Below are 72,089 nucleotides of genomic sequence, written 5' to 3'. Positions count from 1 at the left end.
AACCGAGGCAAGCCCGTCAGCGCAGCTCTATCAGACAACCTAACCAATTTTCTCGCTCAGTGGATTGCCACTAGCTGCCGGCCCATTAGCATGGTTGAGGATGAAGGGCTCGAGCTTGTTCTTCAGGCGGCCATGGGTGACCCATCTTACAAGCTACCTGCAAGGCGAACTACTGTTAGGAGAATACATGACCAGTACGCCGCAGAGAAAGCCGCAAAGGATGAGAAGATGGTAGAGGCAAGGTGTGTAGCACTGACCGGGGACCATTGGACATCTGTCAACAACGATAACTACCTCGGCGTTACTGTGCACCTCATCGATGCTAGCTGGGAACTTCACTCCTTCGCTTTAGGTACGCTACTTTGTCATTTTTAATTACATAATTAAAAATGACTTAGCCTATAATTGCCATGACATCACGAATTATGAACATGTTATGTTTGCTTCTTGATGATTGCTATTTGTTTACTACTAGTAATTAACTTATTCTGATCTACTTTGGCCATTAGGTGTGATGAAAACAGAGGAACGTCACTTTGCAGAAGCGTGTGCTAGGCAGTTTCTCGAGGTCGCTAATCAGTGGAGAATAGCTGAAAAAATCTGCACTATTGGAACAGACAGCGCTCCTAATATGATGGCCGCGGGGAGGATACTGCCATTCAAGCATCTGTCGTGTGTTGCCCATGTTGTACAGAGAGCGGTTCTAATGTCACTTCGAGAAGTGGGTTTTGATGGTGCACTTGCCAAGTGTCGTAAAATGGTGGGACATTTCAAACACAGTCCGGCCAACGCAGACGAGCTGAAAGTCCACCAAGCCTCCCTTGGGCAAGTTCAGGCGTCACTCGTGCGAGATGTTCCAACATGGTGGAATTCCACCCTCGAGATGATCAGGCGTGTGAGGTGCAACAGAGACACACTGCACACAACGTTATCTCAACAGTAGCATCATCTGGCCCTCCCAACAAGTGCTGAATATGAGAAGTTGGTGAAGCTAGAGAAACTGCTGGAGCCATGCAGGTATGGTCTACAAAGATAGCATGTTCATGAATTGGCATAAAAGTTTTTTTTTTTTAATGTCACTTTGTATTTAAGAAACACATGCCCTTCAATCAATCAATCAATCAATCAATTTTTTTATATAGCGCCAAATCACAACAAACAGTTGCCCCAAGGCGCTTTATATTGTAAGGCAAGGCCATACAATAATTATGTAAAACCCCAACGGTCAAAACGACCCCCTGTGAGCAAGCACTTGGCTACAGTGGGAAGGAAAAACTCCCTTTTAACAGGAAGAAACCTCCAGCAGAACCAGGCCCAGGGAGGGGCAGTCTTCTGCTGGGACTGGTTGGGGCTGAGGGAGAGAACCAGGAAAAAGACATGCTGTGGAGGGGAGCAGAGATCGATCACTAATGATTAAATGCAGAGTGGTGCATACAGAGCAAAAACAGAAAGAAACAGTGCATCATGGGAACCCCCCAGGAGTCTACGTCTATAGCAGCATAACTAAGGGATGGTTCAGGGTCACCTGAACCAGCCCTAACTATAAGCTTTAGCAAAAAGGAAAGTTTTAAGCCTAATCTTAAAAGTAGAGAGGGTGTCTGTCTCCCTGATCTGAATTGGGAGCTGGTTCCACAGGAGAGGAGCCTGAAAGCTGAAGGCTCTGCCTCCCATTCTACTCTTACAAACCCTAGGAACTACAAGTAAGCCTGCAGTCTGAGAGCGAAGCGCTCTATTGGGGTGATATGGTACTACGAGGTCCCTAAGATAAGATGGGACCCTTAAATATCATCTGATTAAAAGAACTTTAAAATGGTCTAATTTGTGTTAAATGAAGCAGTCATTAATTACACTCAACAAAAATATAAACGCAACACTTTTGGTTTTGCTCCCATTTTGTATGAGATGAACTCAAAGATCTAAAACTTTTTCCACATACACAATATCACCATTTCCCTCAAATATTGGTCACAAACCAGTCTAAATCTGTGATAGTGAGCACTTCTCCTTTGCTGAGATAATCCATCCCACCTCACAGGTGTGCCATATCAAGATGCTGATTAGACACCATGATTAGTGCACAGGTGTGCCTTAGACTGCCCACAATAAAAGGCCACTCTGAAAGGTGCAGTTTTGTTTTATTGGGGGGGGATACCAGTCAGTATCTGGTGTAACCACCATCTCCCTCATGCAGTGCAACACATCTCCTTCGCATAGAGTTGATCAAGTTGTCAATTGTGGCCTGTGGAATGTTGGTCCACTCCTCTTCAATGGCTGTGCGAAGTTGCGACGACGAACTGGAGTCAGGTCGAGACCCCGATGAGGACGATGAGCATGCAGATGAGCTTCCCTGAGACGGTTTCTGACAGTTTGTGCAGAAATTCTTTGGTTATGCAAACCGATTGTTTCAGCAGCTGTCCGAGTGGCTGGTCTCAGACGATCTTGGAGGTGAACATGCTGGATGTGGAGGTCCTGACCTGGTGTGGTTACACGTGGTCTGCGGTTGTGAGGCTGGTTGGATGTACTGCCAAATTCTCTGAAACGCCTTTGGAGCGGCTTATGGTAGAGAAATGAACATTCAATACACAAGCAACAGCTCTGGTTGACATTCCTGCTGTCAGCATGTCAATTGCACGCTCCCTCAAATCTTGCGACATCTGTGGCATTGTGCTGTGTGATAAAACTGCACCTTTCAGAGTGGCCTTTTATTGTGGGCCGTCTAAGGCACACCTGTGCACTAATCATGGTGTCTAATCAACATCTTGGTATGGCACACCTGTGAGGTGGGATGGATTATCTCAGCAAAGGAGAAGTGCTCACTATCACAGATTTAGACTGGTTTGTGAACAATATTTCAGGAAAATGGTGATATTGTGTATGTGGAGAAAGTTTTAGGTCTTTGAGTTCATCTCATACAAAATGGGAGCAAAACCAAAAGTGTTGCGTTTATATTTTTGTTGAGTATATTTATTGCTCTCTCTCTATCTCTCTGTCTGTCTGTGTGCGTCTGTCTGTCTGTAGGTACATCACTGAGCTCCTTGGTGGGGATAAGTATGGATCCTGCTCTGTGTTTCTACCCGCCCTGTGCCACCTCCAGCACGAGATGAAGATCTCAGATGATGATCCGGCCTATATTGTGCGATTCAAGGCTGCCTTCACCAAGGACCTCAGTCAGCGGAGGGAGAATTTAAACCTGGAGTGGCTTAAGGTATGGCAGACTGACCAGAAGATAACTGCATTCTTTGACCATTAGACTGTTAAGCCAGTAGATCAATCAATGAATAGATGAATAACTCATGAAGAAATATGGAGGTTGGATTTGGAAAGTGAAATTTTCATCAATCATCCATCCATCCATTTTCTTCCGCTTTATCCGGAGTCGGGTCGCGGGGGCAGCAGGTCAAGCAAAGCCGCCCAGACCTCCGATCCACACACACCTCCCCCAGCTCCTCCGGGGGAACCCCAAGGTGTTCCCAAGCCAGCCGAGAGATGTAGTCCCTCCAGCGTGTCCTGGGTCTTCCCCGGGGCCTCTTCCCAATGGGACGTACCTGGAACACCTCTCCAGTGAGGCGTCCAGGGGGCATCCGGAAAAGATGCCCGAGCCACCTCAACTGACTCCTTTCGACGTGGAGGAGCAGCGGCTCGACTCCGAGCTCCTCACCCTATCTCTAAGGAAGTGCCCAGCCACCCTGCGGAGGAAACTCAGGGAGAACCCAAATCTCATGACGATAGGTGAGGATCGGAACGTAGATCGTTCGGTAAATCGAGAGCTTTGTCCCCTACTCAGCTCTCTCTTCACCACGACGGTCCGATACAGCGACCGCATCACTGCAGATGCTGCACCGATCCGTCTATCGATCTCACGCTCCATCCGTCCCTCACTCGTGAACAAGACCCCGAGATACTTAAACTCCTCCACTTGAGGCAAGGACACTCCACCGACCTGAAGAGGGCAAAGCACCTTTTTCCGGTCGAGAACCATGGCCTCAGATTTGGAGGTGCTGATTTTCATCCTGGACACTTTACACTCGGCTTATTGATTGATTTTCATCAATCAATAATTTTTATTTTTTATTTTTATTTTTTATTCATCAAAGGTGGCGACTGCTCTAGATCCACGGTTTAAGGACCACAAGTGCTTGGCCAAAGCAGACAGGGAGGCAGTGTGGGCAAAGCTACGCGAGTTGGTGACGGGAGAAGAATCTGCTGTGCAGCCACTCAGGGAGGAGAACCCTGCCCCACCCAAAAAGAAACCAGCCCTGCTAGTGATGGAATCAGACTCTGAATCGGATGAAGAAACACCAGCAGACAATACTATGGAGAGGTACAAGGTAGAGCCCAGTGCCAGTCTAGATCAGTGTCCACTGAAGTGGTGGTCGGAGCACACCGCTGTCTATGGTAAGATGGCCCACATTGCCTGTAAATACTTGGGGACTCCTGCCACAACTGTCCCATGCGAGAGACTTTTTTCTTTAGCAGACCATATTGTGCAGAAGAGGAGATCTAGTTTGTCACCAGAAAATGTGAACAAGCTGGTCTGCCTAAGTGACTGGTGGAAGAAGGAAAAGTAGCGCTTGGACTGATTAACACAAAGCTACTGATGTAAACAGTTCATCAAGCCCTCTTACTAAATGTAGGCTTACAGTTCAAATGTAATGTTTAGCTAAATAAACAGGTTATCAACCCCTCTTAATGTATGTAAGCTTACAATTATAAATTCATGTTAAACTGAATATGCAGGGTATCACGCCCACTTACTGTATGTCGGCTTACAGTTCAAATTTTCATGTTTAACTGAATAAACCATTTAACACAAGTACATTTCATTTAACATGTTTTTTTTCTTTACCAGGTATCAAAGTGGAACAGCTTTCTCAAGCAGTCAGTGATGATGAGCCTCTGGTCTAATGCACCCTCTGTATTAAGAAACCTGATCTCAAAGACTTACTTTTACTCATTACTTAGGTAGCATGCATATTCTGAATGAGCCATTTTAATCTAGATTAATTTCAAGATTTCAGTGAGATTAAACTAGATTTAAAAAATTAATCTATGCCCACCACTAGATGGTAATAAAGCTTTTTCAGCTTTTAAAAAAAGTGATTTTTAATTCCTTGTTGGCGGCGGGACAAAGCAGCAGCAGGATGAGAATAGCACCCGCTAGCACCGTATTACACCGAAGGACATCTACTAAGGTGACCTCTACTGGTGGTTGGCTCTCACTGCGGTATTGTATCACTTCCTGTTCTGCAGCACAGCAGTGTTTTGCTGTATCTGTTAGCTGTTTAATCTGCATAGTTAGATTGATCTAGATAACGATTTATTTCACAGTGTAATCTTCACGTGCCTTAACTAAAGCACTCCCTCTGCTGAATCACCTCTAAATTATTTTCACATTCTTTGTGTATTTTTAGTCATCCGCTAGCTTAGCGCAGCTATTAGCTCTTAGCCGGTTTAGCATGGCGGCTTCTCCTGTCTCTCCCGCACTTTTCTGCTCTGGGTGTGAAATGTTTAGTTATTCCTCGGCCTCCTTTAGCAGTAATGGTACTTGTAATAAGTGTAGTTTATTCGTAGCTTTGGAGGCCAGGCTGGGCGAATTGGAGATTCGGCTCCGCACCTTGGAAAATCCTACAGCTAGCCAGGCCCCTGTAGTCGGTGCGGACCAAGGTAGCTTAGCCGCCATTAGCTGTCCCCCAGCAGATCCCGACCAGCCGGGAAAGCAGGCTGGCTGGGTGACTGTGAGGAGGAAGCGTAGTCCTAAACAGAAGCCCCCTGTACACCACCAACCCGTTCACATCTCTAACCGTTTTTCCCCACTCGGCGACACACCCGCCGAGGAACAAACTCTGGTCATTGGTGACTCTGTTTTGAGAAATGTGAAGTTAGCGACACCATCAAACATAGTCAAATGTCTTCCGGGGCCAGAGCAGGCGACATTGAAGGAAATTTGAAACTGCTGGCTAAGGCTAAGCGTAAATTTGGTAAGATTGTAATTCACGTCGGCAGTAATGACACCCGGTTACGCCAATCGGAGGTCACTAAAATTAATATTGAATCGATGTGTAACTTTACAAAAACAATGTCGGACTCTGTAGTTTTCCCTGGGCCCCTCCCCAATCAGACCGGGAGTGACATGTTTAGCTGCATGGTCTCCCTGAATTGCTGGTTGTCTGAGTGGTGTCCAAAAAATAAGGTGGGCTTCATAGATAATTGACAAAGCTTCTGGGGAAAACCAGGTCTTGTTAGGAGAGACGGCATCCATCCCACTTTGGATGGAGCAGCTCTCATCTCTAGAAATCTGGCCAATTTTATTAAACCCTCCAAACCGTGACTATCCAGGGTTGGGACGAGGAAGCAGAGTTGTAGTCTTACACACCTCTCTGCAGCTTCTCTCCCCCTGCCATCCCCTCATTACCCCGTAGAGACGGTGCCTGCTCCCAGACCACCAATAACCAGCAAAAATCTATTTAAGCATAAAAATTCAAAAAGAAAAAATAATATAGCACCTTCAACTGCACCACAGACTAAAACAGTTAAATGTGGTCTATTAAACATTAGGTCTCTCTCTTCTAAGTTCCTGTTAGTAAATGATATAATAATTGATCAACATATTGATTTATTCTGCCTTACAGAAACCTGGTTACAGCAGGATGAATATGTTAGTTTAAATGAGTTCACACCCCCGAGTCACACTAACTGCCAGAATGCTCGTAGCACGGGCCGAGGCGGAGGATTAGCAGCAATCTTCCATTCCAGCTTATTAATTAATCAAAAACCCAGACAGAGCTTTAATTCATTTGAAAGCTTGACTCTTAGTCTTGTCCATCCAAATTGGAAGTCCCAAAATCCAGTTTTATTTGTTGTTATCTATCGTCCACCTGGTCGTTACTGTGAATTTCTTTGTGATTTTTCAGAGCTTTTGTCTGACTTAGTGCTTAGCTCAGATAAGATAATTATAGTGGGCGATTTTAACATCCACACAGATGCTGAGAATGACAGCCTCAACACTGCATTTAATCTATTATTAGACTCAGTTGGCTTCGCTCAAAATGTAAATGAGCCCACCCACCATTTTAACCGCACTTTAGATCTTGTTCTGACATATGGCATTGAAACTGAAGACTTAACAGTATTCCCTGAAAACCCCCTGTTGTCTGATCATTTCTTAATAACATTTACATTTACTTTAACGGACTACCCAGCAGTGGGGAATAAGTTTCATTACAGTAGAAGTCTTTCTCAAAGCGCTGTAACTAGGTTTAAGGATATGATTCTGTCAAGCCGGGCGACAGCCTGGCACCAGGAGCGGTTGGACCCACAATACAGACTCCCAGACTTGACTTGGGTGTAAGAGAAAGTGTGGTCTTTATTTCAGCATCAGGTTCGGTACACATGTAATCAGTCAGCGAGGCAGAGGTACAAGAAGGGTCAGGCTGAGACGCAGTCATAAACGAGCAGGATTCAGAGGCACAAGCAAACACCGACAACTGGGATGAGGTAAGAGACATGGTCGAAGACAACAGAGCAGGGTTCGTAACATGGCAAGACAAAATCAGGACAATGAAGGGCACTGGAAAGTGTACTAGACAACAATCTGGCAGTGTGCTGTGAGACTGTAAGGGCTTAAGTAACAGGTGCTGTGAACAATGTGCATGTGCAGACTAATTAGGTAACAAGGTGCAGGTGTGGAGGGAGGATTCCAGAAAGGGGGCATGGCTCATGAACAAAGACACAATGTTGTGCAAGACAGTGAGGGAAGAGAGCACAAGGTGGAGAGAAGAAAAGACAAAGATGTGTGAACAGGAGTCAAGAGTGTGACTAAAGGGAGTGAGCACAGTGGCGTGATGTAATAGACAAAGACAATGGAACAGGTGCAAGAGCGTGAGTAAATGGAAACACAAAGCAGACATAAACAAGGTGGGAGACAAAGACATGGGGCAGGTGTAGTGAAGTAACATAAATAACTGGGCATGAGACGAGGAGCAAAGAATTGATGGGAGGTGCAGAGTGGAAACAAAAGGCAAAAGCAGAACAGAGCTAAAATGGGAATCAGGGGCAGAATATAACACAATAGCAAACCAGACATGAACATGAGAACTGAAAGAAGACACAAAGATAAAACTAAACAGGACTGACTAAGAAAACAGAGTGGTAAAACAAACCAAAAATAAAACAGACTGTAATGAAAACTGACACCAAAGCACAACAGATAATATAACAAATGAGAAGGACAAAATAAACAAATGGTAAACAATGAAAACACAAACTGGCTAAACAAAACTGGACAATGGCTAAAGTATAAAAGTAGCAAAGAAACAAAGTGACAAAGCAAAATAGAACATAGCAGAAACACATGATGAAAATAAACCACTAATAAATCAAAGCGGGAACAGAAGATGCCGCAAAGAAAGGGGCAAAAAAGGGATCAAAGCCTGGAACAGGGCCGGTCATGACAGAACTCCCCCCCCAAGGCAGCCAACCCCCCCACAACGCCGCACACCCCAGCCAATGGCCGGGACGGCGGGGTACCCATGACGGGGGGAACCCAGAGACAGGGGGCACTCCACCAGGCCCAAAAGGCTGGAGACCCCGAGGAAGACCGAGAACACGACCAAAAACAGGCCAGGGAACCAGTGGGCGGAAAACAGGGCAAAAAACTGCAGCAGGTGGTCGGCCAAACGATGGGACCCGGGGCATGAAAGTGTCAGGGGACCGACCTAAGACAGGGTCCGGGGGACGACCATGAGGCTTATCAACAGAACTGACTGAATTAGGGAGCCGACCAGTGGAGTTACTGATCCCCAAGGCGGAGGCAGAGAGGCATGCAGGAGAAGGCTTAAGGCCGAAACACCTGGAACCTCATAGGAGAAAACTGAACGAATACAGGTGGTGCCCACGAAACAGAGAAGCCATTGAGACAGGTACAGTAATAGAACCCCAGAACTGACATAAACCCAACGAGCAAGAAAATCATCATTACCCTCCAAAATACCATTCCAGACATCAATCGATCCAACTGAGTATGGGACCGGAGACTTACTGTACTCGGTGGAAGCTTAACTAGTTTCATCTGAGCGTAATAGAGGCCACCCAGAGAGAGTTGAAATGAGTCAATCAGGTGCTTAACCCAAAAGCACAGTGCTTTTAATACCCAAATCATCCCAAAAATCCAATTAACAGAAAATATGCAACTTGGCTGCACATTCCAAACCCAGACAACAAGCCATTCAACAGAGTCTGAGAACCGGTAATGCAATATGCACTGATGAGAACTTAACCAGTCAGTCAAAATGCCACAGAGTGCATCTAGAAAAAGCTTCCAGGAGACAGTAAATTGCCCAATTCACAAAAAACAAAGAGTCAATTACATAATTGTATGACTGAGAACAAAGCAAAGAGAAAGAAATCTTCCCAACTGAGTGTATCTGGAAAAACTTTTCTCTCACAAAATGATGACCTTTCCCCTGAGAGAGCCCCCAGAACAAAAAACTGGGGCTCATTACTACACATGTGAAAAGCATTAATTGCATCAGCAGCTTACATGAAGCACTTCTCAGACTCAGACGTAGCAAATCAAACAAGAACTCCACAATTTCGCGTGGAAACCGTTTCAGAGTCAGACGCGGTATCTTTAACAGATTTCTGATAGAGTCACAGGCAAGTAAACACAGCATCATAAACCAGACGGAAAAAGAAAAGTCACTAACCATCCCGTGGTCGCAGTTCTCTGTGGTAGTGGTCAGGTCCGGTGCTGGAGCAGGCACATCAATAGCAGGAACGGCAGCCCCGTTTGGCTGCGTGTGCACGAGATTCGCCCTCATAGGTGCCGCTGTCGACCGTGAAGCTAGGCGCGTGGAGCCACCAGTGACCACCAGCGATGATTCAATGGAGATCTCGGGAGCTGCAAGTCGGAGCGGCATCTCCTGCAACCTTGCAGCGGTGCACGCGGAGGCTGAGTCGCCTTCTGATGACGTCGGGGCGGTGCAGGCAGATGACGTAGGTAAAGATGAGATGATCGTGGTGAACGCAGCGACGACATTAGCTGACGCCGCAGGGGTGTCCTCCACTGTGCGCGAGGAGGCAGTTGGACCGGACTGGCCGGTCTGCGGCATGTGAGATATGCCTGCGGGCGCCGACACTGGAAGAGAAAAGGCTCTTTCAACAGTTGCTGTGGGTGGATCTGTCGCGGAGCTGGTCACGAATGCCGGCGGCAAACCGGAAGGAGCTTCACGTGCCGTCATCAGCGAGGTGGCCGCGTTGCATGTGGAAGCAGTGTCTGCGCAGGCTGCTGGCCCATGTGCGCCGAATACTGCCACCACTGGCGAGGAGTGCACTGTGGCAATTACTGCTTCAGGAAGCGGGGCACGCGCCGCATCCACAACTGGACTCACAGGAGACGTGGGCGGCTTGACTTGGTCAAGGAACATGGTCGCCTCCGGGTTCCTGGGAGACGTGATCTCGGTAGCTGGAGCTCGGGGTTCTGGCTGTGGAGTTCGGATCCTCCGAGGCGCGGGGACCGGCGCTACATGGAGCGGCCACGCTGTGGAACCAACGTCTGGAATGCACAGCTCAACAGGAACTTGCCGCGAGGCCTCGTGCACTGCTTGGACTTTCCGTGGTGCTGGCTTTGGGGGAATCTGGAGTGTGGCTGGATCTTCTGACTGCATTTCTGGAAAAAAGGGCAGCAGGTAAGCAGCTTCCTTTGGTGTAATGTCGTACCAGGCTGGAACGAGAGCAGCGTCTGACAGCGTAATGACGCGCGGCTCCTTGTAACAGGTGGCGGTGAGCTCAGACTCAAACAAAATGTCCATGGGGTCCTCAATGCAGGAAGGGGCCTCACCCTGCTCAAACATCTCTTTTATGTCTCTCAGCTCTGGGAATCTGGTTAGCAGCTCTGGATCGGCTAAAAAGACCTTATCGAGAGCCGAAAAATGTGCTTTTTGTCCTGCTTACTGTAGCAGTCCTGATAATCAAAAAATAAATCCTGTATGTTGAATAAGGAAGTTGCCATGTTCTGTAGGACTTCCTGCTCAGACTCACAATCTTCTTCTTCGTCCACATCCGTCCAGTCAGATTCGTCGTCCTCTGATGGCAGATAGGCCTCAGGATGCTTCATCTAATCTGGACGCTTCTGTTCACAAAATACATCATCCAGGCTCAGAAGCTCTGGAAAATAGTCAAACAGTCAGGGATTTGAATTCACAAGATCCCAGGCCTGGTCAAGGTAATCAAATTTCTCTCCTGGAGTGGAACAGTCACGAAAACAGACGAAGAAAAATGAGAAGTCTGAAAAAATACTCTATCACCTCAATTTCAGGGAGTTCAGCAGCAGTGTCCATGGCAGGAATGGAGTCTGCAGAGTCCATATTCTGGCCAGATTGTTTGTCAAGCCGGGCGGCAGCCTGGCACCAGGAGCGGTTGGACCCGCAATAGAGACTCCCAGACTTGACTTGGGTGTAAGAGCAAGCGTGGTCTTTATTTCAGCATCAGGTTCGGTACACATGTAATCAGTCAGCGAGGCAGAGGTACAAGAAGGGTCAGGCTGAGACGCAGTCATAAACGAGCAGGATTCAGAGGCACGAGCAAACATCAACAACCGGGATGAGGCAAGAGACATGGTCGAAGACAACAGAGCAGGGTTCGTAACACGGCAAGACAAAACCCTTCTTTGTTATGTTCTTCAATGCCATATACCAACACAGTGCAGAGTAGCTACCTAAACTCTGTAAGTGAGATAGATTATCTCGTCAATAGTTTTATATCCTCATTGAGCACAACTTTGGATGCTGTAGCTCCTCTGAAAAAGAGAGCTTTAAATCAGAAGTGCCTGACTCCATGGTATAACTCACAAACTTGCAGTTTAAAGCAGATAACCCGTAAGCTGGAGAGGAAATGGCGTCTCACTCATTTAGAAGATCTTCATTTAGCCTGGAAAAAGAGTCTGTTGCTCTATAAAAAAAGCCCTCTGCAAAGCGAGGACATCTTACTATTCACTAATCACTAATTGAAAATATGGGAGATGCTTTACTTTGCAGAAACCTTTTCAACCCATGACAAAAACAATGTAGGCCAAATCAGTGGCACAAAAGTATAGTATGAAGACAACCAACTAAGTAACTAAGACAACCATGCAACTACTGGGAGTATGCCACTTACCAATTCCAGTCATTTTAAAACTACACTATCCAACAGCCAACGGGACTCAAGCTCAAGAGACATCTGAGGTTACCAGCAAAACTCTATTATTTTTTAAAAAGCTGTTTCATTTTATATTTTAACAATAAATGAACGGATCATTAAAAATGTCCACGAATCAAAGTCAAAAGACATTTGCACAGGTAGAAGCTCTCAACTTATTGTGCTCAAATTCATATTTTAGAAATGACTCTGTCCTGATAACAACAATAAAGGCAATTACATAGTTTGTCAAAATTACAAGTTGAAATGACCATTAAAAAAAATTCATCAAGAGGTTTATGTCACAGAAATCCTACTTTACAATCACTGCAGTCATTGTTAAATTATTTCCTGTTGCATTTACAACCCCTGGCAAAAATTATGGAATCACCGGCCTCAGATGATGTTCATTCAGTTGTTTAATTTTGTAGAAAAAAAGCAGATCACAGACATGACACAAAACTAAAGTCATTTCAAATGGCAACTTTCTGACTTTAAGAAACACTATAAGAAATCAAGAAAAAAAGATTGTGGCAGTCAGTAACGGTTACTTTTTTAGACCAAGCAGAGGAAAAAAATATGGAATCACTCAATTCTGAGGAAAAAATTATGGAATCACCCTGTAAATTTTCACTTCACTTCATTGCGCCTGTCAAATAGATGACACTGAACGGCGCGGGTGCCCCTTCCAAGATGGCGGCCCTACGGCTCGCCAGCACCAGTAGGAAGCAGCTGTCAATGCGGGGTCGACTCTTATATATGCCTATGGTTTCTGCCACTAGTCTTCCGTGTTTTGGCCCGACGCATTGTTCCTATTGGACAACGCAAAGGTACGTCACGGCTCAGAAAGTTGGATTGGCTTGAACTTTGTCTACGTCAGCCTGCCGACAAGCGGCAATGCGCGCTCCCGTCAGCATCTAAAAAGCAACGCGTCTCATTGAAAATAATGCTTTTTAGACCGTTTTTTGACGTGTCTGACGTATTCAGTGTGAAAGGCCCATTAGCTTAGTGAACAAATAAAAAACTTTCTGTCGTAGGCTAGCCCACTTACCAGAAATGCAGACAGCGCCAGGTTTATCTCCTCCACTCAGGGTGCAAACTTCATCAATCGGCCCTGAAGCAGCAGGTGGACGTTTTGTAAAAAAAAACAAAAATCTAAAACCAAGGCCTGTTTTCTTTTCATTTTTTCGGGTAATAATCACCATTGATACTTCCAGCATTCTTCTTGTTTGTGTGCGGCTTTCGTGCTGATTAGCTGATAGCCCCGCCCCATCTCTCTATGAGCCAATTAAAACTCTTATCTAGCAGAGCGAGCGGGGGTGGGACATACGGTGCACTCTGCAGTGATGGACGCCTGATGGCTGTCTTTTAAAGGGAGAAAATTACAGTCAATAAGCGCTTATTTTATTTACACCGTCACGTTCCCCGGGGCAATTTGAAGTGGGTAGACGGAAATTCCCGGTCATTTTAGGTGAGTAGACGGCGTCTACCTGCGTTCCACGTAGACTACACCACTGGACCCCATTCCTACCATTTAAGGTGGCAGTAATTAAAACATTACTTAAAAAGCCATCACTTGACCCAGCTATCTTAGCTAATTATAGGCCAATCTCCAACCTTCCTTTTCTCTCAAAAATTCTTGAAAGGGTAGTTGTAAAACAGCTAACTGATCATCTGCAGAGGAATGGTCTATTTGAAGAGTTTCAGTCAGGTTTTAGAATTCATCATAGTACAGAAACAGCATTAGTGAAGGTTACAAATGATCTTATGGCCTCAGACAGTGGACTCATCTCTGTGCTTGTCCTGTTAGACCTCAGTGGCATTACCCTGACCTCTAGTAATACTGTGAGAAATCTTGGAGTCATTTTTGATCAGGATATGTCCTTCAATGCGCATATTAAACAAATATGTAGGACTGCTTTTTTTGCATTTGCGCAATATCTCTAAATTTAGAAAGGTCTTGTCTCAGAGTGATGCTGAAAAACTAATTCATGCATTTATTTCCTCTAGGCTGGACTATTGTAATTCATTATTATCAGGTTGTCCTAAAAGTTCCCTGAAAAGCCTTCAGTTAATTCAAAATGCTGCAGCTAGAGTACTAACGGGGACTAGAAGGAGAGAGCATATCTCACCCATATTGGCCTCTCTTCATTGGCTTCCTGTTAATTCTAGAATAGAATTTAAAATTCTTCTTCTTACTTATAAGGTTTTGAATAATCAGGTCCCATCTTATCTTAGGGACCTCTTAGTACCATATCACCCCAATAGAGCGCTTCGCTCTCAGACTGCAGGCTTACTTGTAGTTCCTAGGGTTTGTAAGAGTAGAATGGGAGGCAGAGCCTTCAGCTTTCAGGCTCCTCTCCTCTGGAACCAGCTCCCAATTCAGATCAGGGAGACAGACACCCTCTCTACTTTTAAGATTAGGCTTAAAACTTTCCTTTTTGCTAAAGCTTATAGTTAGGGCTGGATCAGGTGACCCTGAACCATCCCTTAGTTATGCTGCTATAGACTTAGACTGCTGGGGGGTTCCCATGATGCACTGAGTGTTTCTTTCTCTTTTTGCTCTGTATGCACCACTCTGCATTTAATCATTAGTGATTGATCTCTGCTCTCTTCCACAGCATGTCTTTTTCCTGGTTCTCTCCCTCAGCCCCAACCAGTCCCAGCAGAAGACTGCCCCTCCCTGAGCCTGGTTCTGCTGGAGGTTTCTTCCTGTTAAAAGGGAGTTTTTCCTTCCCACTGTCACCAAGTGCTTGCTCACAGGGGGTCGTTTTGACCGTTGGGATTTTTCCGTAATTATTGTATGGCTTTTGCATTACAATATAAATTGCCTTGGGGCAACTGTTTGTTGTGATTTGGCGCTATATAAATAAAATTGATTTGATTTGACATCTGAAAAACGCTGCATGTATTCACAAAATTTCCATAATAAGGAATTTAAGTATTTCCAAAAAAGGATGTCGTTTTTGGACACCAGTGTGTCTGTGATGATGCATCTGGATGAAAGTAATCAATAACAGGTCAAATTAAAAGACTTTAATTAGTCTGTATGCTGCTGACAGGTCTGCATCACAGAGCAAGCATCCGTTTTTATATATATATATATATATATATATATATATATATATAATTTATTGTATTAACAAAACAATGCAACACAGGGCATTCCAGCACAGCATAGTCAGTGTGAAACTAACTAACAAAATGAATACAGGGTCTGCATGTGAGCCAAGATGTCTAGAAAATACACAGCCAGGAGCTGGGCGATTTGTCATGGAATTAAGAATTGGTTAAAAAGTCAGTCAGAGTGAGTGAGTAAAATTTTGGTTATTGTTATTTTTATTCTCCAATCGCCCAGCTCTAACAGAGCAATTATTGATTGTGTTTAAAGACAAAATTTGAGCCACCTTTGCAGAGTGTATCAGTTAGGTCCTGAGGAAGATGATCCAAGAGCGGTTGCCATATTTTATAGAAGGTGTCTGAGCTGCCTTTCAAAAGTGCACTTAAGTGTTCCATTGGAAAAACTCTAAATGTTTCTCTGTGCCACTGTGTAACGGATGGGGGTTGTGCCTGTATCCATTGAAGCAGGAAGCATCTTCTTGCTATATGTAGAAGTTTGCGCAACAGCTTTATCTGTCCAGGCAGCACCGGCAATCTCTCAAATAGTCCAAAGAGAAATAAAACAGGATTCATCATGATCACACAGTGAAAAATGGAGCAAAGCTCTGTAGCAATATTTCTCCAAAACCTCATTATTAACGGGCATTCCCAGATACAGTGGTAGCAAGTACCCACAGTGTTCTTACATTTTAAACAAAATGGTGAAATTTGAGGGTTAATTTTATGCAGAAACTGAGGGGTACGTTGGAGTCTGTGCAAAATTCTATATTGGTTTTCCCTGAGCCGATTGCAAGTAAACAAATTTCCAGCAAGCTTGAGGGCGCTTGACCAACTTTCAGTACCAATCTCAATCCCAATGTCTGATTCCCAATGTGTTCTAGAGTTCCCGATGCTGGGAGGATTAATTTCCAGTAATTGTGCATAGCACAGAGAAAGAAATTTCTTTTTAGATATGGCCTCCTTATTAAATTTAAGAAGGAATGTTTCATGTGAATTAAGAATTGGTTGATCCTTTGGAAAAGAGAGGGAAGATTGTACAAAATGTCTCACCTGGAGAAAACCAAAAAAGTCATTGTGAGCGATACCATAAATGTTTTGAAGTTGTCTGAAAGACATAAGATCCCCCCTTCAAACAGGTCGCAAATGAACCTCGGGCCCTTGGAATACCAGTTGTCAAATATACCAACACTTCTGCCAGGGCTAAATAATATATTTTTAATAATAAGCTGCAGTGCACTTGAGAAATCTTTCTGTACAAAATAAACCCTTATATTATGCCATACTTTAAGTGTTACAAAAAGGATATTGTTATTCCTCATCCCCACTGGTAGTTTGTTTAAACCCAAGGATAAAAAAAACTCAACAGTGATAGGGGTTCACAGCACCAACTATCAACATGAGGTTCAGTTTGATGAAAAAATGAATGTACCCATCCTGATATTATCCTGACGTGACAAGCCCAATAATAATAATGTTTAAAGTTGGGTAGCGCAAGACCGCCCTCGTCAACTGGATTCTGCAAGATCTTCAGTTTAAGCCTAGGTTTCTTTCCGTGCCATACAAATCTTGATAAAAGTCTCTCAATCTCAGAGAATGTTGCTTTGTTAATCTTAAGAGGTTAACATCTGCATAGGGTAGAGTATCCTGGGAAGGATATTCATTTTGATGAGACTTACCCTGCCTAACAGCGACAGAGGGAGGCCAAACCACCTATTTAGGTCACTTTTTACTGTATTCACAACCGTTTTAAAATTTAGTTTGTATAATTCAGAGGTATTTGCTGACACCCTTATGCCTAGATATTTAAATCCTTCAGTTGACCATCTGAAGAGAAAATCTGGGGGTGGGTCCCCTCCCTCCCCCAGAGGTAAGGCTTCAGATTTCTCAAAATTAATTTTGTATCCTGAAATTTGTCCAAATGTGTTAATAATTGAAAGAAGAATTGGAATGGATGACTCTAGTTTGGTAACAAATAGAGCACATCGTCTGTGTAAAGTGAAATTTTGTATTCAGTAATTCCCAGTGTGATTCCAATAACTTCAGGATGAGTTCTTATAGCCTCTGCAAGCGGCTCTAAAGCCAAAGCGAATAACAGGGGAGAGAGGGGACAACCCTGACGAGTACCCCTACCCAGAGGGAAAGCGTCAGAGGTACACCCATTCACCAAAACACTGGCAGGGGGAGCCTTGTATAGCAACCTCACCCAGCTGACAAAGTTAGAGCCCAATCCAAACCTCTCCAGCACATTAAATAGGTACTCCCACTCCACCCGATCAAAAGCCTTCTCAGCATCCAATGAAATGGCGAGGGCCTTGTAGCTTCTATTTTGTGAGTATTGTAAGATGTTTAAAAATCACAGCATGTTGGAGTGGGAGTACCTATTCCTAATAAATCCGGTCTGATCGGGCCTCACGAGAGTTGGCAAAATCTCTTCCAGTCTCCCAGCCAGAATCTTGGATAATATTTTACAATCTACTCCTAGCAGGCTGATCGGTCTGTAAGATGTACACAAGTCAGGGTGTTTATCCTTTTTAAGGATTAAAGATATGTGAGCCAAATTCAAAGTAGGAGGGAGTGTTCCACGTTCAAATGATTCCTTATACATTTTTAATAAGGGATTTACAATCTTAGGGACCATTTTTTTAATAGAAGTCCGGTCCAAACCCGTCTGGGTCCGCCGCTTTCCGGCTCTGTAATGATTTTATAGGTTTTAAAACTTCCTGAGTACTTATAGGTCTTTCCAAATCAACCCGTTTTTGTTGAGATAATACAGAAAGATCAAGTCCATTAAAAAAACTGTCACTTATTTTTGTTGTGCCCTCACATTCAGAAGAGTAGAGTTCTTGATAAAAATCCCTCATTATTTTACAAATATTCTTTGATTCAAAATGCAAATCATTCTTTTTATCTCTAAGAGAAGATATTGCAAAAGATCCACCTTTTCCCTGGGCGAGGCGGGCAAGGTTTATTTCCTGACTCAAACAATTTGTGTTTTGCATAAAATATTGCTGTTTCTGCTTTTTGGGTAAGTAATTTGTCTAGAGCGGATCTAGCTGCATCTAATTTCTTGAGTACAGATTCAGACGAGGACTGTTTAAAGTCCCTCTGCAAAGTTGTGACCTGCTGTTCCAATTCCAATTGTCTAGAGAGTGTATTCTTCTTTTTTGCAGCTGTAAATGAAATAACAGAACCCCTCAGAAATGCTTGGCCCGCCTCCCACAAGATGGAGGCGCTCATTCCAGGAGTATCATTTGTAGATATGAATAATTCCCATTGGTTCTCGATATATTTTATAAATACGGAATCACTCAGGAGAATAGGATTCAGGTGCCAATGTCTCGCCAGTGGATCACAGTAGGGTGGCAATAAATCCAGAAAAACTGACGAGTGGTCAGAACAGACACATGGGTTAATTGAACATAACTGGGTCCTATCAAGAATAGATCTAGAGACAAACAAGAAATCAATTCTAGAGAAAGACTGATGAGGACGAGAAAAAAAAAGGTAAAATCCCTAACATTTGGATTGCAAATTCTCCAAGCATCGAAGAGGCCGAGATCAGCACACAGGTCTGATGTAGCTTTTACCATTTTAGAAAGTGGTTGACTTTTAGGTGGGTGGTAGTCGGAGCAGTAAGAAAGACCACAATTAAAATCACCACCAATTAAAACATGAAGAGGACATATAGATGAAAGTTTTGACAGAATTGTAGAATAGAACGTTCCATCATATGTATTTGGGGCATAAACACTGCCAAGTAAAATTTGTTCCCCATATAAAACCCCTGTAATTACCACAAAACGTTCTTCCTCATCTTTAATAATTTTATCCACTGTAAAAGGTAAGTTTTTATGAATAAGAATTGCCACTCCTCGACTCTTTGAGTTAAAAGAAGAATAGAAAATCTGTCCCACCCAGTCCCGCTTTAGTTTTAAATGTTTTTTTGCCAGCTTGCACTCGGCCAAGACGGACGCCTTTTTCTCTTCTCCCTCCCTCCTTATCTTTCCTGCTTCTGTGGCGTGTTGTCTGTGAGGCTGCAGCTTTGCTCTTCTGGAAAACGACAAAAATGGATCTGTTAAAGTGGTCTCTGAACGTAATTGACACTATTTTTTCCACAAGACATTCGGGGGCGGAGGACCCGACCTGTCCTGCCGGGACGCATGTGATGGGTTACGTGATGGACTTGTGGAGGAGATGGCAGGTCATGTGCCTTTACACGCTTTCTGTGGAGGACGTCGAAGATGTGTATATATTTGGCTTGGTGGTGACCGGCTTTCTGCTGTGTGGAGCGGGCATGGCGCTGGTTTACCGGAAAATTAAGAAAGTGGTGGCAGCATTAATTAGGCCGTCCAGGCTGCCCTACATGATTGATTCGATTGGGAAGGCAGTGGCTGCGCAGTCGGCGGGTGTTAACCGCACGCTGGAAAACATCTCGGGTAGGATAGCAGCCCTGGAAACCCGCTCTGACCGTCTGTGAAGACCACATTCTACATTCAGATGCATTGAGAGCCACTCTGTTCTCAGAACTGTGGAATCTTTCAGGTGTCTGCTAATCTGGATATTCATTTGGCTTCCCCAAACACAGCTGCACTTCAAGGCCGCTGTGATAAAAAACCTCCTCAAGAAGATCAACACTTAAGCCTCGCTCCCTGGTCATCCCCCCTCCCCTCAGCTTCTCCAGCTCTGACGATGACTGTGGACAGTGGACTCTCAGGGCTGAGCCCCTCCCCCTTCCAGGATTGTCGGACAAGGCCGTTGACGGCGCCTAATAGGCTGCCTCCGGAGTGTTCTGATAAACTGGACCTTCAAATCTCGGTTGTCGTCCTGCGTCTTTGTTTGTCTGTGTGATTATTGTTTTCTGTGCTGATGGGGTTTTTTTTCCTCATTGCTGCTGTGTAACGCAGCGGCTATGAGGGTTTTTTTCCTCTTTCTTCCCTCGTGTGTGCTTTTTTATATGTGTTTATGTACCGGGCCGGCCTATGTGTGTTGTGTGTTATGTGTGTGTCGTTTGTTATGGGTTGGTCTTGGTTTGCTCAGCCCTGCTGTTGACCAAGGCAGGGATGTACATCTGGAGCTGGTCCCTGGGCGCCTAACGGCGACTTCTGCTCCTAATTGGCAATTAGGATGGGTTAAATGCAGTAGACACATTTCATTGTGCAGGGAACATGTTCTTTTGTGCATATGACAATAAAATTTTTTTGAATCCTTGAATCCTTGAATCAAAGTCAGTTAGGTGGGTTTCCTGTAATAATGCAATCATTACCTGATCTTTTTTAAGCATGGAAAGTATTTTGCGCCTTTTGATTAATTCCCTTGACATTTAGCATCAGAATTTTGGTGTTACTCATTAGCCACACTCAAAGATTTTGCTAAAAAAAAAAAAAAATAGTGTACCATAATGAGACTAAGTAACACAATACAATAGTTATTGAACCTTTAACTAGACTAGCTGTGCTGGCATGAACAAAACCATCAAACATAGATGGCAAAAGAACCATTACACACAAACCAACAAAATGTGCAAAAGATGAAAGGTACATTCTTGAGAATGATTCAAACAAAAAGAATCACTCAAAAAATGGGAAAAAATCCTGAGTGCTGCCAAAAGAAGTCTCCACTCTACAGGAAACAAAAATCCTACTCTGTTCCCACCAATATAATAATTCTGACTACCAAATTATTTGTGAACAATAAGTACTTAAATTGTCATTTTTCTTCATTACTCAGGCTTTGTCCTCGATATGTGACCATGAATACAGTACACTTACGTGAAACAGTTTTCTTGACGGTGAACTTTTCATTCTAAAGCGTTGATGAAATCCTGTGCATCCATTGGCGAGGAGAACTCGTGCGTAGTACCGTTGTGTTTGAAGGCGAGTGTGGTGGATAACACGTGATGAAGCGTATGCCCTTTCCAATAAGACCACGGCATGCGTCGTTGAAGGCTCGTCTCTTCTCGCGTACTGCTGCGGACAAATCCTGATGAATGAAGATGCGTTGCCCGTCATGTTTAAGCTCTGGTGCTGCTGTCACTGCTGCCATAATGCGCTGCTTGTCTCAGGAGTTGTGAAGCTTGATGATAACCGGGCGTGGACGCGTGCCTCGTCTGCCAGAGCCTCGGTGTGCGCGGTCCATCCTAATGCGGGGCGCAGCTCTATTTCCCATGCCCTTATCCAGACCAAGAAACGAGGGGAGCCAGGCTTCAAAAAACTCCAGTGGGTTACCTCCTTCTGTGCCCTCTTTCAGATTGATAAGGTGAATGTTGTCCCGTCTACTTCTGTTAACCAGGTTGTCCAACCCGCTGGCCATTAGTTCAATTCTCCTTTCCGCTTCAGCCAGTCTTAGCGCCAGGTCCCCAGTACTGTCTTCAACATCCGAGACTCGCTGCTCCACATCTATAAAACGCGATTCATACTTATCGAGTCTGGATGAGATTTTATCCAGTGTCTCAGAAAACTTAGTCTGCCTTCCATCGCTGCACTGAAACTTTCAGACACTGAGAATCAGTGCCTCGGTCTCATCTGGTCCCTGGGCTGGTGCTGGAGTCTGTGCATGAGATGGCTCCTCTGTTAGTGGTGCGTCTTTTTGGCTAGCGCTAGCGTTAGCAGCGATCTTTTTGGTCTGGATTTTCAGTTGTTTCGACATAGTCCTCCGTTCAAGAGTGAGAAGGTGCGTATATATAGTGCCAGAAACACGTAGCTTGCTTAACTATTAATGATATTGGTAGTCATGCGTATTACACTTTAATACCTGTCGGTGGAAGAGAGAGCACAGCGAAGGCACGTCTTCTAGCCAGACATAATCACCCGGAAGTCCCAAGCATCCGTTTTTGTTAAACAAACAAACAGAACCTAACACTTTTGTTCCTCTTTGCAGGGATTTGTTTCAGATGGAAACTACAGGTTTTTACAGAAACATTCAAATACCTTTTGGGTTCGGCTCGGGTTGTGAGCAAGTGATACCTGCTGCTCCACCCTGCCGTGTTTCCGGCAAAGACTGAAATCGTTTAGTTCTGGTTCAGACCACATATCTGAGCGCTGATGTGAAACTGAACCTGATGAAACAGTTTAGAATTCAGAGAGACGTCTTGAACCATTTGAAGCAGAAATTAAATGCTGACCTGAGAGTCTCCAGGTGACAGTGTGGACTCTCCAGTCCAGCAGACAGCAGCTTCACTCCTGAATCCTGCAGCTGGTTCTGACTCAGGTCCAGTTCTGTCAGACTGGAGGACTGAGAGCTGAGAACTGAACACAGAACTTTACAGCTTCTCTCTGACAGATTACAGCCAGATAACCTGCAGAGACGATTCAAAACAAGAAAGATTTTCACTTTAAAATCAGAAAAATTAAATATCAGAGTGTCTCTGTTCTTATGTGGTAAAGCAGATGTGTCGTTTTTAATCATTCAGATGAGCAGGAATAATGGATCAAACTCCTGAGACCACCCTGTGAATTTCAACCAGAGAGTTCTCCAGTCACATTTAACTCCTGAATCAAGGCACACAGGTTTGTTGCAAAAGAGTCAGAGTAGATGGTTCACAACACAAATGTATTCGTACTAATTCATATAAAACCTTCACTACTTAAAATGAAGGCATCACCCACAATATCAACTGTGATTACTATACTGAGAAGCAGTTTATGAATAAGATAATGATGAAGGGCAACCTATCCATTATTCACTTTAATAGCAGAAGTTCAAATTGTAATTTATCTAAAATAGAAGATTGCTTAAAACAGTTTAAAGACAAGTTTACTATAATTGCTGTGTCTGAAACCTGGATAAAGAATGATGAGTTGGATGAATTCCAGATCGAAGGATATGATTTATATAATGTAAATAGAAAAACTAAAGGAGGTGGGGGGGTAGCTTTGTATATCAACTCATCCTTGAGGTGCAAAGTCATTAGCAATATGACATCAGTGGTTGATAATATAATGGAAATTCTAACTGTGGAAATAGTAAATGAGAAATCAAAAAATGTACTTGTGAGCTGTGTCTATAGAGCACCAGGAACTAATGCAGTCATTCACTGACATAACAGAACTGTTTGACCAAAACCAAGCCAAAGAAGTGTTTTTGTGTGGTGATTTCAACATCAATATGGATAATCCCAGTGGACGTCACGCTTCTGATGTTTTTACTGATACAATGTTTAGTTTGGGTCTATTTCCAATTATATCAAAACCAACAAGAATCACATCTCAAGAGTGAGACTATAATTGACAATATATTTACCTCTGCCAAGGAGGTTATGTTTTCAGTCGAGTTTGCTTGTCTGTCTGTTTGTCAGCAGGATAACAAAACGTTTTGAACGGATTTTGATGAAATTTTGTGGAGTGGTTGGAAATGACAAGAGAAACAAGTGATTAAATTTTAGTGGTGATCCGGATCCAGGAATTTTTTAAAGGATTCTTCACCATTGCGGGATAGGGGGAATTTTGACATTCTAGTTTCTAACTCCACAAAAACAAGGCAGAAAGGCTTGAAAAAAATTAGGGTGTAACATAGTCAAATGTTCTATCAAACAACAAAGTTTGGTGATGATCAGATCCGGATTCCGGATCTGGTGATCCAGAATATGCAAAAATATAGGGAAAATAGAAAATGTGTCAGTGTGAGGTGACAAATGAAGCTAGAGATGCACAACTAACACCAAATTGTAGCTGAATCTGTACTGATTCAGTAAGGTGTCATCACATTTGATGTAGCTTCAAATGTTATGGCGCTAGATCCAGAAGAAAACCGCCATTACCGAAAAATCGTTTTTATACAATAACTTTTGAACTAATAAAAACATAAAAGTGATTCCAAGTTCTAGTGGTATGTGTTCATGGTCAAGGATGTCAAATATAAAGGAAAGAAAAGTGTATGTATCATAGTTTTGGTTGTAACACTGAATTGTTGAATAGATCACTGTGCCAAGGAAGGAATCTCTTTAGGGTCAGTGACCCTATGGCCTTGTTTAGAGAAGTGTTTCATAAATGTTAAAAAAAATTATATATTTGCAGTTTAGCTGAATAATAAATTGAATTTTGTCTGTTTTTGTCTATAGCACATGCAATATCAATATCAGTGCTCAGATGACAGTAGCTTCTGGGAAAGGTGCAAGTTGCAATAAACTGTGATGCCAAGCGCTAAGGATACATGCTATCCAGTCACAGCAGATGAAACTTTTTTTTACTACTGAGCAAACATCATTGTTAGACTTTTTTAGGTTCAATGATTCCACGGCGTGTAGAGCAAGAATTTTAGCTGAGGAAGCTTCTGCGATTTGAAGCGAAACGTCCTCGCGTCAAGCAACCCATTCCAGTCGAAGATTCAAGCTTCTCTACTATTGATAAAAACAGGAAAAACATTAGTTACATAGAGAGCAATTAATAATGCAATAAAAAAAAAATCACAAAAAGAAACCAATGATTCCAAATTATTTTGTGAAAGAAAATGTATGCATACAAGATAAGACAAAAATAGTGAATAGTTTTAATGATTTTCTTGTAAGGGTGGGCCCAAATTGAGCGACTAATATTCCAAAAACAAAGGGTGATAATGCAGTTGGAAGTCTAATCATGGACAATGTGAACAGCATCTTTCTTGGCAAGGTTGAAAAGGAAGAAATACTGAACATTGTTGGAGGTTGTGTAACCAAGAGATCAACAGACTGTCATGATCTAGACATTAAGAACATTACTGAATCAGTTATTGTACCATTTACTTATATTTGTAATCTGTCATTTTCAACAGGAACCTTTCCTGATAGCATGAAAACAGCTAAGGTAATTCCACTATATAAAAGTGGGGATAAACATGTTTAGTCTAATTAGAGATCAGTTTCCTTGCTTCCACAATTTTCCAAGATATTAGAGAAATTATTTGTAAATCAACTGGATAAGTTCCTTGATAAATATAACATTCTAAGTAACAGTCAGTATGGTTTTCGAAGTAGTCACTCTACAGCCATGGCAATTATGGAACTAAGTGAAGAAATATGCACTGCAATAGACAATAAGGATTTTTTTGTGAGCATTTTTGTGGACTTCAAAAAAGCTTTTGATACCACTGACCATACTATACTTCGTCAAAAATTAAACAAATATGGAGTCAGAGGGGTTGCTCACAAACAGGTAACAGAAAACAGTTTGTACAGGTAAACAATGTAAGATCTGGATTATTAAGTGTTACCTGTGGGGTACCTCAGGGGTCGGTGCTTGGACCAAAACCTTTTACACTGTATGTCAATGACATTGTTAATGTATTTAAGATGTTACATTGTATTCTGTTTGCTGACGATACCACATTTTTCTATTCTGGTAAAAATTTACATGTTGAGAGCAGTCAAAAAAGAATTCATGGGAATAAAAAGTTTGCTTGACATTAATAAATTATCGTTTAACTTTGACAAAACTAACTTCATGAAATCTAGTAATAGAGAAAAAAGTATGAATACCCCAATTATTATAGATGGTGTAGAAATTAAAAGAGTGATGGAAACAAAATTTCTGGTTGTCATGATAGATGAGAACCTGAGTTGGAAATCACATATTAACTATACAAAGAATAAATTATTCAAAATGATTGCTCTACTACACAAAGTAAAAGAGATGTTAGATGAGAAAGGACTATATATATTATACTGTTCTATGATTGTTCCACATCTGTCCTACTGTATTGAAATATGGGGAAATGCCTGCAAAACATTCACACATTCACTTTTCATTTTACAGAAAAGAGCAATAAGGATAATTAGTCGGAGGCATTATAGAGAACACGAGTCCAATATTCCTGCAGTTACATTTGTTGAAATTTCATGACCTGGTTGATTACACTATTCTCCACACAATGTTTAAGGCTCACAAAAAAATACTACCAACTAACATCCAGAACAAATTTGAACAAGGACAAAGCCAGTACAACTTAAAAGGAACAGAGATATTTAACAAACCAAGATTCAGAACTAAATTGAAGGAACGTTGCATTTCTATCAAGGGAGTCAGTTTATGGAATAATCTGAACAAGGAAATTAAAGAAGCTAAATCAAGCAATATATTTAAAAAGGCAGTTAAAATTAATATGATTCAGAAATACGACCTGATGTTGTAACAATGAAACCACGTATATATTTTTACTGTATATTTTTCTTTTCCTTTTTTAGATATTCTGACTGTAATGTTAATAATGTGATTATTATTTAATTTGTAAATTAATCTTCTGTAAAAAGGGGTAGGTAATATAAGTTTGCTTCTTTCTACCCCCTTTCATTCAGGAGTATTGTTACGTTTGTTATGTTTTCTTTTGGAATGATTTTTGGTTGTGTGGTTGGAACAGAATGAAATAAATAAATAAATATCCAAATCTGTAAACAATAAAGATGACCACATGAGGGCACCCTTGCACCACACAGTCCAATGTCAGACGCAGATGTCAGCCCATCACAGAGCTGATGAGGCGCTCACAGCATCAACCACAAGCATCAGGGCAAAGCAGCAGGCGACACCTCCAGACAGAACGCCAGGGTAAAGCAGCGGGCGACACCTCCAGACAGAACGCCAGGGCAAAGCAGCGGGCGACACCTCCAGACAGAACGCCAGGGCAAAGCAGCGGGCGACACCTCCAGACAGAACGCCAGGGCAAAGCAGCGGGCGACACCTCAAGACAGAACGCCAGGGCAAAGCAGCAGGCGACACTTCCAGACAGAACGCCAGAGCAAACAGCAGGCGACACCTCCAGACAGAACGCCAGAGCAAAGCAGCAGGCGACACCTCCAGACAGAACGCCAGAGCAAACAGCAGGCGACACCTCCAGACAGAACGCCAGGGCAAACAGCAGGCGACACCTCCAGACAGAACGCCAGGGCAAACAGCAGGCGACACCTCCAGACAGAACGCCAGGGCAAAGCAGCAGGCGACACCTCCAGACAGAACGCCAGGACAATCAATCAATCAATCATTTTTTTTTTATATAGCGCCAAATCACAACAAACAGTTGCCCCAAGGCGCCTTATATTGTAAGGCAAGGCCATACAATAATTATGTAAAACCCCAACGGTCAAAACGACCCCCTGCTAGCAAGCACTTGGCTACAGTGGGAAGGAAAAACTCCCTTTTAACAGGAAGAAACCTCCAGCAGAACCAGGCTCAGGGAGGGGCAGTCTTCTGCTGGGACTGGTTGGGGCTGAGGGAGAGAACCAGGAAAAAGACATGCTGTGGAGGGGAGCAGAGATCAATCACTAATGATTAAATGCAGAGTGGTGCATACAGAGCAAAAAGAGAAAGAAACAGTGCATCATGGGAACCCCCCAGCAGTCTACGTCTATAGCAGCATAACTAAGGGATGGTTCAGGGTCACCTGATCCAGCCCTAACTATAAGCTTTAGCAAAAAGGAAAGTTTTAAGCCTAATCTTAAAAGTAGAGAGGGTGTCTGTCTCCCTGATCTGAATTGGGAGCTGGTTCCACAGCAGAGGAGCCTGAAAGCTGAAGGCTCTGCCTCCCATTCTACTCTTACAAACCCTAGGAACTACAAGTAAGCCTGCAGTCTGAGAGCGAAGCGCTCCATTGGGGTGATATGGTACTACGAGGTCCCTAAGATAAGATGGGACCTGATTATTCAGAACCTTATAAGTAAGAAGAAGAATTTTAAATTCTATTCTAGAATTAACAGGAAGCCAATGAAGAGAGGCCAATATGGGTGAGATATGCTCTCTCCTTCTAGTCCCCGTTAGTACTCTAGCTGCAGCATTTTGAATTAACTGAAGGCTTTTTAGGGAACTTTTAGGACAACCTGATAATAATGAATTACAATAGTCCAGCCTAGAGGAAATAAATGCATGAATTAGTTTTTCAGCATCACTCTGAGACAAGACCTTTCTAATTTTAGAGATATTGCGTAAATGCAAAAAAGCAGTCCTACATATTTGTTTAATATGCGCTTTGAATGACATATCCTGATCAAAAATGACTCCAAGATTTCTCACAGTATTACTAGAGGTCAGGGTAATGCCATCCAGAGTAAGGATCTGGTTAGACAACATGTTTCTAAGATTTGTGGGGCCAAGTACAATAACTTCAGTTTTATCTGAGTTTAAAAGCAGGAAATTAGAGGTCATCCATAAAGCAGCAGGCGACACCTCCAGAGAGAACGCCAGGGCAAAGCAGCAGGCGACACCTCCAGACAGAACGCCAGGGCAAAGCAGCAGGCGACACCTCCAGACAGAAGGCCAGGGCAAAGCAGCAGGCGACACCTCCAGACAGAACGCCAGGGCAAAGCAGCAGGCGACACCTCCAGATAGAACGCCATGGCAAAGCAGCAGGCGACACCTCCAGACAGAACGCCAGGGCAAAGCAGCAGGTGACACCTCCAGACAGAACGCCAGGGCAAACAACAGGCGACACCTCCAGACAGAACGCCAGGGCAAACAGCAGGTGACACATCCAGACAGAATGCCAGGGCAAAGCAGCAGGCGACACCTCCAGACAGAACGCCAGGGCAAACAACAGGCGACACCTCCAGACAGAACGCCAGAGTAAACAGCAGGCGACACCTCCAGACAGAACGCCAGGGTAAACAACAGGCGACACCTCCAGACAGAACGCCAGGGCAAACAACAGGCGACACCTCCAGACAGAACGCCAGGGCAAACAACAGGCAACACCTCCAGACAGAACGCCAGAGTAAACAGCAGGCGACACCTCCAGATAGAACGCCAGGGCAAAGCAGCAGGCGACACCTCCAGACAGAACGCCAGGGCAAAGCAGCAGGCGACACCTCCAGACAGAACGCCAGAGCAAACAGCAGGCGACACCTCAAGACAGAACGCCAGGGCAAACAACAGGCGACACCTCCAGACAGAACACCAGGGCAAACAGCAGGCGACACCTCCAGACAGAACGCCAGGGCAAAGCAGCAGGCGAACCTCCAGACAGAACGCCAGGGCAAACAACAGGCGACACCTCCAGACAGAACGCCAGAGTAAACAGCAGGCGACACCTCCAGACAGAACGCCAGGGCAAACAACAGGCGACACCTCCAGACAGAACGCCAGGGCAAACAGCAGGTGACACCTCCAGACAGAACGCCAGGGCAAACAACAGGCGACATCTCCAGACAGAACGCCAGGGCAAACAGCAGGCGACACCTCCAGACAGAACGCCAGGGCAAAGCAGCAGGCGACACCTCCACACAGAACGCCAGAGCAAACAGCAGGGCTTCCTTCCGCGGCTCAATCCACAATCCAGACCGCCAGTCCCAAACAACTGGAGCGTCCAACAGTCACACAGCACCCAGCATCGCACAGCCAGTGACAACTCCACAGAGGTCTCTTTTCTTACAGGAACGTGGAAGAGAAACTGCCCAACAAACACCTGCAACATATCTCCAGCAAGCAAGAGACAGACAAGCGGTCTCCACCTGCTTTTATGAGAGCATCCTCCTGCACTGATTGGCTGGAATCAAACAGCAGCTGAAAATCTTTAAGACACATTCATCCTGCTACTTACAAAGCGTTTTCAGATTCTCTGATCACTGGCAACAGCATCAGAAGAGCTTCATGTGAAGCAGAGAAGTTCTTCAAGTCAAACACGTCCAGGTGTCGATCTGATGACAGTAAGATGAAGATCAGAGCTGATGCAAGAGAAGGAGCCATATGTTCTACAGAGAGACGTCCTGAGCTCAGGGACTGCTGGATCTGATCCAGTAGAGAACGATCCTTCAGTTCATTCAGACAGTGGATCAGACTGATGCTTCTCTCTGCAGATAGATTCTCATCGAGCTTCTTCTTGATGTACTTCACTGTTTCCTGATTGGTCTCTGAGATTCTCTCTGTCTGTGTCATCAGGCCTCGTAGAAGAGTCTGATTGGTCTGCAAGGAAAGACCCAGAAGGAAGCACAGGAACAAGTTCAGGTGTCCATTTGGACTCTGTAAGGCCTCGTCCACAGCACTCTGATGGAGACGTGTTAGTTCAGGTTCATCTTCATCTGCCAAAATATCACTGTGGAAAAAAAGTAGTTCTTCAAATTCTTCATCTTCAAATGTTTCAGACCTTCTGGATGTTGTTTGTTTGTTGGACAGCAGATTGACTCCAGACTGGATGAAGGTCAGATGGACATAAAGAGCAGCCAGAAACTCCTGAAGACTCAGATGGACGAAGCAGAAGACCTTGTCCTGGTAGAGTCCTCTCTCCTCTTTAAAGATCTGTGTGAAGACTCCTGAGTATACTGAGGCTGCTCTGATATTGATGCCACACTCTGTCAGGTCCTCTTCATAGAAGATCAGGTTCCCTTTCTGCAGCTGCTCAAAAGCCAGTTTTCCCAGACACACAATCATCTCCCTGTTCTCTGGATTCAACAGTGGATCTGACTCAGCTCCTCCATCATATTTGACCTTCTTCACTTTGGACTGAACCACCAGGAAGTAGAGGTACATCTCAGTCAGGGTCTCTGGAAGCTTTCGTCTCTGTCTGGTGTCCAACAAGTCCTCCAGAACTGTAGCAGTGATCCAGGAGAAGACTGGGATGTGACACATGATGTGGAGGCTTCGTGATGTCTTCACGTGGGAGATGATTCTTCTGGACTGCCTCTGATCTCTGAATCTCTTCCTGAAGTACTCCTCCTTCTGAGGGTCAGTGAAGCCTCTGACCTCTGTCACCATGTCCACACACTCAGGAGGGATCTGATTGGCTGCTGCAGGTCGTGTGGTGATCCAGAGGCGAGCAGAGGGAAACAGGTTCCTCCTGATGAGGTTTGTCAGCAGCACATCCACTGAGCTTGACTCTGTGACATCACTCAGGATGTCATTGCTGTGGAAGTCCAGAGGGAGGCGGCACTCATCCAGACCGTCCAAGATGATCAAGACCTGGAAGTTTTGGAAGCTGCAGATTCCTGCTTCTTTGGTTTCAGGAAAGAAGTGATGAACAAGTTCCACCAAGCTGAACTTCTTCTCTTTCAGCACATTCAGTTCTCTGAAAGTGAATGGAAATATGAAGTGGAAGTCCTGGTTGGTTCGCCCTTCAGCCCAGTCCAGAGTCCACTTGTGTGTTAAGACTGTTTTCCCGATGCCGGCCACGCCCTTTGTTAGCACTGTTCTGATTGGTGGCTGAGTGTCAGCTGAGGCTTTAAAGATGTCTTCACATGTGATGGTTCTTTGTGGTGAGTCTGTTTTCCTGGATGCTGCTTCAGTCTGTCTGACCTCATGTTCCTGGTTGACCTCTGAAGCCCCGCCCTCTGTGATGTAGAGCTCTGTGTAGATCTCCTTCAGAAGAGTCATCTTTCCTGCTTTAGAGAGCCCCTCAAACACACGCTCAAACTTCTGCTTCACCTTAGATTTGAATTTAAGACGACAAACTTCAGCACGAGTTCCTGAAAGAACACACAGCACAGATCAGTTATTGAATGATGACATCACTTCCTGTTTTCCTGATAGAATTCACACATGAATATATTTCAAACGGACAAACGTCACGTGTCATTTAGCGTCTGTGTTAAATGTGGACAGAAGTCCTCTTACTGCTCTGCAGACAGTCAGCCAGCTCAAGATAATTCATTCTCCTCATGAAGTTCACAGTGAGGTCCAGGAAAACCAGTTGGATGTTCCTCTGCTCCTCATCCTCACTCTGACTCTCCAAGTATTCTGCATCATTTGTCAGGAGAACCTTCTGGATGCTCTTCAACTCGTCTTTAACAAACATCACCATGTTCTCCTTGAAATTCTGCAGCAGAATATAAACATACTTAGAAACTCATCACTTTTTATATGAATGTGGATTTTGTCTCCACATTATACAGTTCATCCAGAAAATATAAACAGCATTTCACTTTTTCTACATTTTGTTATGCCCTCTCCCCCTCTCTGCCCCCTTCCCACGGACTATAACTATATCAACTGCATTCAACTGAGTTCATAATCAATTGTAGTAGCACTGAACTGGTTTTGCATTGTTGCACATTGTTACTATTATTTATTTATTTGGAAATTCCCCTCTTCCCCCATGTCCCTCCTTCCGTGGATTATATCCACCAATCAATAGTATTGAACTGGTTTCTGCATTGCTGTACAGTGTCACCATTTTTATATTTATTTATTTGATTGTTCTTATTCTTTAATGCATTTTAGCAACATCTTGTTTTTATATTGCTGTCAAAAATGTCACTGTACTGATGTTATAAATGTTTGCATGGGGTATTTAGGGGTTATTTATTGCACTGGTTTGCACTTTTTAACTACGCATGTGGATGCTCCAGACGTAATTTCGTTGTTCTTTGTGACAATGACAATAAATGCTTGAATGCTACAGACTTATTCCAAAATGGAGTAAATTAGGGCTGAAACGATTCATCGAGTAATTTGAATAATTCAATTGCAAAAAATGTTCGAGGCAAATTCTGTACCTCAAAGCTTTGTTTAACGTTGTAGTACATATGCCAAGCCTGCGTGTGGCGCTGTAATGTCCCCAGAAAAACAAACCAACAGAAGACTAGAGCATACGCACAGGCCGTGTAAGCGTTAATCAAATTAGCACATAAGGTACATCTTTCCACCATGACACAGAGTAAATTAAAGCCTTGCAGGAGAAAGAGGGTCCATGCTGATCATCTGAAACAGCTTACTGCACATTTAAAGCGAAGCAGTGCGTTTCTGTTTTTAAAAACACCGTTTCGTCAGCTGCCTGTTCTCCGTTCTACGTGGGGAGTGGCTATTCGCATGGTGGCCGGTGGCTGCCTCTTAGAGGTGGGCGGATCGATCCTAATATCAATAATATCGATACCAACGCTGGTATCGATACTGAACGATCCTCGTGTAAAAAGATCGATACTCAAGCTACCCTAAATATGTAAAGATCAAATCAAATCAATTTTATTTATATAGCGCCAAATCACAACAAACAGTTGCCCCAAGGCGCTTTATATTGTAAGGCAAAAGCCATACAATAATTACAGAAAAACCCCAACAGTCAAAACGACCCCCTATGAGCAAGCACTTGGCGACAGTGGGAAGGAAAGAGATATGAAAAAATAAATGATTACCCAGGAAAACAGAAAGGGAAACACTAAATTTGACAATCTCTGTGTCTGTTTTCTATCCGATTACTTGATTAATCACAGGCATCGACATTAAGCTTTTTAGTGTACTTGTCCATAGGACAAGTAACCCTGGCAGTTTACTTGTCCTATAGAAAAGCTGGTTGTCCGGACAACCCGTGAGTGAGTTTCAAATTAAATATTTATCACCTCTACTTTGCTCTGACTTGTCACTTAATAAAAACCTGTAATATGTCTTTTGTTTGTACATACTTTAACTTTAATATTCCAACATAAGAATTGCAGCTGAAATAGAAAAACCATTAAATTTCAACATTTTCTGGGACTGAGATTCAGATTAAATATTTATCACATCTACTTTCATTCTTTTAGTTTTTAGGCTTTCGTGTTCTGCAGTTTTATTTCAGAAGATGTGGCAACAGAAACAGTTCATCTGTGGTAATACAGGGAGGCACTTATTGCCTTATTCCAAATAAAAAAAAATTAAAACATGTCACTAAAAGACACAAAACATAAATGATGCATGGCCTGTGGTCTTATAATTTTTCAAAATGTGGTGGTGATGGACACGTAATGATCCTGAGATTTACTTTTTCTATTTCTGTAACTGCAGACTGTATGAAACCAACATATTTCATGTTTTGTGAGATCAGCTTTAGTTTTATTTATTTTTTGTTAATATATATCCATTCCTACATTTGAGGCCTGCAGTATTTTCCAAGAAAAAAAGGTTGGGACAGGATAGTTTATTGTTAATGGAAGAATTAGTTAATATTTACAGCCAGTTTTCATAGGAAATGTCAGAGGATGAAAACATGAACATTTCCAACTCACTGAATATTGTTTTCTTAGACTTCATTTATATCAATCATTCAGAAATACAAACACTGTGGTACTTTATGGTCAATCTGTGTCAGGGAGGCAGTTCTCAAAAACTAAATGTCCATGCTGGAAGGAGACAAGTGAGGGAAGCCACCAAGACACAACTTTGGAAGAATGTTTGACTTCTGTGGGTGTGAGTGGAGAAACTGGGAATATAACAACCTTTTTATTTTATCTTCATTTTACATACAGTCCCTACTTTTTATTTGTAGTTGTTTCTGTTCCATTTCTGAAATTAAAGAACTGCTATAAGGAAAAGTGTTAACATTTCAAACTTTGTAAAACAAACACAAACACCAAACCTTTATAAAGAAGGAAAAAATACAAAAACGTGCAGGAAAAACTGAACAATGCAGACTGATTTAACTTGTGATTTTTGAAAATAATAAGCAGTAACTTACTTTGAAATAAATGAAACTCAGAACTGCAGCCTGATAATTTTGAAAAATAAAAATCAACAGCTTGTATTTTTATTCAGACTAGAGTTCATTTCCTCTTTTTTTCTCCTCCTCAGTCACGTTTAGTGCTTCAACATTAAACAACTACATTAAGTCACCTAAAATAAATATCTTTGTAAAATAACAGCCTGTTAAAGTTCAGAGTTCTCAGCTGCTTTGTGATTTCTGCTTCTGAACATCACTGCAGGGTTTCTACACATCAGGTTTTTTTTAAACACACGTGTGTGTGATTTTTATTCTGTTCATTCATATATTCTCATTTTAAGGAATTTTGACCAATTTATTTCATCTCATAATTTCAGTCTGTCACCGTCACGTGCACACGGAGTGAACAGGACGAACCATCAGGAACAGTCCAGAGATAAAGGCAGAGACACAGTTTAGTTTGTGTTATTTTTCACTCTCTGCTCAGCTCTCCTCCCCCACCCCCACCCACTGACTCACACACACACACACACACACACACACACACACACACACACACACACACACACACACACACACACACACACGGCTGCAGAGATCAGGTATTTTGGTTCCAAGCAATGAAAATAAAGAATTTGAATGTTTTAAACCAATAAAATGCCACTTGTCCGGTCGGACAACAATTTAGAGCATATTGCTTGTCCGATCACATTTTACACTTGTCCTGGACAATCAGACAAGCGTTAATGTCGATGCCTGAATCACCAGAATAATCAATAGAATACTCGATTACTAAAATAATCGACAGCTGCAGCCTTAGAGTAAATTAATTTTTCCCCTCAAAATTCTACTCACAACACTCCATAATGACAGCATGCAAAATATTTTTTGGCAAATTTATTAAAAACTGATAAATCACATGCCTAAGTACCTAACCCAATACCTAAGTATTCACACCCTTTGCTCAATACTTTGTTGATGCAATTTTGGCAACAATTCCAGCCTCAAGTCTTCTTGAATGTGATGCCACAAGCTTGGTGCTCCTATCTTTGGCCACTTTGGTCCATTCCTCTTTGCAGCACCTCTCAAGCTCCATCAGGTTGGATGGGGAGCGTCGGTGCACAGACATTTTCAGATTTCTCCAGAGATGTTCAGTTGGATTCAGGTCTGGGCTCTGGCTGGGCCACTCAAGGACATTCACAGAGTTGTCCTGAAGACACTCTTTTGATATCTTGGCTGTGTGTTTAGGGTCACTGTCCTGCTGAAAGATGAACTGTTGCCTCAGTCTGAGGTCAAGAGCGCTCTGGAGCAGGTTTTCATCCAGGATGTCTCTGTACATTGCTGCATTCATCTTTCCCTCAATCCTGACTAGTCTCCCAGTTCATGATGCTGAAAAACATCCCCACAGCATGATGCTGCCACCACCATGCTTCACTGTAGGGATGGTGCCTGGTTTCCTCCAAACATGACGTCAAAGAGTTCAGTCTTTGTCTCATCAGACCAGAGAATTTTGTTTCTCCTGGTCTGAGAGTCCTTCAGGTGCCTTTTGTCAAACTCCAGGTGGGCTGCCATGTGCCTTTTACTCAGGAGTAGCTTCCGTCTGGCCACTCTATCATACAGGCCTGATTGGTGGATTGCCGCAGAAATGGTTGTCCTTCTGGAAGGTTCTCCTCTCTCCACAGAGGAATGCTGGAGCTCTGACGGAGTGACCATCAGGTTCTTCGTCAACTCCCTGACTAAGGTCCTTCTCCCCCGATCGCTCAGTTTAGACGGGCGTCCAGCTCTAGGAAGAGTCCTGTTGGATCCAAACTTCTTCCATTTACTGATGATGGAGACCACGGTGCTCATTGGGATCTTCAAAGCAGCAGAAATGTTTCTGTACCCTTCCCCAGATTTGTGTCTCCAGACAATCCTGTCTCTGAGGTCTACAGACAATTCCTTTGACTTCATGCTTGGTTTGTGCTCTGACTGTCAACTGTGGGACCTTATATGTAGACAGGTGTGTGTCTTTCCAAATCATGTCCAGTCAACTGAATTTACCCCAGGTGGACTCCAATTAAGCTGTAGAAACATCTCAAGGATGATCAGTGGAAACAGGAGGCACCTGAGCTCAGTTTGAAGCTTCATGGCAAAGAATGTGAATACTTATGGACATGATTTCTTAGTTTTTTTTTTTTTATTTCAATAAATTTAAGAAAATCTCAAACTTTTTTTTAACATAGTCATTATGGGGCATTCTGTGTAGCATTTTGAGGGAAAAAAAAAAGAATTTTAGCCATTTTGAAATAAGGCTGTCACATAACAAAATGTGCAAAAAGTGAAATGCTGTGAATACTTTCTGGATGCATTTTTCACCGTGTAAAACCTAGTTCAGTTAAAACAGACTGAATAGTTAAATCCTTTAAATCATTTTTCTGAAAGAGCAAGATCAGCGTGTATCAAAATAAAGCACAAATAAATCTTCACTTTCAACAGCAGTAAACCCATGAATGGTGCACTCATGAATAGAAATGAGCGAATGAACATCATCAAAGTGTTTGTGGCTGCAGCATGGAGACATTATGAGCAAACTGTTCAATGATATCTGATTGAAATCAACAGACCGTAAACATGTGGTTCAGGCATCTTTGATGCTGCTGAGCAAATGGAACCCTGAGAACTTCTGTCCTCTTCTGCTTCACTCTGTGGACCATCAGAAACAGTTTACTCACGTGACGTCTGAACACAAACAGCTTCAAGTTTACATCAACCTGCATCGTTGGTCTGAAGACTTAAACTGGTCTTCATGGTCTTCTTGTTGGTCCTGCTCATCCCACAGAGTCAAACGGTCAGGCTGACTGTCCGTCCACACAGGACCAAAACACTGACCTTTTGGATTTACTGCTGAAAAAGATGACTGAATTTTCTGGGCAGTGTTTCCCTTTCACAGGCTTGGCAGGACGGCCCACCGTGCCAAAAATAGTGTCTGCTCCTCCACCATCAACAAGAAAAAAAAAAAAAAAAAAATTAACAGCAGTTACTCTGTGCTTTTAGTTTGAAAAAACAGATTAACCAACCGTGTTTCTCGTGTCTGCTCTCGGGATGGTATCGTTACAATTTTAACAAAACTACTACTCATAGCAGTACAGTTTACACTTGTAGTGGATATAAGTTAAAACAATATTTATTTAAATCTAAAATTTAATATAATACCTCAAAAGGGGCACCACCTGCTAGGTGCAAAGGAACGTCATTTTAAATAGATATTAACCAATGTTGTACCAGTGTAACCAGTCATAAGTTCTAGATACAATTGATTAAACATCTGTCTTCAAATTGGATACAAGAAAAACAAATGCTGTAATATTTACAGATTCATTTACATATGTACAGGTAGAAACAAATGTGGCTGAGATTTTACAATATGGGTAATGATCCAAAGTTTTATTACCAAGACGATCCGTTGATGATGAGATGTGAAAAACAAGAGCAAGGCACCAAATAGAGAATTTTAATAGAAAAAAAAAACCTGGTTGGAATCATGTGGTGAAATTAGGGTTCATGAATTCCTATTATTAAGAAAACTGAAGAAAGAAATCCACTTTGCATCACTGACAGCAAAGGCCAGGCATGGACCCTGTAAAATGCAATGAATGAATGAACAGACAGACCGGATGGTTAGAGAGATGGATGGGTGGGTAGGTAGATACCTTATTGATGAACTATATAAATGGATCAAACATGAGCATATTGTGTTCAAAGCAAATAAACATAAAACAGGAATAGTGCCCATTTTAAAATGAGTTAAAATATATTTGAACCTGTATAAACAGGATGATTTTTCCAGTGCACAGCAAAAAAAATTAAACAGCTGGATTTAAACTCTGAGACATGCTGACATGTTTTGAACAGTTCACTTTCTGGACCTTTAAGTTTCGGCAGAAGCTGATATTCTGAGTTCAGAGTTGATCCAGCTTCATTTGGACGTGAATAAGAAACTATTAGTTACCAAAAGTCACTGACATGCAGCTGATGCAGGCAGAGCTGTTATTAGTGGATTTTATCGATGATAAATGCACTGAAGCACTTTCTTCTTTGTCATTTATACAAATTAATATGCACAGGTGTGTCGCTTTCAGTTTGAAACCTGAAATTATTTCAGCCTGGTGACAGGGGTGGTGGCCAAATGGTTTCAGTGTCGAAGGTCCTCCGTTCAAACCCCACCCTAACTTGATTCAGTTAAAGTGCACATCCTTTCACTTGTCTGTGAGGTGGAGAGCTGCCAGTGGACCAAGAAGACGGAGGACTGGTGGAGAGGTTCTATCTCCACACTGGCCTGGGAACACTGCTGCATCCCCCAGACAGACGTGGCTAATGCGGCCCCGGAAAGGGAAGTTTGGGGTCTCCTGCTGGAGCTGGTGCTCTCACGACCCGATCCCAGATAAGTGGTTGAAAATGAGAGATGAGAAATGAAAGCGAGAGAGATGTAAAGCTGAAGTTGGTTCTGAAAAAGGCAAAATGATGGAGCTTCTCCCCAACAAGGTAGGGGTGGGGGTGTGCGAGGTACTTGTATGGAAGCCCCCCTGCCCCTGACATCTAGCTCCATCACACTTTAAATTTCCATGAAAGCCCTGAGGAATGCAGTTCCTGCACACTTGAGTCAGTGTTGGATCTCATCATCTATGTCATGATGACACATGGTTGCTCAGGTATGGAAAATGAGTCATGTTTTCGAAGACCAAACATTTCATGGACAGTTTCTTGACTCTCCGCCATCGCACCACCTCAAATCTCAATCCACTGTGTGCCAAAAGTAGCAGTTTGTGTGGAACAATGATACGGAGCTGAGCAGGCAGCAGAGACATTTTTAATAGGAGTGACCAGAATTCAACAAAGCCTCCAGGTACAGTGGGGCAATAAAGTATTTAGTCAGTCCCTGATTGTGCAAGTTGTCCTACTTAGAAAAATGAGAGAGGTCTGTAATTTTCATCATAAGTACACTTCAACTGTGAGAGACAAAATGAGAAAAAAAAAATCCAGGAAATCACACTGTAGGATTTTTAAAGAATTTATGAGTAAATTATGGCAGAAAATACGTATTTGGTCACCCACAAACAAGCAAGATTTCTGGCTCTCACAGACCTGTAACTTCTTCTTTAAGAACTCTTCTGTCCTCCACCTGTTACCTGTATTAATGCACCTGTTTGAACTTGTTATCTGTATAAAAGACACCTGTCCACAGACTCAAACAGTCAGACTTCAAACTCAACCATGGCCAAGACCAAAGAGCTGTCGAAGGACACCAGGAAGAAAACTGTACATGTGCACCAGGCTGGGAAGAGTCAATCTACAATAGTCAAGCAGGTTGGTGTGAATAAATCAACTGTGGGAGCAACTGTAAGAAAATGGAAGACATACAAGACCATTGATAATCTCCCTCGATCTGGGGCTCCACACGAGATGTCATCCCATGGGGTCAAAATGATCATGAGAACGGTGAACAAAAATCCCAGAACTACACAGAGGGACCTGATGAATGACCTGCAGAGAGCTGGGACCAAAGTAACAAAGGCTACACACTATGCAGAGAGGGACTCAAATCCTGCAGTGCCAGGTGTGTCCCCCTGCTTAAGCCAGTACATGTCCAGACCCGTCTGACGTTTGCCAGAGAGCATATGGATGATCCAGAAGCGGATTGGGAGAATATCATGTGGTCAGATGAAACCAAAATAGAACTTTTGGTAAAAACTCAACTCGTCGTGTTTGGAGGAAGAAGAATGCTGAGTTGCATCCCAAGAACACCATATCTACTGTGAAGCATGGGGGCGGAAACGACATGCTTTGGGGCTGTTTTTCTGCAAAGGGGATAGGACGACTGATCTGTGTTAAGGGAAGAATGAATGTGGCCATGTATCATGAGATTTTAAGCCAAAACCTCCTTCCATCAGTGAGAGCATTGAAGATGCAACGTGGCTGGGTCTTCCAGCATGACAATGATCCCAAACACACCGCTCGGGCAACGAAGGAGTGACTCCATAAAAAGCATTTCAAGGTCCTGGAGTGGCCGAGCCAGTCTCCAGACCTCAACCCCATAGAGAATTTGTTGAGGGAGTTGAAAGTCCATGTTGCCCAGCGACAGCCCCAAAACATCACTGCTCTAGAGGAGATCTGCATGGAGGAATGGACCAAAATACCAGCTACACTGTGTGCAAACCTGGTGAAGACTTACAGGAAACGTTTGACCTCTGTCATTGACATCAAAGATCATGTTACAAAGTATTGAATTGAACTTTTATTATTGACCAAATACTTATTTTCCACCATAATTAACAAATAAATTCTTTAAAAATCCTACAATGTGATTTCCTGGATTATTTTTCCTCATTTTGTCTCTCATAGTTGAAGTGTACCTATGATGAAAATTACAGACCTCTCTCATCTTTCTAAGTAGGACAACTTACACAATCAGGGACTGACTAAATACTTTTTGGCCCCACTGTAAATTCTTTCCCTCCAACATTTTCGTAATCAAATTATTTGAGTTAATCATTTCAGCCCTACCATGAATATCATTCTTTTTCATTTTTACTTGTGGCCTGACTCAATACTGTTCACACCATCAGAGTTTGGGGAAGAGCAAATATGAATCATTTTCATTTTAAAAAGTATACACTCCAACATTAATGACCAGATGAAGAAAATTCTGATTTAAACAGATCTTCATTCTCAAATGCCAAATTACCAACAAATACAAGGACTAACGATTTCAGAAATTCCATCATTCCAGCATGTGATGACTTCTGGAGATATTCTCCATCCACAGTGTTTGAGATAAAATCAAAACAACAACTCAGAGATGTGCATTGGTAACAGGTGTCTGTGAGCAGGTGACTGTTGTCATCTCACTTTTATCCCCCACAGTTAGACAAAAGAACACATGGCTGATTTTAGGAGAAACTACAAATTAATTGTGATTTTACGAGTAGTGAAGTAAATTACTGAATTTGATTTACAACTAAGCACAAATTAAAATACAGACTTTGAAATGTACAAATACCAGCCCCACCCCCCAAAACAAACAAAAACAAAACAAAGGTGCAGTGATGTGAGCGCTGAACTCTGACACTGTCACAGTCAGTTTCAGATCCTGGTCTCACCTCTGAGCTTTGATCTGGATCTCACAGTCCCCACACAGAATGGACTTCGAGGGTCCCCCCTGTGTGTCTTCACACGGATCCATAGCAGAGTCCACACCTTCACACAAACACAACATGCTGTCACACAGGATTTCCCAGCATTACTCTGTGTCACATAAACTTGTCCCACATCGCAGGTTCAGATTGTTTTTTGCCGCAGTGTGCTCATCTTGAATCTTGAATGTTTGTTCCTGTTGCATAGTTCGTGGAACATCTCAGAACTCCAACATTTCAGAGGGAAATGCAGGAACTTTTTTAATCTCAGTGGGTTCTCCAGGGTGATCTGTGCATTTATCTCTTCTAGACTGGACTACTGCAATGTTCTATTTTCTGGTTTACCGTAGTCTAGCATTAGGGGTCTCCAACTGGTTCAAAATGCTGCAGCCAGACTTTTGACACGAAGCCGAAAGTTCGACCACATTACAACCATTTTGGCATCTCTTCACTGGCTTCCTGTCCCAGTGAGATCAGATTTTAAGGTTCTGCTACTAGTCTATAAAATTATTCATGGACTGGCACCTCCCTACCTAGCTGACCTAATTAAACCTTACGTACCAGCCCGGGCTTTACGTTCTCAGGGTGCAGGACTACTTTGTGTCCCTAGGGTGAATAAGAAGTCTGCGGGTCACAGAGCTTTCTCTTATCGTGCCCCTGTTCTGTGGAATGATCTCCCTGCGTCAATAAAACAGTCAGATTCTGTGGAGACTTTTAAGTCCAGACTTAAGACACACTTATTTTCCCTTTCATATGGCTAGCATACTGGTACAGTTTTGTTTTACACTTTTTACTCTTTTAATTCATTTTATTAGTAATTGGAGCGTGCCGCTGCCTCAACTATACCTAAATTCTGGGGTCTTTTAGTAAAGTTTAGGGCTAGTGGCCGGCGATCACCTTAGTATTTCTCTGTTTTTCTTGTTGATTAATGCTGCCAAATTATACAGTATTTTTTGTCTTTCTGATGCCCGATTCTGTTTTTTCTCTCTGTTTAAGGTGCAGCTCCATCCAGAGATGGGAGTTGTGTTCGTGTTGGCGATCCTCCTGTCCTGTGCACCAATTGCATTTCTTGTATATTTGTCCGTGAATTGTTCTGTGAATTGTTTTGTAATTTGTGTCTATATCATGGCCCAAGCAGAGGGTCGCCCCTTTGAGTCTGGTCTGCTTGAGGTTTTATCCTCAAAGGGAGTTTTTCTTACCACTGTTGCTCTGGGGGTTGGTAAGGTTAGACCTTACCTGTGTGAAGCACTTTGAGGCAACTCTGTTGTGATTTGGCACTATATAAATGAAAATAAATTGAAATTGAAAAACTGAAATAGTGGGTTGGAAATATAAAACAATGGTCCCATTTACACGCACATGATTTGTTTACTGGAAACAGCTAAATACAATAGGCAACCATTACGTGATCATCAGGAATAAGATTAACATGTCCACAGGTACAGCGGGATGCACACTTGTTGTTATGTGTCGACGCGAGTTGAGGAGCGGACCTGCGTCAGACAGAACCCAGCGCTAAAAATAACCAGAAAGCGGTTCCAACAACAGAAACAATTTATTTTTCACCTGTGCATAATAATGTGTACAAAACTAAAGGAACGTCCTTCTGGTGGAGTGACTGTTGGCACGCTCTTAAGCGCCCAAAAGGATAGAAGCCCAGCGTTCCTGGACCCACTACCACCAGACAAACACCCCCCAGGTGGACACGACAAACTGATTCTGTGAAGCAAAGAAGAGGTGAGGTAAGTCAGCAGTTACAACAATATCTTTCAAAAGACACACGCTATCAGCAACACATTCAGGTCTGTATTTTTTAACTTTATGCAAATGAGCAGCTTCTCACAACAAGTGGAGGATCACTTATCCTGCACGCCACAGCAGTGAGAAGCAAACTGCACAATTCTCATCACAATTCCAGTATACTGTGTAACAAAACACCAAGTTACTATCAACAATTAGTCGAACACTTAATCACCTTTAATGTGTGCTGACAGCATGTGTCCCTCACCCTTCCTTGCTTCACGGGCTCGATGTGTCAAACCCAGGCGCGGTCCTCAGCGTCTCACAAACGGACATCACAAGGTCGAGTTCCCGGCAGTTCTGCTTGAATCACACATGCCTTAAATGCAGAACGCCATCCAATTATCTGCTTCAGCTGAAAGTCTTTAAGGTTGCATGTGAGCACCAGTCACAGGTGCTACACATGATGTTGATGAGGGTGAGGATTCTTCAGCCAGCACCTTCTCCACAGACAAATCAGTTCTCATGCCACCTGAAGAGCAAAGAAAAGAAAAGAACACCAAAACATCCAGCCACACCCCCCAACACACAACAGTACCCCCCCCATCAACGGGAAGCCTCCCGGCGACCGAACAGACCAGGCCCGAGAACAGCACCTCCCTCCGGGGTCCACATCAGGAAGCAGACAGCACCACGCTCCTAAGGTCCACCACAGACAGCAGGACAGGCACCGCAGCTGGACGGCCGGCTGGAATCAACAAAAGCCCCAAAACATTCCCCAGTACAATTCAACACACAGAAAAAAACATAAAACCCACCCAAAACCTCCCCAGGGGACCGTCCCATCAAACCCCGGGAAGAAAAGAAAAACTCCCAAACGCAAAAACCCAACACAGCCCCACAAACACAATACAAACGTAAATGCATAAAAGAAAAACAACAAACAACCCCCCCAGAATGACCTGCAGAGCCCAACCCCCCCCAGAAGGCCCTCATCGCCAGTTCCAGGAGGAACAGCCAGAACCATAATCCCACAAAGGTCCCCAGGTGTACATGGAGCAAACGGCGCCCCCCAGAGGACCGTACCATCAACCCCAGGAGGTACCCTCCCCACAACCCCGGAACCCCAGACCCGGTCACACTTGGCTAGTTGGCCCCAAGCCAATTCCCCCCCAGAGGACCGTCCCATCAACCCTGGAGGTGGAACCCGGAAGGAAACAGAACAAAATCAAAAATCAACCCCCGGAGGACTACCAAAAACAACCCCGGGGGGATATAAAACGACCGTAAACCCTGTTACCCTCCCCGGCACCCCGAAAGACCCCGGGTCCCTCCCAGAGCCCCTCGGCGGCTCAACTTTGGTGAACGGCTCAAAACATTAAGCCGGAGAAGGGAACAGGAAAAAACTAACCCAGCTCCAACCCCAAGGCGCAGCAGAGAACCGGAAATACGTCCGGTGCCCCAACTCGACCATACCCCAGCCTCTCGGGAGGGGTGGAACTACCGAAATGGCGAACGGCAACAGATCGGCCCACCCCTCCGACTGAGGTAAGTCTCCGCTGCACCACACCCCGGCAACACCAATGACGAACGGTACAAAGGCTCACCGAGGCTGGAGTGGAACCGGGCCCTAACCAAACCAAGAAAAACGCCTCTAACACCCCCCCCCCCCCCCCCCCCTAGGTGCAGAGGTCTTCTGAGAATGCTCAGCATGACCAACCTGCACCACCCCACAACCCACAAGACAAACGGTCTTGGGGCAAGTGAGGTTGGGGTTAGGGATGTAGAAAAATAAAAAAAACAACAAAATAAAACGACCCCAACAACCCAAACAGAAAATACCTAAAAACACAGAAAAATTAACAATTAAGTGAGCCCAGGCGGACTTCTAACTGCCTAACAATCACTCCACCAGATACGCCTCTGACTCCCCATACAATTATAACCCCTATTTAAAGAAAACAAAACATTTACTCGTGCTAGATTTTTTTTTTATTTTTTATTTTTTTATGTGTGTTATTTTGCCTGTCCCAGAACACTTGGAGATACGTCACCATTATTTCTCTTGACGCTTACATGTCGGGGCAATACAGTAATCTCTGCTGGTCCGAGCCGCATGGGCTCGTCAACAGGAGGAGCCAGAGGTCCTGTTGGAGGAGCTTCAGTGGGGCGAAGAAGAGGCGGCCCAGATCTGTGTCGGGGAAAGCCCCGAGACGAAAAAACCCGCTCTGATGGGCGTCCTCTCTCGCGTCCACGCTCCTTCATCCGATCATCTAGACGAATCACCAACGATATTAGCTCATCTAAATCGTTTGACTCGTCACAGACTGCCGGCTCGTCTTTTAATGACTCATTTAACCCATCTACAAACATTCCTCGTAAAGGTGCGGCGCTCCAACCTGACTGAGCAGAAACCAGAGAACATTGCATCACCGCACAAGGCTCCGGACGACAAACAATCGGTTCGGACGCCGAATCTCTGGGTGACGGAGTTATCTGCACTAGTATCGATGATGCCGCAGCTGGAGCAGCAGGAAGCGGAGCGGCTTGCGCTGCAAGCTCCGTAACACGGGCGTCTGTTTGTTTAATTTGGTTTGCGAGATGCTGTAATTGCTCCCATATTTTCTCCAAGTGTTCTTGAACTTTTTCGGCAAAAGGAACCGCTTCTGCCGCTGGGTCCATTATGGAATGGCCGGGAACTACTGTTATGTGTCGACGCGAGTTGAGGAGCGGACCTGCGTCAGACAGAACCCAGCGCTAAAAATAACCAGAAAGCGGTTCCAACAACAGAAACAATTTATTTTTCACCTGTGCATAATAATGTGTACAAAACTAAAGGAACATCCTTCTGGTGGAGTGACTGTTGGCACGCTCTTAAGCGCCCAAAAGGATAGAAGCCCAGCGTTCCTGGACCCACTACCACCAGACAAACACCCCCCAGGTGGACACGACAAACTGACTCTCTGTGAAGCAAAGAAGAGGTGAGGTAAGTCAGCAGTTACAACAATATCTTTCAAAAGACACACGCTATCAGCAACACATTCAGGTCTGTATTTTTTAACTTTATGCAAATGAGCAGCTTCTCACAACAAGTGGAGGATCACTTATCCTGCACGCCACAGCAGTGAGAAGCAAACTGCACAATTCTCATCACAATTCCAGTACACTGCGTAACAAAACACCAAGTTACTATCAACAATTAGTCGAACACTTAATCACCTTTAATGTGTGCTGACAGCATGTGTCCCTCACCCTTCCTTGCTTCACGGGCTCGATGTGTCAAACCCAGCCGCCGTCCTCAGCGTCTCACAAACGGACATCACAAGGTCGAGTTCCCGGCAGTTCTGCTTGAATCACACATGCCTTAAATGCAGAACGCCATCCAATTATCTGCTTCAGCTGAAAGTCTTTAAGGTTGCATGTGAGCACCAGTCACAGGTGCTACACATGATGTTGATGAGGGTGAGGATTCTTCAGCCAGCACCTTCTCCACAGACAAATCAGTTCTCATGCCACCTGAAGAGCAAAGAAAAGAAAAGAACACCAAAACATCCAGCCACACCCCCCAACACACAACACTTGTCTTGTTGGGGCTCATAACATCCTTCATCAGATCACAAAGTTCCGAGAGTGCGTTGTGCCGGAAGTGACGTGAGCACGCGCCCTCCCATATTTAGAGAAGCCTGAAGGCTGAAGTGGCAGGAAATGGCCTCCATTTGTACTTGAAACCGTCAACATGATATAATAATTGATCAATCAATCAATCAATCAATTTTTTTTATATAGTGCCAAATCACAACAAACAGTTGCCCCAAGGCGCTTTATATTGTAAGGCAAGGCCATACAATAATTATGTAAAACCCCAACGGTCAAAACGACCCCCTGTGAGCAAGCACTTGGCTACAGTGGGAAGGAAAAACTCCCTTTTAACAGGAAGAAACCTCCAGCAGAACCAGGCTCAGGGAGGGCAGGCTTCTGCTGGGACTGGTTGGGGCTGAGGGAGAGAACCAGGAAAAAGACATGCTGTGGAGGGGAGCAGAGATCGATCACTAATGATTAAATGCAGAGTGGTGCATACAGAGCAAAAAGAGAAAGAAATAGTGCATCATGGGAACCCCCCAGCAGTCTACGTCTATAGCAGCATAACTAAGGGATGGTTCAGGGTCACCTGATCCAGCCCTAACTATAAGCTTTAGCAAAAAGGAAAGTTTTAAGCCTAATCTTAAAAGTAGAGAGGGTGTCTGTCTCCCTGATCTGAATTGGGAGCTGGTTCCACAGGAGAGGAGCCTGAAAGCTGAAGGCTCTGCCTCCCATTCTACTCTTACAAACCCTAGGAACTACAAGTAAGCCTGCAGTCTGAGAGCGAAGCGCTCTATTGGGGTGATATGGTACTACGAGGTCCCTAAGATAAGATGGGACCTGATTATTCAAAACCTTATAAGTAAGAAGAAGAATTTTAAATTCTATTCTAGAATTAACAGGAAGCCAATGAAGAGAGGCCAATATGGGTGAGATATGCTCTCTCCTTCTAGTCCCCGTCAGTACTCTAGCTGCAGCATTTTGAATTAACTGAAGGCTTTTTAGGGAACTTTTAGGACAACCTGATAATAATGAATTACAATAGTCCAGCCTAGAGGAAATAAATGCATGAATTAGTTTTTCAGCATCACTCTGAGACAAGACCTTTCTGATTTTAGAGATATTGCGTAAATGCAAAAAAGCAGTCCTACATATTTGTTTAATATGCGCTTTGAATGACATATCCTGATCAAAAATGACTCCAAGATTTCTCACAGTATTACTAGAGGTCAGGGTAATGCCATCCAGAGTAAGGATCTGGTTAGACACCATGTTTCTAAGATTTGTGGGGCCAAGTACAATAACTTTAGTTTTATCTGAGTTTAAAAGCAGGAAATTAGAGGTCATCCATGTCTTTATGTCTGTAAGACAATCCTGCAGTTTAGCTAATTGGTGTGTGTCCTCTGGCTTCATGGATAGATAAAGCTGGGTATCATCTGCGTAACAATGAAAATTTAAGCGATACCGTCTAATAATACTGCCTAAGGGAAGCATGTATAAAGTGAATAAAATTGGTCCTAGCACAGAACCTTGTGGAACTCCATAATTAACTTTAGTCTGTGAAGAAGATTCCCCATTTACATGAACAAATTGTAATCTATTAGACAAATATGATTCAAACCACCGCAGCGCAGTGCCTTTAATACCTATGGCATGCTCTAATCTCTGTAATAAAATTTTATGGTCAACAGTATCAAAAGCAGCACTGAGGTCTAACAGAACAAGCACAGAGATGAGTCCACTGTCCGAGGCCATAAGAAGATCATTTGTAACCTTCACTAATGCTGTTTCTGTACTATGATGAATTCTAAACCCTGACTGAAACTCTTCAAATAGACCATTCCTCTGCAGATGATCAGTTAGCTGTTTTACAACTACCCTTTCAAGAATTTTTGAGAGAAAAGGAAGGTTGGAGATTGGCCTATAATTAGCTAAGATAGCTGGGTCAAGTGATGGCTTTTTAAGTAATGGTTTAATTACTGCCACCTTAAAAGCCTGTGGTACATAGCCAACTAACAAAGATAGATTGATCATATTTAAGATCGAAGCATTAAATAATGGTAGGGCTTCCTTGAGCAGCCTGGTAGGAATGGGGTCTAATAAACATGTTGATGGTTTGGATGAAGTAACTAATGAAAATAACTCAGACAGAACAATCGGAGAGAAAGAGTCTAACCAAATACCGGCATCACTGAAAGCAGCCAAAGATAACGATACGTCTTTGGGATGGTTATGAGTAATTTTTTCTCTAATAGTTAAAATTTTGTTAGCAAAGAAAGTCATGAAGTCATTACTAGTTAAAGTTAATGGAATACTCAGCTCAATAGAGCTCTGACTCTTTGTCAGCCTGGCTACAGTGCTGTAAAGAAACCTGGGGTTATTCTTATTTTCTTCAATTAGTGATGAGTAGAAAGATGTCCTAGCTTTACGGAGGGCTTTTTTATAGAGCAACAGACTCTTTTTCCAGGCTAAGTGAAGATCTTCTAAATTAGTGAGACGCCATTTCCTCTCCAACTTACGGGTTATCTGCTTTCAGCTACGAGTTTGTGAGTTATACCACGGAGTCAGACACTTCTGATTTAAAGCTCTCTTTTTCAGAGGAGCTACAGCATCCAAAGTTGTCTTCAATGAGGATGTAAAACTATTGACGAGATACTCTATCTCCCTTACAGAGTTTAGGTAGCTACTCTGCACTGTGTTGGTATATGGCATTAGAGAACATAAAGAAGGAATCATATCCTTAAACCTAGTTACAGCGCTTTCTGAAAGACTTCTAGTGTAATGAAACTTATTCCCCACTGCTGGGTAGTCCATCAGAGTAAATGTAAATGTTATTAAGAAATGATCAGACAGAAGGGAGTTTTCAGGGAATACTGTTAAGTCTTCTATTTCCATACCATAAGTCAGAACAAGATCTAAGATATGATTAACGTGGTGGGTGGACTCATTTACTTTTTGAGCAAAGCCAATAGAGTCTAATAATAGATTAAATGCAGTGTTGAGGCTGTCATTCTCAGCATCTGTGTGGATGTTAAAATCGCCCACTATAATTATCTTATCTGAGCTAAGCACTAAGTCAGACAAAAGGTCTGAAAATTCACAGAGAAACTCACAGTAACGACCAGGTGGACGATAGATAATAACAAATAAAACTGGTTTTTGGGACTTCCAATTTGGATGGACAAGACTAAGAGACAAGCTTTCAAATGAATTAAAGCTCTGTCTGGGTTTTTGATTAATTAATAAGCTGGAATGGAAGATTGCTGCTAATCCTCCCCCTCGGCCCGTGCTACGAGCATTCTGACAGTTAGTGTGACTCGGGGGTGTTGACTCATTTAAACTAACATATTCATCCTGCTGTAACCAGGTTTCTGTAAGGCAGAATAAATCAATATGTTGATCAATTATTATATCATTTACCAACAGGGACTTAGAAGAGAGAGACCTAATGTTTAATAGACCACATTTAACTGTTTTAGTCTGTGGTGCAGTTGAAGGTGCTATATTATTTTTTCTTTTTAATTTTTATGCTTAAATAGATTTTTGCTGGTTATTGGAGCAGGCACCATCTCTACGGGGATGGGGTAATGAGGGGATGGCAGGGGGAGAGAAGCTGCAGAGAGGTGTGTAAGACTACAACTCTGCTTCCTGGTCCCAACCCTGGATAGTCACGGTTTGGAGGATTTAAGAAAATTGGCCAGATTTCTAGAAATGAGAGCTGCTCCATCCAAAGTGGGATGGATGCCGTCTCTCCTAACAAGACCAGATTTTCCCCAGAAGCTTTGCCAATTATCTATGAAGCCCACCTCATTTTTTGGACACCACTCAGACAGCCAGCAATTCAAGGAGAACATGCGGCTAAACATGTCACTCCCGGTCCGATTGGGGAGGGGCCCAGGGAAAACTACAGAGTCCGACATTGTTTTTGCAAAGTTACACACCGATTTAATGTTAATTTTAGTGACCTCCGATTGGCGTAACCGGGTGTCATTACTGCCGACGTGAATTACAATCTTACCAAATTTACGCTTAGCCTTAGCCAGCAGTTTCAAAATTCCTTCAATGTCGCCTGCTCTGGCCCCCGGAAGACAATTGACTATGGTTGCTGGTGTCGCTAACTTCACATTTCTCAAAACAGAGTCGCCAATAACCAGAGTTTGATCCTCGGCGGGTGTGTCGTCGAGTGGGGAAAAACGGTTAGAGATGTGAACGGGTTGGCGGTGTACACGGGGCTTCTGTTTAGGGCTACGCTTCCTCCTCACAGTCACCCAGTCGGCCTGCTTTCCCGGCTGCTCGGGATCTGCCAGGGGGGGAACTAACGGCAGCTAAGCTACCTTGGTCCGCACCGACTACAGGGGCCTGGCTAGCTGTAGAATTTTCCACGGTGCGGAGCCGAGTCTCCAATTCGCCCAGCCTGGCCTCCAAAGCTACGAATAAGCTACACTTATTACAAGTACCATTACTGCTAAAGGAGGCCGAGGAATAACTAAACATTTCACACCCAGAGCAGAAAAGTGCGGGAGAGACAGGAGAAGCCGCCATGCTAAATCGGCTAAGAGCTAGTAGCTACGCTAAGCTAGCGGATTCCTAAAAACACGCAAAGTGAATAATGTGTAAATAATTTAGAGGTGATTCAGCAGAAGGAGTGCTTTAGTTAAGGCACGTAAAGATTACACTGGGAAACAAATCGTAATCTAGATAACTAGATCAATCTAACTGCGCAGATTAAACAGCTAACAGATACAGAAAAACACCGCTGTGCTCCGGAACAGGAAGTGATACAATACCGCAGTGAGAGCCAACCACCAGTAGAGGCAAGCAAGAGCTTGCCTCTACTGATCAACATATTGATTTATTCTGCCTTACAGAAACCTGGTTACAGCAGGATGAATATGTTAGTTTAAATGAGTCAACACCCCCGAGTCACACTAACTGCCAGAATGCTCGTAGCACAGGCCGAGGCGGAGGATTAGCAGCAATCTTCCACTCCAGCTTATTAATTAATCAAAAACCCAGACAGAGCTTTAATTCATTTGAAAGCTTGACTCTTACTCTTGTCCATCCAAATTGGAAGTCCCAAAAACCAGTTTTATTTGTTGTTATCTATCGTCCACCTGGTCGTTACTGTGAGTTTCTTTGTGATTTTTCAGAGCTTTTGTCTGACTTAGTGCTTAGCTCAGATAAGATAATTATAGTGGGCGATTTTAACATCCACATAGATGCTGAGAATGACAGCCTCAACACTGCATTTAATCTACTGTTAGACTCAATTGGTTTCACTCAAAATGTAAATGAGTCCACCCACCACTTTAATCATACCTTAGATCTTCTTCTGACTTATGGTATGGAAATTGAAGACTTAACAGTATTCCCTGAAAACCCCATTACAGTAGAAGTCTTTCTGAAAGCGCTGTAACTAGGTTTAAGGATATGATTCCTTCTTTATGTTCTCCAATGCCATATACCAACAAAGGGCAGAGTAGCTACCTAAACTCTGTGAGTGAGATAGATTATCTTGTCAATAGTTTTATATCCTCATTGAGCACAACTTTGGATGCTGTACCTCCTCTGAAAAAGAGAGCCTTAAATCAGAAGTGCCTGACTCCGTGGTATAACTCACAAACTCGCAGCTTAAAGCAGATAACCCGTAAGTTGGAGAGGAAATGGCGTCTCACTAATTTAGAAGATCTTCACTTAGCCTGGAAAAAGAGTCTGTTGCTCTATAAAAAAAGGCCTCCATAAAGCTAGGACATCTTACTATTCATCACTAATTGAAGAAAATAAGAACAACCCCAGGTTTCTTTTCAGCACTGTAGCCAGGCTGACAAAGAGTCAGAGCTCTATTGAGCCGAGTATTCCTTTAACTTTAACTAGTAATGACTTCATGACTTTCTTTGCTAATAAAATTTTAACTAACTAGAGAAAAAATATATAACCATCCCAAAAACATATCGTTCTCTTTGGCTGCTTTCAGTAATGCTGGTATTTGGTTAGACTCTTTCTCTCTGATTGTTCTGTCTGAGTTATTTTCATTAGTCACTTCCTCCAAACCATCAACATGTCTATTAGACCCCATTCCTACCAGGCTGCTCAAGGAAGCCCTACCGTTAATTAATGCTTCGATCTTAAATATGATCAATCTATCTTTATTAGTTGGCTATGTACCACAGGCTTTTAAGGTGGCAGTAATTAAACCATTACTTAAAAAGCCATCCTTAAAAAAACCTTCCTTTTCTCTCAAAAAGTCTTGAAAGGGTAGTTGTAAAACAGCTAACTGATCGTCTGCAGAGGAATGGTCTATTTGAAGAGTTTCAGTCAGGTTTTAGAATTCATCATAGTACAGAAACAGCATTAGTGAAGGTTACAAATGATCTTCTCATGGCCTCAGACAGTGGACTCATCTCTGTGCTTGTTCTGTTAGACCTCAGTGCTGCTTTTGATACTGTTGACCATAAAATTTTATTACAGAGATTAGAGCATGCCATAGGTATTAAAGGAACTGCACTGCGGTGGTTTGAATCATATTTATCTAATAGATTACAATTTGTTCATGTAAATGGGGAATCTTCTTCACAGACTAAGGTTAATTATGGAGTTCCACAAGTTTCTGTGCTAGGACCGATTTTATTCACTTTATACATGCTTCCCTTAGGCAGTATTATTAGAAAACATTGCTTAAATTTTCATTGTTACACAGATGATATCCAGCTTTATCTATCCGTGAAGCCAGAGGACACACACCAATTAGTTAAACTGCAGGATTGTTTTACAGACATAAAGACATGGATGACCTCTAATTTCCTGCTTTTAAATTCAGATAAAACTGAAGTTATTGTACTTGGCCCAACAAATCTTAGAAACATGGTGTCTAACCAGATCCTTACTCTGGATTACCCTGACCTCTAGTAATACTGTGAGAAATCTTAGAGTCACTTTTGATCAGGATATGTCCTTCAATGTGCATATTAAACAAACATGTAGGACTGCTTTTTTACATTTACGCAATATCTCTAAAATTAGAAAGGTCTTGTCTCAGAGTGATGCTGAAAAACTAATTCATGCATTTATTTCCTCTAGGTTGGACTATTGTAATTCATTATTATCAGGTTGTCCTAAAAGTTCCCTGAAAAGCCTTCAGTTAATTCAAAATGCTGCAGCTAGAGTGCTGACAGGGACTATAAGGAGAGAGCATATCTCACCCATATTGGCCTCTCGTCATTGGCTTCCTGTTAATTCTAGAATAGAATTTACAATTCTTCTTCTTACTTATAAGGTTTTGAATAATCAGGTCCCATCTTATCTTAGGGACCTCATAGTACCATAGAGCGCTTCGCTCTCAGACTGCAGGCTTACTTGTAGTTCCTAGGGTTTGTAAGAGTAGAATGGGAGGCAGAGCCTTCAGCTTTCAGGCTCCTCTGCTGTGGAACCAGCTCCCAATTCAGATCAGGGAGACAGACACCCTCTCTACTTTTAAGATTAGGCTTAAAACTTTCCTTTTTGCTAAAGCTTATAGTTAGGGCTGGATCAGGTGACCCTGAACCATCCCTTAGTTATGCTGCTATAGACTTAGACTGCTTCCCATGATGCACTGAGTGTTTCTTTCTCTTTTTGCTCTGTATGCACCACTCTGCATTTAATCATTAGTGATTGATCTCTGCTCCCCTCCAAAGCATGTCTTTTTCCTGGTTCTCTCCCTCAGCCCCAACCAGTCCCAGCAGAAGACTGCCCCTCCCTGAGCCTGGTTCTGCTGGAGGTTTCTTCCTGTTAAAAGGGAGATTTTCCTTCCCACTGTCGCCAAGTGCTTGCTCACAGGGGGTCGTTTTGACCGTTGGAGTTTTTCTGTAATTATTGTATGGCTTTGCCTTACAATATAAAGCACCTTGGGGTGACTGTTTGTTGTGATTTGGCGCTATATAAATAAAATTGATTTGATTTGATTTGAACATGCTACATCTTCCTCCTCTGGAGGACCTATTCCCCCAGCGGGTGATAACTGCCATCAGCACCACAATAACAATATTTCTTAGAAGAACCCTGGAATGTGTTTGTTTGTCTACACACGTGGCCCTGCGACAGACTGGGGAGGTGATGGTCTAGTGGTTAAGGTGTTGGGCTTGAGTCCAGAAGATCATGGGTTCAAATCCCCGCCTGACTGGAAAATCACTAAGGGCCCTTGGGCAAGGCCTTTAATCCCCTATTGCTCCCGGTGTGTAGTGAGCGCCTTGTATGGCAGCATCCTGACATCGGGGTGAATGTGAGGCATAATTGTAAAGCGCTTTGAGCGTCTGATGCAGATGGAAAAGTGCTCTATGAATGCAGTCCATTTACTGGCATCCTAATCAGACCAATGACAACGCGAGTCTTACATGTTGACCCACACGAGATCACCGTGCTCAGAGTGCCGCTCTCATTGGACTGACATCTCTGCTATTTTGGCATTGTGGGACAGCTCGCGCCCACAGACTGAGCTCGCCGGACTACTTTCTCCACCCCGCTCAGAGTGCCGCTCTCGTTTTTTGCAACAACACAGAATGTGTCTCTTTGTCCCAGATTGCTCTCTTTCAGTGCAGCTTCTTGTTCTGACTTTAACACCAAGTTAACACCCAAGTCTTTCATCTTCAACTGTAAATGGTCATCAAAACATTCCGATTGTATCTTTCTGAACTCTTCAGCATCAAACTCCATCGTGTCAATGTTTACAATGTGCTTGAACAATAACAGGTGAAGTTGCTCATAAACTTTAAGTTTCTTAAATATTTATTACAGCCACTCTTAAAACTTCAGTTATCTTTATAATCTTATTACTGGTAAATGTTTTGATTTAGATGAGATATACTCATTATCTCACAGGAATAAATCAATTATCTGGGAACTACTTTTTGCGCAGGAATTCATCAAGCACGTCGGCCGCGGGCGCGTACTAACACAGAATACCCAGAAACTGGAGAGTTGTTCGGCCATAACGAGAGCGTCCACTTCACACACTTACTGGATAGGGTCAACCTGTACAAAAGGCCTGAGCTGAGCGGGTCGCAGCACCACCATCTTGAAAGGTTGAAGCGCTGCAGCGTCTCTCGCTGTCAGTGTTAAACTCATGCTCTGCGCTTGTAATCACTGTTGATTCTCTGGCCGACTTCTCTGCCGTTATTTACATTTAAAACATCAAAACTTGTGCTCAGGTCAATTCAGATACGTAGATTTGATTTCTAAAGTCAGATTTATCATAACTGTTTGTCGTTTCATCGCTATAAGGCTGCGAATGGAGCGTAAAGTGGAGCTCCTGTCAAATAAAAAACCCATGTCATCATTCAACTCTGGCTGATTATCAAATCAAATCAAATCAATCAAATCAATTTAATTTATATAGCGCCAAATCACAACAAACAGTTGCCCCAAGGCGCTTTATATTGTAAGGCAAAAGCCATACAATAATCACAGAAAAACCCCAACGGTCAAAACGACCCCCTATGAGCAAGCACTTGGCGACAGTGGGAAGGAAAAACCCCCTTTTAACAGGAAGAAATCTCCAGCAGAACCAGGCTCAGGGAGGGGCAGTCTTCTGCTGGGACTGGTTGGGGCTGAGGGAGAGAACCAGGAAAAAGACATGCTGTGGAGGGGAGCAGAGATCAATAACTAATGACTAAATGCAGAGTGGTGCATACAGAGCAAAAAGAGGTGAATAAAAGAAACAGTGTATCATGGGAACCCCCCAGCAGTCTAAGTCTATAGCAGCATAACTAAGGGATGGTTCAGGGTCACCTGATCCAACCCTAACTATAAGCTTTAGCAAAAAGGAAAGTTTTAAGCCTAATCTTAAAAGTAGAGAGGGTGTCTGTCTCCCTGATCTGAATTGGGAGCTGGTTCCACAGGAGAGGAGCCTGAAAGCTGAAGGCTCTGCCTCCCATTCTACTCTTACAAACCCTAGGAACTACAAGTAAGCCTGCAGTCTGAGAGCGAAGCGCTCTATTGGGGTGATATGGTACTACGAGGTCCCTAAGATAAGATGGGACCTGATTATTCAAAACCTTATAAGTAAGAAGAAGAATTTTAAATTCTATTCTAGAATTAACAGGAAGCCAATGAAGAGAGGCCAATATGGGTGAGATATGCTCTCTCCTTCTAGTCCCCGTTAGTACTCTAGCTGCAGCATTTTGAATTAACTGAAGGCTTTTTAGGGAACTTTTAGGACAACCTGATAATAATGAATTACAATAGTCCAGCCTAGAGGAAATAAATGCATGAATTAGTTTTTCAGCATCACTCTGAGACAAGACCTTTCTAATTTTAAAGATATTGCGTAAATGTAAAAAAGCAGTCCTACATATTTGTTTAATATGCGCTTTGAATGACATATCCTGATCAAAAATGACTCCAAGATTTCTTACAGTATTACTAGAGGTCAGGGTAATGCCATCCAGAGTAAGGATCTGATTAGACACCATGTTTCTAAGATTTGTGGGGCCAAGTACAATAACTTCAGTTTTATCTGAGTTTAAAAGCAGGAAATTAGAGGTCATCCATGTCTTTATGTCTGTAAGACAATCCTGCAGTTTAGCTAATTGGTGTGTGTCCTCTGGCTTCATGGATAGATAAAGCTGGGTATCATCTGCGTAACAATGAAAATTTAAGCGATACCGTCTAATAATACTGCCTAAGGGAAGCATGTATAAAGTGAATAAAATTGGTCCTAGCACAGAACCTTGTGGAACTCCATAATTAACTTTAGTCTGTGAAGAAGATTCCCCATTTACATGAACAAATTGTAATCTATTAGACAAATATGATTCAAACCACCGCAGCGCAGTGCCTTTAATACCTATGGTATGCTCTAATCTCTGTAATAAAATTTTATGGTCAACAGTATCAAAAGCAGCACTGAGGTCTAACAGAACAAGCACAGAGATGAGTCCACTGTCCGAGGCCATAAGAAGATCATTTGTAACCTTCACTAATGCTGTTTCTGTACTATGATGAATTCTAAACCCTGACTGAAACTCTTCAAATAGACCATTCCTCTGCAGATGATCAGTTAGCTGTTTTACAACTACCCTTTCAAGAATTTTTGAGAGAAAAGGAAGGTTGGAGATTGGCCTATAATTAGCTAAGATAGCTGGGTCAAGTGATGGCTTTTTAAGTAATGGTTTAATTACTGCCACCTTAAAAGCCTGTGGTACATAGCCAACTAACAAAGATAGATTGATCATATTTAAGATCGAAGCATTAAATAATGGTAGGGCTTCCTTGAGCAGCCTGGTAGGAATGGGGTCTAATAAACATGTTGATGGTTTGGATGAAGTAACTAATGAAAATAACTCAGACAGAACAATCGGAGAGAAAGAGTCTAACCAAATACCGGCATCACTGAAAGCAGCCAAAGATAACGATACGTCTTTGGGATGGTTATGAGTAATTTTTTCTCTAATAGTTAAAATTTTGTTAGCAAAGAAAGTCATGAAGTCATTACTAGTTAAAGTTAATGGAATACTCAGCTCAATAGAGCTCTGACTCTTTGTCAGCCTGGCTACAGTGCTGTAAAGAAACCTGGGGTTATTCTTATTTTCTTCAATTAGTGATGAGTAGAAAGATGTCCTAGCTTTACGGAGGGCTTTTTTATAGAGCAACAGACTCTTTTTCCAGGCTAAGTGAAGATCTTCTAAATTAGTGAGACGCCATTTCCTCTCCAACTTACGGGTTATCTGCTTTCAGCTACGAGTTTGTGAGTTATACCACGGAGTCAGACACTTCTGATTTAAAGCTCTCTTTTTCAGAGGAGCTACAGCATCCAAAGTTGTCTTCAATGAGGATGTAAAACTATTGACGAGATACTCTATCTCCCTTACAGAGTTTAGGTAGCTACTCTGCACTGTGTTGGTATATGGCATTAGAGAACATAAAGAAGGAATCATATCCTTAAACCTAGTTACAGCGCTTTCTGAAAGACTTCTAGTGTAATGAAACTTATTCCCCACTGCTGGGTAGTCCATCAGAGTAAATGTAAATGTTATTAAGAAATGATCAGACAGAAGGGAGTTTTCAGGGAATACTGTTAAGTCTTCTATTTCCATACCATAAGTCAGAACAAGATCTAAGATATGATTAACGTGGTGGGTGGACTCATTTACTTTTTGAGCAAAGCCAATAGAGTCTAATAATAGATTAAATGCAGTGTTGAGGCTGTCATTCTCAGCATCTGTGTGGATGTTAAAATCGCCCACTATAATTATCTTATCTGAGCTAAGCACTAAGTCAGACAAAAGGTCTGAAAATTCACAGAGAAACTCACAGTAACGACCAGGTGGACGATAGATAATAACAAATAAAACTGGTTTTTGGGACTTCCAATTTGGATGGACAAGACTAAGAGACAAGCTTTCAAATGAATTAAAGCTCTGTCTGGGTTTTTGATTAATTAATAAGCTGGAATGGAAGATTGCTGCTAATCCTCCCCCTCGGCCCGTGCTACGAGCATTCTGACAGTTAGTGTGACTCGGGGGTGTTGACTCATTTAAACTAACATATTCATCCTGCTGTAACCAGGTTTCTGTAAGGCAGAATAAATCAATATGTTGATCAATTATTATATCATTTACCAACAGGGACTTAGAAGAGAGAGACCTAATGTTTAATAGACCACATTTAACTGTTTTAGTCTGTGGTGCAGTTGAAGGTGCTATATTATTTTTTCTTTTTTAATTTTTATGCTTAAATAGATTTTTGCTGGTTATTGGAGCAGGCACCATCTCTACGGGGATGGGGTAATGAGGGGATGGCAGGGGGAGAGAAGCTGCAGAGAGGTGTGTAAGACTACAACTCTGCTTCCTGGTCCCAACCCTGGATAGTCACGGTTTGGAGGATTTAAGAAAATTGGCCAGATTTCTAGAAATGAGAGCTGCTCCATCCAAAGTGGGATGGATGCCGTCTCTCCTAACAAGACCAGATTTTCCCCAGAAGCTTTGCCAATTATCTATGAAGCCCACCTCATTTTTTGGACACCACTCAGACAGCCAGCAATTCAAGGAGAACATGCGGCTAAACATGTCACTCCCGGTCCGATTGGGGAGGGGCCCAGGGAAAACTACAGAGTCCGACATTGTTTTTGCAAAGTTACACACCGATTTAATGTTAATTTTAGTGACCTCCGATTGGCGTAACCGGGTGTCATTACTGCCGACGTGAATTACAATCTTACCAAATTTACGCTTAGCCTTAGCCAGCAGTTTCAAAATTCCTTCAATGTCGCCTGCTCTGGCCCCCGGAAGACAATTGACTATGGTTGCTGGTGTCGCTAACTTCACATTTCTCAAAACAGAGTCGCCAATAACCAGAGTTTGATCCTCGGCGGGTGTGTCGTCGAGTGGGGAAAAACGGTTAGAGATGTGAACGGGTTGGCGGTGTACACGGGGCTTCTGTTTAGGGCTACGCTTCCTCCTCACAGTCACCCAGTCGGCCTGCTTTCCCGGCTGCTCGGGATCTGCCAGGGGGGGAACTAACGGCAGCTAAGCTACCTTGGTCCGCACCGACTACAGGGGCCTGGCTAGCTGTAGAATTTTCCACGGTGCGGAGCCGAGTCTCCAATTCGCCCAGCCTGGCCTCCAAAGCTACGAATAAGCTACACTTATTACAAGTACCATTACTGCTAAAGGAGGCCGAGGAATAACTAAACATTTCACACCCAGAGCAGAAAAGTGCGGGAGAGACAGGAGAAGCCGCCATGCTAAATCGGCTAAGAGCTAGTAGCTACGCTAAGCTAGCGGATTCCTAAAAACACGCAAAGTGAATAATGTGTAAATAATTTAGAGGTGATTCAGCAGAAGGAGTGCTTTAGTTAAGGCACGTAAAGATTACACTGGGAAACAAATCGTAATCTAGATAACTAGATCAATCTAACTGCGCAGATTAAACAGCTAACAGATACAGAAAAACACCGCTGTGCTCCGGAACAGGAAGTGATACAATACCGCAGTGAGAGCCAACCACCAGTAGAGGCAAGCAAGAGCTTGCCTCTACTGATCAACATATTGATTTATTCTGCCTTACAGAAACCTGGTTACAGCAGGATGAATATGTTAGTTTAAATGAGTCAACACCCCCGAGTCACACTAACTGCCAGAATGCTCGTAGCACAGGCCGAGGCGGAGGATTAGCAGCAATCTTCCACTCCAGCTTATTAATTAATCAAAAACCCAGACAGAGCTTTAATTCATTTGAAAGCTTGACTCTTACTCTTGTCCATCCAAATTGGAAGTCCCAAAAACCAGTTTTATTTGTTGTTATCTATCGTCCACCTGGTCGTTACTGTGAGTTTCTTTGTGATTTTTCAGAGCTTTTGTCTGACTTAGTGCTTAGCTCAGATAAGATAATTATAGTGGGCGATTTTAACATCCACATAGATGCTGAGAATGACAGCCTCAACACTGCATTTAATCTACTGTTAGACTCAATTGGTTTCACTCAAAATGTAAATGAGTCCACCCACCACTTTAATCATACCTTAGATCTTCTTCTGACTTATGGTATGGAAATTGAAGACTTAACAGTATTCCCTGAAAACCCCATTACAGTAGAAGTCTTTCTGAAAGCGCTGTAACTAGGTTTAAGGATATGATTCCTTCTTTATGTTCTCCAATGCCATATACCAACAAAGGGCAGAGTAGCTACCTAAACTCTGTGAGTGAGATAGATTATCTTGTCAATAGTTTTATATCCTCATTGAGCACAACTTTGGATGCTGTACCTCCTCTGAAAAAGAGAGCCTTAAATCAGAAGTGCCTGACTCCGTGGTATAACTCACAAACTCGCAGCTTAAAGCAGATAACCCGTAAGTTGGAGAGGAAATGGCGTCTCACTAATTTAGAAGATCTTCACTTAGCCTGGAAAAAGAGTCTGTTGCTCTATAAAAAAAGGCCTCCATAAAGCTAGGACATCTTACTATTCATCACTAATTGAAGAAAATAAGAACAACCCCAGGTTTCTTTTCAGCACTGTAGCCAGGCTGACAAAGAGTCAGAGCTCTATTGAGCCGAGTATTCCTTTAACTTTAACTAGTAATGACTTCATGACTTTCTTTGCTAATAAAATTTTAACTAACTAGAGAAAAAATATATAACCATCCCAAAAACATATCGTTCTCTTTGGCTGCTTTCAGTAATGCTGGTATTTGGTTAGACTCTTTCTCTCTGATTGTTCTGTCTGAGTTATTTTCATTAGTCACTTCCTCCAAACCATCAACATGTCTATTAGACCCCATTCCTACCAGGCTGCTCAAGGAAGCCCTACCGTTAATTAATGCTTCGATCTTAAATATGATCAATCTATCTTTATTAGTTGGCTATGTACCACAGGCTTTTAAGGTGGCAGTAATTAAACCATTACTTAAAAAGCCATCCTTAAAAAAACCTTCCTTTTCTCTCAAAAAGTCTTGAAAGGGTAGTTGTAAAACAGCTAACTGATCGTCTGCAGAGGAATGGTCTATTTGAAGAGTTTCAGTCAGGTTTTAGAATTCATCATAGTACAGAAACAGCATTAGTGAAGGTTACAAATGATCTTCTCATGGCCTCAGACAGTGGACTCATCTCTGTGCTTGTTCTGTTAGACCTCAGTGCTGCTTTTGATACTGTTGACCATAAAATTTTATTACAGAGATTAGAGCATGCCATAGGTATTAAAGGAACTGCACTGCGGTGGTTTGAATCATATTTATCTAATAGATTACAATTTGTTCATGTAAATGGGGAATCTTCTTCACAGACTAAGGTTAATTATGGAGTTCCACAAGTTTCTGTGCTAGGACCGATTTTATTCACTTTATACATGCTTCCCTTAGGCAGTATTATTAGAAAACATTGCTTAAATTTTCATTGTTACACAGATGATATCCAGCTTTATCTATCCGTGAAGCCAGAGGACACACACCAATTAGTTAAACTGCAGGATTGTTTTACAGACATAAAGACATGGATGACCTCTAATTTCCTGCTTTTAAATTCAGATAAAACTGAAGTTATTGTACTTGGCCCAACAAATCTTAGAAACATGGTGTCTAACCAGATCCTTACTCTGGATTACCCTGACCTCTAGTAATACTGTGAGAAATCTTAGAGTCACTTTTGATCAGGATATGTCCTTCAATGTGCATATTAAACAAACATGTAGGACTGCTTTTTTACATTTACGCAATATCTCTAAAATTAGAAAGGTCTTGTCTCAGAGTGATGCTGAAAAACTAATTCATGCATTTATTTCCTCTAGGTTGGACTATTGTAATTCATTATTATCAGGTTGTCCTAAAAGTTCCCTGAAAAGCCTTCAGTTAATTCAAAATGCTGCAGCTAGAGTGCTGACAGGGACTATAAGGAGAGAGCATATCTCACCCATATTGGCCTCTCGTCATTGGCTTCCTGTTAATTCTAGAATAGAATTTACAATTCTTCTTCTTACTTATAAGGTTTTGAATAATCAGGTCCCATCTTATCTTAGGGACCTCATAGTACCATAGAGCGCTTCGCTCTCAGACTGCAGGCTTACTTGTAGTTCCTAGGGTTTGTAAGAGTAGAATGGGAGGCAGAGCCTTCAGCTTTCAGGCTCCTCTGCTGTGGAACCAGCTCCCAATTCAGATCAGGGAGACAGACACCCTCTCTACTTTTAAGATTAGGCTTAAAACTTTCCTTTTTGCTAAAGCTTATAGTTAGGGCTGGATCAGGTGACCCTGAACCATCCCTTAGTTATGCTGCTATAGACTTAGACTGCTTCCCATGATGCACTGAGTGTTTCTTTCTCTTTTTGCTCTGTATGCACCACTCTGCATTTAATCATTAGTGATTGATCTCTGCTCCCCTCCAAAGCATGTCTTTTTCCTGGTTCTCTCCCTCAGCCCCAACCAGTCCCAGCAGAAGACTGCCCCTCCCTGAGCCTGGTTCTGCTGGAGGTTTCTTCCTGTTAAAAGGGAGATTTTCCTTCCCACTGTCGCCAAGTGCTTGCTCACAGGGGGTCGTTTTGACCGTTGGAGTTTTTCTGTAATTATTGTATGGCTTTGCCTTACAATATAAAGCACCTTGGGGTGACTGTTTGTTGTGATTTGGCGCTATATAAATAAAATTGATTTGATTTGATTTGAACATGCTACATCTTCCTCCTCTGGAGGACCTATTCCCCCAGCGGGTGATAACTGCCATCAGCACCACAATAACAATATTTCTTAGAAGAACCCTGGAATGTGTTTGTTTGTCTACACACGTGGCCCTGCGACAGACTGGGGAGGTGATGGTCTAGTGGTTAAGGTGTTGGGCTTGAGTCCAGAAGATCATGGGTTCAAATCCCCGCCTGACTGGAAAATCACTAAGGGCCCTTGGGCAAGGCCTTTAATCCCCTATTGCTCCCGGTGTGTAGTGAGCGCCTTGTATGGCAGCATCCTGACATCGGGGTGAATGTGAGGCATAATTGTAAAGCGCTTTGAGCGTCTGATGCAGATGGAAAAGTGCTCTATGAATGCAGTCCATTTACTGGCATCCTAATCAGACCAATGACAACGCGAGTCTTACATGTTGACCCACACGAGATCACCGTGCTCAGAGTGCCGCTCTCATTGGACTGACATCTCTGCTATTTTGACATTGTGGGACAGCTCGCGCCCACAGACTGAGCTCGCCGGACTACTTTCTCCACCCCGCTCAGAGTGCCGCTCTCGTTTTTTGCAACAACACAGAATGTGTCTCTTTGTCCCAGATTGCTCTCTTTCAGTGCAGCTTCTTGTTCTGACTTTAACACCAAGTTAACACCCAAGTCTTTCATCTTCAACTGTAAATGGTCATCAAAACATTCCGATTGTATCTTTCTGAACTCTTCAGCATCAAACTCCATCGTGTCAATGTTTACAATGTGCTTGAACAATAACAGGTGAAGTTGCTCATAAACTTTAAGTTTCTTAAATATTTATTACAGCCACTCTTAAAACTTCAGTTATCTTTATAATCTTATTACTGGTAAATGTTTTGATTTAGATGAGATATACTCATTATCTCACAGGAATAAATCAATTATCTGGGAACTACTTTTTGCGCAGGAATTCATCAAGCACGTCGGCCGCGGGCGCGTACTAACACAGAATACCCAGAAACTGGAGAGTTGTTCGGCCATAACGAGAGCGTCCACTTCACACACTTACTGGATAGGGTCAACCTGTACAAAAGGCCTGAGCTGAGCGGGTCGCAGCACCACCATCTTGAAAGGTTGAAGCGCTGCAGCGTCTCTCGCTGTCAGTGTTAAACTCATGCTCTGCGCTTGTAATCACTGTTGATTCTCTGGCCGACTTCTCTGCCGTTATTTACATTTAAAACATCAAAACTTGTGCTCAGGTCAATTCAGATACGTAGATTTGATTTCTAAAGTCAGATTTATCATAACTGTTTGTCGTTTCATCGCTATAAGGCTGCGAATGGAGCGTAAAGTGGAGCTCCTGTCAAATAAAAAACCCATGTCATCATTCAACTCTGGCTGATTATCAAATCAAATCAAATCAATCAAATCAATTTAATTTATATAGCGCCAAATCACAACAAACAGTTGCCCCAAGGCGCTTTATATTGTAAGGCAAAAGCCATACAATAATCACAGAAAAACCCCAACGGTCAAAACGACCCCCTATGAGCAAGCACTTGGCGACAGTGGGAAGGAAAAACCCCCTTTTAACAGGAAGAAATCTCCAGCAGAACCAGGCTCAGGGAGGGGCAGTCTTCTGCTGGGACTGGTTGGGGCTGAGGGAGAGAACCAGGAAAAAGACATGCTGTGGAGGGGAGCAGAGATCAATAACTAATGACTAAATGCAGAGTGGTGCATACAGAGCAAAAAGAGGTGAATAAAAAGAAACAGTGTATCATGGGAACCCCCCAGCAGTCTAAGTCTATAGCAGCATAACTAAGGGATGGTTCAGGGTCACCTGATCCAACCCTAACTATAAGCTTTAGCAAAAAGGAAAGTTTTAAGCCTAATCTTAAAAGTAGAGAGGGTGTCTGTCTCCCTGATCTGAATTGGGAGCTGGTTCCACAGGAGAGGAGCCTGAAAGCTGAAGGCTCTGCCTCCCATTCTACTCTTACAAACCCTAGGAACTACAAGTAAGCCTGCAGTCTGAGAGCGAAGCGCTCTATTGGGGTGATATGGTACTACGAGGTCCCTAAGATAAGATGGGACCTGATTATTCAAAACCTTATAAGTAAGAAGAAGAATTTTAAATTCTATTCTAGAATTAACAGGAAGCCAATGAAGAGAGGCCAATATGGGTGAGATATGCTCTCTCCTTCTAGTCCCCGTTAGTACTCTAGCTGCAGCATTTTGAATTAACTGAAGGCTTTTTAGGGAACTTTTAGGACAACCTGATAATAATGAATTACAATAGTCCAGCCTAGAGGAAATAAATGCATGAATTAGTTTTTCAGCATCACTCTGAGACAAGACCTTTCTAATTTTAAAGATATTGCGTAAATGTAAAAAAGCAGTCCTACATATTTGTTTAATATGCGCTTTGAATGACATATCCTGATCAAAAATGACTCCAAGATTTCTTACAGTATTACTAGAGGTCAGGGTAATGCCATCCAGAGTAAGGATCTGATTAGACACCATGTTTCTAAGATTTGTGGGGCCAAGTACAATAACTTCAGTTTTATCTGAGTTTAAAAGCAGGAAATTAGAGGTCATCCATGTCTTTATGTCTGTAAGACAATCCTGCAGTTTAGCTAATTGGTGTGTGTCCTCTGGCTTCATGGATAGATAAAGCTGGGTATCATCTGCGTAACAATGAAAATTTAAGCAATACCGTCTAATAATACTGCCTAAGGGAAGCATGTATAAAGTGAATAAAATTGGTCCTAGCACAGAACCTTGTGGAACTCCATAATTAACTTTAGTCTGTGAAGAAGATTCCCCATTTACATGAACAAATTGTAATCTATTAGACAAATATGATTCAAACCACCGCAGCGCAGTGCCTTTAATACATATGGTATGCTCTAATCTCTGTAATAAAATTTTATGATCAACACTATCAAAAGCAGCACTGAGGTCTAACAGAACAAGCACAGAGATGAGTCCACTGTCCGAGGCCATGAGAAGATCATTTGTAACCTTCACTAATGCTGTTTCTGTACTATGATGAATTCTAAAACCTGACAAACTCTTCAAATAGACCATTCCTCTGCAGATGATCAGTTAGCTGTTTTACAACTACCCTTTCAAGAATTTTTGAGAGAAAAGGAAGGTTGGAGATTGGCCTATAATTAGCTAAGATAGCTGGGTCAAGTGATGGCTTTTTAAGTAATGGTTTAATTACTGCCACCTTAAAAGCCTGTGGTACATAGCCAACTAATAAATGATTATGCTTTCTTTCTGTGCTCGACGCTTTTACGCTCCATTCGCACCCTTATAGCTAGAAAGGATCAACAGTTATGATAAATCTGACTTCAGAAATCTAATTTACGTATATGAATTGACCTAAGTACAAGATCTCACGTCTTAAATGTAAATAATGGCAGAGAAGTCGGCCAGAGAATCAACAGAGATTACAAGCTCAGAGCATTTAACATTGACAGCGAGAGATGCTACAGCGCTCAAACCTTCCAAGATGGGCGGCTTAACGCTCCAGGTCACGTGACCAAAATGCCTGTCTATTATGGGATGTCTACGGCCCACTTTTAGCTTGCCATAAGCTAAGCTAGTGGCACTCGTGAGAGTATGACACGATGGGCTTTACTTTTTGAGTGACAGTTAATTATTTGATTTTATTCTGCAATAAAATTACATAAAAATACTGACGAGTATAACACAACAAAGCTTCCGATATGGATGCTTATTTACATTGTGGTCCTCAAAAAAGGAAAAAAAGAATTAACAAAAAAAAAGAAAAGGCATACACAAAAATTAAATACAGTAATGGAAAAGCTCAACAAAATGTGTTGCAGAAATACATGAACCACACAACAATGCTAGTAAAATAACAAGCAATAAAAGTAATGAAAGGGAATTCTTGAGCAATAGCTCTATGCAATTCACATACAGACCAAGCAGCTAGTCAAGAAAAACAACAAGAAAAAACACGTTAATAATATAAAAAGATTCCTTGACAAAAACTTACAATACTGGTTAATAAGAACTGCTTAGCTAGATGTTTAAACACATGCCTAGAAGCAGTTTCCCAAATAGACAGAAGAAGACTATTCCCTAATTTCATCTCAGCAAATGTAAAAGATTGTAATCCAAAAGACTGTGCTCTAGGGACGTTAAAAGCCAGATGACTGGCCCTTGTCTCATAAGATGAAAAATGCGGAATAAAATTAGATTTAAAGGTAATCAGGTGCCAAGTCATGAACAACTTTCAGGCACTGACATTAAGCTTTTTAGTGTACTTTTCCTATAGGACAAGTAACCCCGGCGGTTTACTTTTCCTATAGGAAAAGCTGGTTGTCCGGACAAGCGAGCGCCGCGGGCGTGAGCCAATTGGTAAATGCCAATATGCATCTGCTTCTCTCCTGTGTGTTTTCTGAATTCATCACTGTTCAGTGCATGATCATTTGCCAGTGTGTTTTTTGGTAAAGCAAATCAAATTCTTTTATTTCAACATTTAAAAATGACTTACTGGTCCGCAATTGAAGGAAAATCCCCACAGACATGGCAGTATATTGTGTTGTCCCCTTCCTTGTGCCCCAGCCACGGATGCTACTCACAAACGTCCTCTCTCTTCCTCTCTCTTCATACTTCTTCTTTGAAGCTTCTACACTTGCAGGGGTTGATGCTTTGTGTTTGACTGGTGTTTTCCCTGGTATCTGGCCCGGTTTTGGAGGTTTTAGAAAAGATACTCTGTTCAAAATATTCTTCAAAAGGCGTGTTAATCGATGCGATGTTCATTATCTAATGTTTCCCGCCACAGCATCTTGCAAGAAGATGCTGTTAACTCACACTCCATACAGTGGTCTCATACACACACGATACAGGGTTCTCCACAGAAATGTTTAGTATGGCGGTGCTGTTGGTAATTATCGCCCGAGGCGGTGCGCTGTGAGTCATTTTGACTGGTTTTAGATGCATTGAAAGCAAGAATAATAGACAAAAATTTACACTTATGTTGTAATATCAAAGTTCTTTTTTGTATTTTTCTATGTTAAGAAAATAAATGACATTGAAAAGTTTAAAAACACATTAATATTTGATGGACAGAACATTTACTCTCTTCTTTAAAAATGACACACTGGACCTTTAATCCAGTCAGACAGGCAGAATTTTTCTGTCATGTTGACAGTCAGTGGTGGGCACACTTCCGATAATCCGATAACAGATAATTATCGAAGATAATGTTTTCATTATCGGATTATCTTTTTAGATAAATTTAAAAACCATCATCGGAGTAATTATCTTCCGATGAATTACCATCCGATAACTTTTAGACCGATAACGTACTAAACTAAGCTGAACAGTGAAAAACATTTTTAAAACTGTTAAAGCTGTTGAGACCTACCTGTTAAAAGTTTCCTAATTGGCATGTTGTTCTACCCTCTGCAATCAGAAACCACACTATCTGATCTAAGAACTGGTGACCAAAAAAAAAAGTCATTTCCTTTAACACCATACTAATATAATCGCAATGTCACCAAGTCATCCAGAGGCATACATGTTTAACTTATGGTTCAAATTTTATCCACTCATTTTACACAAGTTATTTAAAATTATTGTCATGTGTGAAGTTTATAAAGTGAAAATATCAGATATATGTTTTCGTTTTAAAGTAATGTGCTAATTTTTAAGGTTTTGTGAGCACATGCTGTGCCAGGCAGCAAAGCATTATGGGTAGCATAAGGTAATCTCAGACGTTCACGACAGGACAAATGCATTTCAGACACTCTGTTCAGGGTCCACAGATAACAGCATTAAACTCTAGTGCCTAAAACTCTCGTGAATATATTCTCTGGGTTTATAGACGTTAGTGTATTTGCGTTTGTTAAATTCCACGCATCTTAAATGTAGCAGACACGGATTATCTGGAATTTTGTTTGACATTTTTTCAAGGCCGCTACTGCCATCTACTGGCCAGGAGTGTTCATGGCAGTATTAAACGTCTGGGTACCTGGCTGCTCTCAAAGTGTTGGTATTGTCCATTGTCCAGGCGCTTTTTGTGTGCATATATTTGTTAACTTTGTATTCTACAACTACAGTTAGAAGTAATTCTGACTCATCGGTCCACACGAACGAGGTTGGCGCCATGTTTTTAGTTTTTGTGGAAGTGACGACAAGAGAATAAGGCTCCTGATTGGATAGAATTTTAATCAGTACTGCCACCCAAAGGTTTGGCAGACTAATTAAAACACATTTGTACGGTTCGGTGTGGATGGATTTTTTTTTAAACGACGTAGTGTGGATGAAGTTTTTTCCCCAAACTGAAAGGGTAAGATATTCGGTTTTACAAATACCCGACAACGTGTGTACATGGCCTTATGTCTGTGAAAGGCACTATAGAAATAAATTTACTTACTTACTTACTAATATTGAGTGCACGTTTTACAACATCATAAAAGTTTTAAAACATGCAATTGCGATGACACTTCCAGGGCTCCGTAAAAATGCCTGTTTATACAAATAAAAATGGAATATTTTACAAAAGCACATTTATCTTTAAACCAACACACGACACACGTCACATTAACGTGTTGGTTTACATAATGGATTACTGAACCAATCATTGTTTAGCACTTTTACCCAGAATGCTTTGCGGTCTGTTTGTTAAAAAACCTCAGAATTAGTGTCTTATTCAACATTAAAAGATATATGTTATATTTTAACTTTGTACAAATGACAGAATTGACATTAATGGAGTTATTCTATCAGTATTTTCAAAAAACCATAAGTTAGAAATGACTTTATTTTTCAAGACCTCCGCCTGACCGGAGTGTTGAAATTGATAGGGAGCTGGCCTTATGGCTGCTCTTGGTGTGCCTCTGTGGTGGGAGCGCTGTTGTAAACAAGATCTTCCAGCAAGGGCAGAATGTTGAAAGAAAAATGATTATGATTAGTAAAGAGTTGATTTCGTGGGTGCTCTCAGGATTTGTCTGTGCTGCTTCCTGCAGGGGGCAGCATGGTCAAACATTCTTGCTTATTCTTTAGGTCTTTTACCGCTTTCGATGCTTTCAAAAGCGATCGTGTTAAAAATCAATTTCAGCTCTTTAGTAACTGCAAATGTCCCATAGACAACACCGGAATTTATCGGTTATCTGTAACTTACGATACATTTTTGGGTGGTTTATCGGTTTATCTTTATCAAAGATAACTTTTCAGTTATCTTATTATCTGTTATCGAAGTTAATTTTTTGGTTATCTGTGCCCACTACTGTTGACAGTTTAGCTTTTTTTCAACATTTTGAGTGGAATTGCAGACTTATTAAAAAAACAACAACCCCTAATTGTCTTGTTTGAACAAGAGCTAAATCTGGACTGATTTGATTGTCAAATCTGAATCAAATTTATTGCCAAGTAAGTTCTCACATACAAGTAATTTGATCTGATGTCACTGGTGCATAAACAACAATAATAAAAAGAAAATGAAAAAAGTAATTCTGGAAGAAGTAAAGGAGTAAATCTGCTCTTTTAAAGATGAATCCTGGATGAAAAAAAAACTTTGAGTCAGTTTTTCACACTTTACTGTTTCACTGAGGCTTTGTGGTGAAGATCATTTATTAAAATTGTTTCGCTGCTTTTTTTTTTTTTTTTTTTTTTTTTTTTTTTTTACAGCTGTAGCGTCTGTTAACGCTCTCTGTGTGTGTGGGGGGGGGGGGGGGGGCGAGAGACTCTTCACTCTCACACCGTATTTGAGCAAACTTTGGAAACATGAAGGCTTTCAACTGTAAAATAAAGGCTATAAATGAATTTCTGGAGCTATGCAAGCAGAAGGAGCTCTTTTTATCTTAAGACTTTGACAGAGTTTTTTTTCCCCACTGCGCTCTCTGAGCTGCAGCCTGCCGGAGGTGGAGGGGAAGCGGG

At 42.5% G+C, this 72,089-nt stretch overlaps 1 protein-coding gene across 1 annotated transcript; it reads right to left on the bottom strand.

Annotated features, from left to right (window-relative positions):
* Positions 1–29,768: 29,768 nt before the first annotated feature.
* Positions 29,769–41,857, bottom strand: LOC117505630 (protein NLRC3-like). Its single transcript, XM_034165210.1, has 4 exons — positions 41,727–41,857; positions 37,194–37,272; positions 31,794–31,995; positions 29,769–31,645 (listed from the first exon to the last, which is right to left on the bottom strand). Exons 1-4 carry the CDS (start codon positions 41,840–41,842, stop codon positions 29,784–29,786), a joined length of 2,259 nt encoding a protein of 752 aa, XP_034021101.1. The 5' UTR covers positions 41,843–41,857; the 3' UTR covers positions 29,769–29,783.
* Between the last annotated feature and the right edge of the window lie 30,232 nt (positions 41,858–72,089).

The sequence above is a fragment of the Thalassophryne amazonica genome, unplaced genomic scaffold, assembly GCF_902500255.1.
Source record: "Thalassophryne amazonica unplaced genomic scaffold, fThaAma1.1, whole genome shotgun sequence".
NCBI classification, from domain to species: Eukaryota; Metazoa; Chordata; class Actinopteri; order Batrachoidiformes; family Batrachoididae; genus Thalassophryne; species Thalassophryne amazonica.
This window is presented reverse-complemented; position numbering and strand designations above follow the sequence as displayed.

What these genes read in the sequence shown, in the direction of transcription:
- LOC117505630 (XM_034165210.1), bottom strand. Translation starts at nt 41,842, where the DNA reads ATGTTGTGTTTGTGTGAAGGTGTGGACTCTGCTATGGATCCGTGTGAA. An exon ending in GCCTGAACCACATGTTTACG is followed by an intron (nt 31,996 to 37,193) that starts GTCTGTTGATTT and finishes ATTCTGCTGCAG; the next exon opens with AATTTCAAGGAGAACATGGT. An exon ending in GGCTGACTGTCTGCAGAGCA is followed by an intron (nt 31,646 to 31,793) that starts GTAAGAGGACTT and finishes GTGTTCTTTCAG; the next exon opens with GAACTCGTGCTGAAGTTTGT.